At 38.1% G+C, this 72,089-nt stretch overlaps 2 protein-coding genes across 6 annotated transcripts; one reads left to right on the forward strand and one right to left on the reverse strand.

The window, feature by feature from the left end:
* The first annotated feature begins 13,012 nt into the window (after positions 1-13,012).
* Positions 13,013-32,185, forward strand: LOC109005196. 5 transcript variants are annotated; one of them, XR_001998428.2, is made up of 6 exons: positions 13,013-13,148; positions 13,282-13,414; positions 15,366-15,499; positions 16,068-16,562; positions 16,649-16,744; positions 17,158-17,215. XR_001998428.2 is itself a non-coding variant. In XM_035687875.1 (4 exons), exons 2-4 carry the CDS (start codon positions 13,391-13,393, stop codon positions 31,428-31,430), a joined length of 315 nt encoding a protein of 104 aa, XP_035543768.1. In that variant the 5' UTR covers positions 13,013-13,148; positions 13,282-13,390; the 3' UTR covers positions 31,431-32,185. The 5 variants fall into 5 exon arrangements, 1 of the variants encoding a protein (XP_035543768.1); XR_001998436.2 differs by lacking the exons at positions 16,068-16,562; positions 16,649-16,744; positions 17,158-17,215 and adding an exon at positions 31,198-32,185; XR_001998438.2 differs by lacking the exons at positions 16,068-16,562; positions 16,649-16,744; positions 17,158-17,215 and adding an exon at positions 24,867-25,252.
* A 28,938-nt stretch (positions 32,186-61,123) lies between these two features.
* On the reverse strand, positions 61,124-61,702 carry LOC109004975. The gene has a single exon (XM_018983709.1). It carries the CDS (start codon positions 61,700-61,702, stop codon positions 61,124-61,126), a length of 579 nt encoding a protein of 192 aa, XP_018839254.1.
* Between the last annotated feature and the right edge of the window lie 10,387 nt (positions 61,703-72,089).

The following is a 72,089-nucleotide window of genomic DNA, read 5'->3' on the forward strand; positions in this document are numbered from 1 at the left end:
GTCATAAATGTGGCGTGTTGCCCGGGTAAATGTGCCATTAATGTGGTATGATTTCCCAATTTACCTTAATCTGCTGGTGTCCTCGATGGTTTGTTAATGCTAATCTGTCAGAGGATCAAGGGTTCTCAGTCTTTCCTATTTTGCCTTGTACAAGTTCCCATGAGCGAACAGTGTTAGGTCTGTCCGTTCCATTAGCCATCATTGTTTACTTTTCCTTGTAGGCGGCTCTCTTAGTGGGCAGGTTTGGGTCCCAGGGCTGGGCATCGAGGTGAAGCTCATTACCCTCGGCCAAGTGTCTAATGGGCTTATGAGTGAGGGAAAATTCCCTTACAGTTCCCCTGCCATTTCCGGTCCTATGGGACTTCTGCCTTTCTTTCCTTGATTGACCAATCTTTGCAATTGTGGTCGTGCGGCCTTTCCTTTCCCGGGACAGGGGGCCGTGGATATCTCGGTGCCCATGTGTCACCCTTTTGTTTTCCAGCTATACCCGAGTGGCCTTTACATCTTTACACACTATTTGGCAACGTTTCATCTTCAGCTTGTATGGACATACTTCGACGGTTCCATTCCGTATTAAATGGTGCCTCTACAGTCCCTTCATCATTATTCGCGTCATACAGTTATTTCTTTCCCACGCCGCATCACCTGATATTCTCTGTTGGAATCGTGGTGATTGAGAGATTCTAGTACTCCATGGGGCGCTTGGGTTCTCATTGCCTCAAGATGTCAACTGTTGGCCGATATAAGGTCCCCTTCATCCCCAGCAACGGGTTAATTTGTCTATTCTCTCTTGTGCTGCATATCTTGTGTTCCCCTTCTTCTTCCAAGCACTTCTCCTTGTGTTGTTCTTTTTGATTCCTCGTCTTTTTCCTTTGTAGCTCTAATGGCCCCTAAAAAATCTTGGCGTCCCTCTGAGCTGGCTAGGCCTTTTGACTTTGCCTGTGGCGCTGATGGGCTGGGCAACACTGTTCTAGAGGAGTTTGTTGGCTTCTTATGGCATTTAGAGGTGACTCCTACTTAGTTGGAGTCATCAAGGGAGACCTACAGGATCCCTCAGACTGTGGAACTTGGTGTGCCTCCTCCTACCAAAAGGGCAGTAGATTCCGAAGGTTTTGCCTCCAAAGTGGCGGTGTACCCCATTATGTTTTCTAGTGGCCTCATATTGCCTTTCTGCCGTCTAGTGTCAGAAGTGCTGGATCATTTCCAATTGGTGCCTACTCAGCTCCCTCTCAGCACATGGAGAATCCTTGTGTCGTACTGCGTCATTTGGCATTGCTTGTTAGAGGAGGTTGGGGCTGACTACCTGGACCTCACGGTGCATAAGTTCTTCCTCACCCATGACCTTTTGAGACGAGGTCATAACACTTATAGCTTCAAACTAGTCTAGACGCTAGTTTGGCTAGAGTCGCGGTATGCCACTGTGTGGGGTTGGAATTGTTTGTTCTTCTTTCTGTCTAGCAAGGGGTGGGAATTTCCTATTGGCTAGGCCAATCAGCGTGCGATCCCCGTTTTCACCATATGGGGGGTGGTGGGCGATGACAGGAACCGTCATCCAACCATGGCCCTGGGCAAGACATTTGGGATCAAGGTCATTCGTGCTTGGGTGAAGGCTCATCCGGTCGTCGCTCTTTAGATGTCTTTGCTGGTTGAGGACAACCTTTGTCGGCATCTGGCCCCTCGGGCTAATTTGCGTTTCGACGTAGCCTTCCCACTAAGGGAGATCACGCCCCAAGTCTGCAGTCGCTTTCCAAGCCCGCCAGTGGAGGGGAAAGGGAAAAAGCCCTGGAGGGTTTCTCCCGTCAGACCTGACTCTGACGACCTTCCCATTCCTCTCGAAGGTCCTTCCATGGAGGTGCTCTTCATTCGGCTAGAGCCGTCGTTGCCGAGAAAAACAATGACGATCCCGAACTTCCCTCGTGTTGTGTTGCTGGCTTGAGGAGTTGTTGTAGATGTTCAACCTACGCCGCCGGCTCTTGAATATTCTGTTGAAATCCCTGTGACCTCGCCGAGGCCTTTGGTTGTGATGCGGGCCTCATTAGTCTCCTCGCCCCTCATTACCACCCTTAAGCGGGATCCTTCGCCCTTGTACAAGGAGAATTTAGTGGAGGGTGGGGGGTCCCCTAAATGGGTCTCCATCCTAAAGTCCCCCCTACTTTGCTCTCCTGAGATTGAGGTTGTCTTTGCTGGCGATAAAGTTGTTGGGGCCATTACTCAGTCTGAGGAGGTGGTGGCTAGCGTTCCTGGGACTGAGGTAGCTACGACGTCTGCGGTGAGGAGGCAGTTGATGAAGTCCCGGTGGACTTTTAGTCAGTGGTTGCAGATAGCCATGCCGACCGCATCTGCAAGGTGGATAGCAAGCAAGCTCAAGAGGCTTTTTATTGGGGTAAGTCCCTTGCTTGTAAGCTTTTTGCACTTCTTGTTTGTATCCTTATTTGATTTGACCCAGACTCTCATGGTAGGGCTTGGAGTGTCTGGCGGCGTTCATTGTGGAAGGTCGAGGGGAGGTGGCGAGTGAGAATAGAGCACTTTGCTCACTCGCCTTGCTGGCCTTACGCTGTGCAGTAGAGGAGCGGAGGAAGAAGGAAGAGGCTGAGGTTGCCCTCGTTGACCTGTTGAAGTCTCGAGCTGAGGCTGGCCTTCTTCATCTCGAGGTGGTGCTTGCCTTCGAAGTGAGGGATGGGCTATAGAGGTTGCTCAACAACTATTGCAGGAGCTTGAGCAGTTGCGGGCCAGAAACTTGGAGTTGCGCAAGCGGTAAGATTATGATGATCGGTCGTACAAGTGATGTAGGGGGAGTACGAAAAGGTCTCCTAGTCTTTGAAGGATAAGAGAAAGGCCCTGGAAGACGAGAGGAAATGGAGGAGGGACTTGGAGACTGATTAGGTTGAAGCTAGGCGCACTTTGGAGGCTCGAGATGCTACCATCTAGGGTCTGCGGGAGGAGATATCGTATGTCTATGGTGTCCTCTATGGTGTCCATGATGATTCCTGGCACTTTGGTTATTTTGAGGGCTTGGAGGTCATAGGACCCCAGGACGCACCAATTGTTAGCCACCAGTGTCGAGTCTAACTCGTGGTGCAAGCAAACGGGCATGGTGGAGTCTAACTCGTGGTGCAAGGAAAAGGGTGTGAAAGTCAAAAGACCCCACGACCCACCAATAGTTAGCCACCAGTGTTGAGTTTAACTCGCTGTGTAAGCAAACGGGAGTGAGGTCAAAAGACCCCATGACCCATTAACAATTAGCCACTAGTGTTGAGTCTAACTTGTGATGCAAGCAAATGATCGTGGAGGTCAAAAGATCTCAAGAACCACCAACAGTTAGCCACCAGTGTTGAGTCTAACTCGCGGTGCAAGCAAATGGGCGTGGAGGTCAAAAGACCCCACGACCCACCAACAGTTAGCCACCAGTGTCAAGTCTAACTAGTGGTGCAAGAAAATGGGCGTGGTGGTCAAAAGATCCCATGAGCTACCAACAGTTAGCCACCAGTGTTGAGTCTAACTCGTGGTGCAAACAAATGGGCGTGGAGATCAAAGGATCCCCTGGCCACCAATAGTTAGCCACCAGTGTGGAGTCTAACTTGTGGTGCAAGCAAATGGGTGTGGAGGTTAATAGACCCCAAGACCCACCAACAGTTAGCCACCAATGTTGAGTTTAACTGGCGGTGCAAGCAAATGGGCGTGGAGGTCAAAAGACCCCACGACCCACCAACAATTAGCCACCAGTGTCAAGTCTAACTCGTGGTGCAAGAAAACGAGTGTGGTGGTCAAAAGATCCCACGAGCCACCAACAGTTAGCCACCAGTGTCGAGTCTAACTAGCGGTGCAAGCAAACGGGCATGGAGGTCAAAGGATCCCGTGGCCACCAATAGTTAGCCACCAGTGTGGAGTCTAACTCGCAGTGCAAGAAAACGGGTGTGGAGGTTAATAGACCCCATGACCCACCAATAGTTAGCCACCATTGTTGAGTTTAACTGGCGGAGCAAGCAAACGGGCGTAGGGGTCAAAAGACCCCATGACCCCCAGAACATAAGGTGCATACAAAGGGATAAAACTAAGGTCCAAGGAGTCAGCTAAGTACCCAAGGTGCACAAATTAAACTATACAGGAAGTTAATGCCATAATAATGGGCCAAGTTCTTACACATAGATGGCCAACCCAAGGGCCAAACATTGTCCAAAATCAATACAAAAATTAAACTCATGCAAACATCACAAAAGCCGAAGAGGCAATGTTTTCCTTGTCATGATGGTGTGGCCCCACAAGGGCGGGATGAGGATGCTGGAGTAGGAAAGGCGTCGGACATGGTGTTGCGTCCCAGGGAATCCACAAATTGACACAACATTGCATTAGGTTGGAACTCCTCCAAGTCTAGCCTCCTCAAGTTGGTACAAGGGTTAGTCAATAGGTGAGCTCGTAAGCGAGCCATACCCGAAAGCCTAGTGGCTAACAACCCTAGCGGTGGCCAATTGAGGATGCAAACAGACCAACTCACCATTAGCAGAAGCTAACTGAGAACTTAACTCTTGCAACTGCTATTTCTGCTCCTTAATAGTGGTGTCCAAATGCATTATACTATTATTTATCTTGTCCTGTGCGGTGTCAGCATCCTCCTGGGCCTTCTTGTAGGTGGTGAACCTAGATCGCAACTCTGCATGATCCATTTTCACCTTCGAAAATTGGAGGTTGAACTATCTGCGCTCCTCTGCATGCCACGCCTTCACCTCTAACAGTTCGAGGGCAAGCTTCTTGCGCTCCTCTTCGGAGGAAGACAATGACTGAGCAGACTCCCGAGAACACTGCTTAGCGTCTGCATGTGACCATTGAGAGGAGGTTAGCACCCCACTTAGTTGAGATATCTGAGCATGAATAGACTCCCATTTAGATTCCGCCAGATGCAGGGCAAAGCTATCACACGCCTGGAGAGACTGAGCGTGAAGCAATTCACTACAAAGCTCGCACACCTCATCACAGAGGGATGTGATGTGCTGTCGTAAGCAACCAAAAATCAAACCTATACTCCTAAAAATATATGTAGCTGTGCAAGTAAGGATCGTTCCCACAGAGAGTATTTAGCCTAGTTTTAGGCTATGTGAACAAGGATTAGGGGTGGGGGGAGGGAGGTTTGAGTATAATGAAAATAATTTGAAGAAGAACAACTAAGAGACAATTCAAATTAAAGTATCAAAATCAATTAAAAGAACAAATCTTGGTCTATGTCAACATCCACCATCGGAATTTTACAACTGATCATCGATGCAAATATATATTAATTCATACTTTGAATATTCACTGTTGGAATTATTTTCCTATCTCTCTTTAGTCGTAGTTAATTAGAAAACAAGCGATCTAATTAATCTTAACCACTAAACAACCCAAGACAAGCGCTAAAGGTTTAATCTAGTAGCAACCTTAAGAATTAGAGAGATCGATGAAGCTAAACAACACAAGCACAAGTGGTTGCATTTAATTTCGTCGAGCGTTCTTCCTAAGATCTAATAATTTCTGACGCAGCAAATCATCAAATCTTAATTGCTTCACAAATTAGAGGGATCAAACAATTACGGATTTGATGTCTAATCTAGCAGTAATTTGTAAAGAATAATAAACTAGTAGGCCTCCTAGTAATTAAACGAGACAATCATGAAAATAGGCATAGAAAAAACATTTGATACTCAAAGCATAAATTGAATACTAAAAACAAATCAGATCTCACAGTTTTATTGATTCCGAGGTTTCCGTTTCCTTCGACCAATTATGAAAGTTTAGCCACACAAAACCATCATGAAAACTGGAAGGAGGAGTTAGAGAAGAGGGAGTGAGGTGCCCTAGTATGATGATTTTCTTTTTTTTACATGTCCATGCCCCTTATTAGAATCCTCCCAAATCTCCTAAAATATTCTAAACATTATTCTCAAATAACCATATCCAAATTTGACTTAATTAAGGGAAATATTAAAAATAAAATAGAGTCCTAATATAACTAGGACAATGATGTTTTCTAGTTGTAACTTTCGTGCACAAGATCTCCAAAACATCTGCAATTAAATCGCATATTTGAATTGCACGATAAGGCCGAACGTTCTGAAACGTCAACAGTGTAGGAGCATCAACTTCAAGCCTGATTTTGACCTTTATTCAGCTAGTATATTTCAAAACTCAAAACATAAAAGTTGTATATCTTTGTCTTGGTGTTCTATAGAATCTTCAATCATCTTAATCTGAGCTTGGATAAGAGAGTTATGCCCAGATTACGAAGCAGTGTGGAAACTGTCTAGAACCACCCAATTAACTTCGTTTTGCATTAAATGACTCCGTTTGCTTCCTGAATAAAAATATAAGAATAATAAGTACATTTAGGCACCAAATAAGTATAAAAGACTAAAAATTAAGGGAGAAAAATATGACACTTTGCATTCTCATCAGGATGCAAGATCGGAAAGCTAGGGATGTGCCAATCAGCCTGTTCCAGATAGCATTCCACTTCTGTCTTCTCTGCCAAATGCTGAGTCATTTCCTTCTTGGAAAAATACCCGAACTTTCGCCACTCCTAAACCTCAGCTTCCAACTTCGCCCAATCGCCCACAATCCAGGCCGTCAGGTCGTCAACACCCTACGTAAGCAAAATGGCTCAGTAAAACGGTTTCACACAGGAGCAACCATTACCAGGCAAGCATATTAAGCAAAAATAAACCCAATACCAGAGAAAGGATATTTCTCAGGCGTTTCGACATCTCCATGACTGACCTAGAAGGGGGAGGGGTGCACCGAGGGCCAACCCCTCAACCCTTCTTGTCCCATTCTTCACATGGGTTCCACCTAACACGGGGGTCCTGAAAGGTAAGGAAGGAGTGGTTGGACCCCCCAACTCGGTCACGAACACCCCTTGGCCCTGAACCTACCCCCCAATTTCTTGGTCGCCAAGTCCCCTATCAACCACTTCTCTTTGGCCAACCCCACCTTCTTTGAATCTTCCCTCTTCTAGGGAAGATCCACCCACTTCATGAGGAGTGGGAGAATCCTCTTCACTGTCAAAATGGAGGGGAGGGAGAAGGGATTGAGACCCTCTCTTGATCAGTATCAAGGGTTTTGCCGCCATAAATGGTCGCAAGGAGATAGCTCAAAGTAGAGCCTTGCTCCCTACGATCGTCTTCGTCACTACCCTCAATATTGGTCTGGGCGCCACCAACTAAGGATATGGTGTATTCGGGTGCCCCAGCCCTAGCCATGGCCAAAGAAAAGGCACTGTACATATCCGTAGAAAAGTTTTCGACACTAGCCATGGAAGCCGAAGAGAGGAGACAAGGAAACTCAAAGGGCGGCGTGCTCACGGGTTCAGTACCCTTGGCGGGCAAGTCAGAATCAAAGGGTGTCACCAAATTAGCAAGGGCTTGGCCCATGAGTCCGATAAGGTAGTCGAGACCTGGTGATACATGTGGGAAGACCTTGACTAGAGAAGCTTCGTGCGTCTTCTCCCCAGGGGAAGCATCAGACGCCCCCTCACGAACAACAAAGTTGGAATGAAAAGGTACTCCTCGACCCACCTCTACTTTTGCCCCTACGGCGGATGCAGCAACCTCGCCCTTGGCGACGCCGCTACGAGGGCACTTAGGTAAAGAGCCACCAGATTGAGTAACTTGCCTCTTCCCCCCGGGTTGGGGAGCACGGCTCTTTACTAGAGTCACCATGGCCTTAAGTTTACGTCCCCTGACATGGGCACTACTAGGCACCACCAAGAACCTCTCAATATTGGCAGCAGAGAGCAGATCCTCCGTCACCAAACTACTCTTATCACTCTCCTTCGCCCAATTAAAGACTATGTCAACGTCAGAGCGTTCCTTATCAGTTAAGTCTAACAATAAGCTTTTTTCATCGGGGACTCTTCCCCAATTAGCATGGATTGGGTAATCTTGAAGGTTCATCTTGTTGGTAGGAAATTCCGATTCCCCACTAGAGACAGAAGAATTTTTTTCTACCATTGCTTGGCATTGGAGTAGCAAGTGCTGCAACCGAACACGGAAACTACAGATGTTGCCCAGTAGCGACTTCACCCCATAGAAGGAAAGAAACTCTTTCGCTACAAATATGGGTAAGCCTCCTTTAGGGGCTCCAAAGCCATGCAAAAGACCATGCATGAACACATGAGACCACACCAAGCGTGGGGGTGAAGCTGGGCGGGGGCCAACCCAAAGAAGTCCAGAACATCACAAACAAGATGTGTGAAAGGGAATTGCACCCCCTGTGCCAGGGCACTCATTAAGTTTGGTTCACCCTGCCTTAGGAACAGTGAGTCTCACCAAGTTTAGGATTCGATAAGTGGACATTAGCTTCGTTAAGTCCTACTCGGTTAGGGTGGAACGCCAAGAAAAACTCTCAAAATAAGTAGGGATTCGGCTGAGGGAAGACTCATTGGCAGTGGAGAAAAGGCCCTTGCCGAAGTTTGGTCGGAGGACCAGATGGGAGTATGGGAGGAGCCACAACTAGCCATTGCAACATATACACACTCTTGATAATGCTAACAACGGGCTCGAGAAAGGAGAGGAGGAGATGGATGGAAGAAGAGGTACGAAAAGAGGGACTATGGACAAAAGGAAGTGAATAAAAAAAGAGAAGGATAAGAAAAGGTAATCGGTTGGCTGCGTCGGTAGTTACCACTTCTTTCAAATAAAGGACATTGAAAGCACGTGAACGATTATGGCTGACTTGGGCCACATTTTGAGGAATGGACATAAACTTAAACCCACATAGTATCTATCGTGGACCCTCAGCTGGGTAGGAAAAGCTGAAATTTGGCTAACCGCCTATCTATTGTAGGCCAACAGGGTAAGGTTATCACATGGGTGTAGAAGGTGCGAACTGGTTAATTTCCTTTGTGCTGACACAAAGAAAATTAGCGGGGTAACTGAAGGGGATATTTGAGTCCTCTTGCTGCCAAGCCCACGGTTGGAAGGCAGGCCCAACCTACCACTTTGACCTACATGAATTGCGGCCCAAGGGCCCATAAGAACATGGTATCAATAAGAGAACAACCGTACACACAAGAAGATAACGCCCCTGGATGAGGGTGGTTATCCTGGGATGGATAACTCCTATAGATCAGAGTTGTTATCCCCTCCTCCCCTTCATTAAGAGATTATTAGAGATAAATGTACATGATTGATGGTTCTCGACTCCTTTGACACATCCTTATGCCTTTATAAATGGTTCATGAAGGTAACAAATGCTTCCCTTGACTTCTTGAGATATTTTACAGTAAGACTACTTCTCTAACTTAAGCACTGAAGTTTATCTTGGGCACCCAATGCTGCCAAGTTATTCATTGCAGGTCATTTGAGTAGTTGGTGGTGTGAAACACGTCATTTAGAAGTAAGGTTGGGATTAATGGCCTAATAACTCAATTTGAGTGGCATTTTGTATTTATTTTTTATTTTAAAAATTACATAAACATTAGGCATTGCATTATAAGTTTACTCTATACATTATATTACATGCATTTTTATTTTTATTGATTGGATTAATATCAATTAAAAGATATAATCACAAATACTTATAATGTTTAAATAAAAGTTTCGATTTTAGAAATGCTAGGTTTCTCTCAATCTAGGTTTTTATTTGGAGAAATGATAAATTACCACTAAATAATAATTTTTATGAAACTATATAATAAAATAATCTTATTTTAAATATTATTTTGATTTTTACTTTTGATTTGATGTATTTAAATTTAATAAAAAATATTATTATATTTAAAATTGTCTATAAGTTGTGAATGAGTTGTTAGCCTATCACTACTCTTTTATTTTTAGAAGGGTAGCTAGGGTGTAAGAGTTGGAACACTACAAGGGGAAATACCTTTCCCAACGATTCATTTTCGCTGGGAAATGCCACAAAATCACCGCCTGTAACCTTTACCAGCAATTTATAAATCGCTGGACGTTCGCTGGTATTAAAGCCCCACTTTAGATCTACTCCAAAGGAAGCCAAAAATCGCCGGCAAAGATTTTTTTTTATTGGCGAATTTTACACGCCGCCAATAGCGCCTTTAATCGCCGGAATTTCAAGATACGATTTATATGTTAATCATTGGGAAATATTAATTCCAGCGATTAATTTCTGTCGCTAAAAGAGTGAAAATCGCCGGCAATTGAATTTAGCAGCGATTTTTTGAAATCGCCGTAATACAATGAATGGTTATGAAATAACGGTTGCAGCGATAAAAGTTCGCTGCTACATCTTATTACCAGTGAACTTTTATCGTTGCAATTGACGTATACTCATACGCATCGATCATAACATCGCTGGGAATAACTCAATTACGACGATTATAAAATCGCTGTGAATTAGCGTTTCGTTTTCAAAATTAATTAGCGGCGATTGTTAACTCGCCGGGATTGATTTGGGAACTCTTTTGCAGCGATCAAAACTTTGATGAGAAAACTAAAATTAACCGGTGATTTTAGATCGCTGCCAATTAATAATTACCAGCGATTTATATATTGCTGCAAATGACTTGTCGCTTTGGGTTAGTCAGTTCTAGCGATTTTAAAATAGCCGGTAATGAGCATTTGGTTATGAATAATATACTTGCGGCGATTTCCAAATCGCTGGTATTAAGATTTTAGCAGCAATCGCACATCGCTGGGAAAGGCTAATCATGTTTTTAACTTATTTACCGGTGAAAACTTATCGCTGGTAAATACCTTAAATTCGCTGAAAATTTAAGGTATTCATGTAAAACTTTTTGACCCAATTTTCTTACTATGCCTGGTTTTTGGTTGTTCCTAAATGCAACATTCAACCAACTCTAAGCTTCATTCATTCAAGTTAAACATCGAAAACACATGAAGCAAATAAAATCCATCAACTCATCCAAACTCATATATATTTATACACTGGGGTGGTGTATTATATTCTCATATAAAGTACAAATTGAGCTACATCTGGACTAATAAATAACCATCACGGTCATAACTGCTTAACTCAACTATCCACTGAAATAACCACTGAAATTCTCATATCAAGTATAAACTGCGCTATATATCACGCGTGACTTCTCATACTCTTCATCTGTGTATTTGACAATATCAACAAACTGCACAACATCAAGGAAAACAAAAAAATTCAGTACTAGGAGATTACTCAAGATAGGTTTTGATGACATTATGACTAGAAGAAAAACCAATGAACCCCAAATTGAAAAATATATTTGTGAAATTTCCACTCAAATTTCCCTGCACAGGCATGGAAATATTCTCCTAACCTCTCTCATGAAAGAATCCATCAATATGTATATAAATGCCTCTAGTTTTGAGAAAAAATATAGTGTGTGGTGTGTAAATGATGAGAATAAAAGCTTTATATATATATATGGACGGAAATGGATGGCCTACCAGAAGTGTACACTACACCCAAAGTTTGACAATTTATTGAATGATATAAGAGCCCAAACAACACTGAAAATATAGCTGTTACATGCCCTTAATTTATTACCTTGCAGAACCACTTGTAAAGTGGCTTGCAACTCATGCCGATCTTTGCTTATACTAGAATGTTTACAATAAACCACCCTCATGCATGCCACCCCCAAGCATTTGTCGGCCAAAGCACATATAACCATCTCTTGGCGTGTTTTTTTCTTGAAGAGCACGTAGTCTGGAGAAACATAAGGTTCAACATATAACCCCATAAATGCAGGTGGAACAGAAATTAGGTCTCGACAGATTGTATATTGCTGTTAGAGTCACACTTGTTATTGTGCTGCAACTGTGTTGAATTCTATTTAATTAACTAATAAGAGCATGAGATATATATACAATCTTGATATATATCTTGGGATCATTGGAAGACTCTTGTGAGCTTGATTAATTGGATCATCCTACGTACCAAGAGAAAGGGGAGAGAGAACTCAATTCTGATTTTGATGTCCTTCTCTATGATGCTGACAGTTGGACACAGTAACCCTAACTGTACGTGGGTCCCAAGGATATAGTGGTTCGGATGCCATGTGTTTTTGCCGTGTGTTACATGGAATCTAGTGGCTTTTGTCTCTATATATATATGTTCCAGAAAATGGGACAAATACCAGTCTATGATGACAGTCTTTTCATCCATGATCATGATGTCAAGAACCAAAATTCAGTCTATTAAATATTATATAAGTTGAATATGGGTCGATCCAAATATATATATATATATATTAATTCATGGACCAAATATTTGTTTTTAATTAGTACTTAAAAATTCTCTAAATGATCTCCTTATCATTTAGAGATTTAGTTGGTCAATTTTTTAATACATCATATACATGTGTATCACATGAGTAGTCATCATGTGAAGTTAGATGGAGTAGTATATTTATGTGAAATTATAACCTATATATTCAATAGTGATTATATTTCATGCATTTCGATTATTTAATCATATATACACACACACCATATATGTTGCAAGATAATCCCCAATATTATCTTTTAATATATCATGAATCTGAAAAGAAATTTGAGATAATTTATGCACTTATTATTAATCGGAAACAATATGAATGTAATTTGGGAGGAAATATTGAATCCTGATATTTCTATACAATGAAAGAAGAGGGCTATGGACTAACAATCATCATGCATGTAAGAGAACATGCATATACAATGGGACAAACATGAAAACAAAAAGTAATAATAAGAAAGGAAATGCTCATAGCACTACAAGGAATTCGGCTTTAAGCGGCGTTTTTACATTCCTCGCAAAACAAAACGATGCAAAAAGTCACTTTTTGCGACAGATTCGAAGTCGCCGTTGAATAATACCGTGCATGATTGAAAATAGCGCAGGTGAACAGTGACAATGTTTATCGCGACGACACATGTACATTTTACGTTGATTTTTCTGCCGCAACAAAAATTCATCTTTCCCGTCGCCGATGTTCTTCTTGAAAGGTCTTTTATTACGGCGATTTTTGAAGAAACGCCGCAATAAAACTTACATATATTTTTTCCCCTCGTGGTTTCCCATGCTGCCCATTCTCCCGTTGCTTCCCTGCTTCCTACCATCATCTTCCTCCCCCTGTTATTTTCCTTTCGATGTTCCCTTCCCAGATCGAAGATGCCTTCAACCTGTTATCATACTGAAGGCCGTTTGTTGAACCGAATCATAAGGTAGCCTTTAGAAAATCTCGAACCCTATCTCGTTAATTCTTCCAGTGTCTTCAATCTGTAAAACTTTTTAGGGTTTTGTGGCTTGTTTTCTCGAAATTGTTGTTTTATCTTAATTACACTCTATTCGGCACAGCTATCCTTCAAATATTGTCATGCCAAGACTGGTTCGGAAGGGTTCATGCCACCATTAGGCAAGATGGAAAGTAGAGCTCGATTTGTGGGAGGAGCGAGAATTGCCAAATATGACAGTTAGATCCTTCATTAAGGTATTTTTTTTCCCTGGAAAATAGTCATTGAATATTTAGATCCAATATATTGCCGATACTCTTGATGCATCCACGAATTGTGAGAGTCATGGAGTTAATTTGAAATCAATAACGTCATTAGAGACGTGGTGAAATTCTTGTGATCTTTGGTACGAGATGGGTTTGTAGAGTTGGGTTGCTGTAGAGTTGGGTTTGTAGAGTTTGGTTTGTGACATTATGTTTATCATTTTTATGAAATTATGTTTAGAAATTTTGCTAATTTTTGCTATTGGTTGTGATACATGATATACATCTCCTCATTAATTTCCCCATCTAAATACACCCAGTAGATGAATGAATGTCATGTATGCATGTGTGGAATTAATTTCGTGGCCTCACTTGATCCAAGGAGTGAGTGATAATTGATTGATGTACTCAGTAGTTGCCTAGACCAAAGCATAAAAGTAACTAATCCTATGCATTAGCTCATTTACTAACAATAGGTAATCATTCTGAAGAACTGAAATTGTTGTTCCCAGCAAAACTTAACTCATTTACTGACAATAGGCAATCACTCTCAAGAATTAACATGATTGGCCAAATGAAATAGTCAAATGCATATCGAACCAGCTCCTTTTCTCAGCGAGAAAATGAAGTAGTTTTTGAAGAACTCAAATGGCAAGGCATGATAAACACCAGGAAAAATATTTTAAGAATCTAATCTAATGAGTCATGTTCAATTATCTCAACCATGGATGCAATATTTTGGGGGAAAAGTTGCAGTAGATATAGGCAATCGAATATCAGTTTAGCACACTGGATAAAATATGAAATGCAACCGGGTACCAAGTGATATCAATAATTGCAGGAAAAGATAAGCATTTTTCCCAGTAAACACAGAGCCCAACCAAAACCCATATCATTTGTCTATTCAAGGAAAGGATGTGGAACATAAAAGTTAATCAAAGGAGGCAAAACAAAACCACTTTATACAAACAAGAAGAAAAAGAATAAGGGTTAAGTGAGTATGGAAATGAATGTTAGAAATGGAACTTACCAAGCAACGGTGGAAGTGAGGGTGAGCTTTGGTGCTAGGGCTTAGCATTGGGGGAAGGGGGGGGGGGGTGTAGGGTGGTTTTGATAAGAGATGATGAGAGTGCTTTGTAGATGTCATAGCGATAGTAGTAGTAGCAGGTATATATACTTTATTAAGTAAAGTCAAATTATCTCTCTCCTCAAAACACACACGGAAATGGAGGCCCTTTGGGTTTGGAGAGTAAACAAATTGTGCAAAGATCTTGAAGCTTCTAGTGAGTCTAGACCATTGGATGTAAAATAGGAGCAGTTTTGTTTGCCCTATGTTGGATCACTCTAGTATAACCTTTTTTCCTTTTTTCTCTTTTCTTTTTTGCGTGGCCTGTTTTAATGAGATTTTCCATGGAACTTAAAATGTTGTTGATGATTTTGGTTGGTGAAGTGCTGAGAGTGAGTTGCTCCAATAATATTGATGTCAAGTAAACATACTTAAATTAACCTTAGGTGAAGGCAGGCCTACTAATTGGGTGTGGGCTGGTCAACTTGGACTTGGACATGATCTAATATGTAGGGCTTTACTCTTAGGACACGTTAGGGTTGGGCTCAAATGGGAACAAAAAGTGGGGAGGTTTTGTATTTATTATAATGTCTGTTTCTTTTTCTGAGAGGCAAAAAGGTACGTATTACTTTGGGAACACACATTGTTGCCATGTATGAGGCGGCATAAAAATTACTTAGTACAAATACTACTACTTCTTTTTGCTCAAAGTACATATATGTCTTCCTCCTTGCATGCATGCAAAAACTCCTGGTTTAATAGGGCAGTAGTAGTACTGCTGTATGATAACTATATTGGAATAATAAAGAATTTCCGTTGTTCCTTGATTAAAGTATCAATGTAAAAAAATAATATATAATTTGTTGATCCCTTGTGCAGGGCCTACAGGCGTTGGTATTTCTCTTTGCTAAATTTGAAATCAACTTGACCTTGATGCTTTCCTATAACAAAGTATGTTTGATTAGGAGCAGACCAACTATTCAATGATTATGCTGATTGAGAAAATAAGACTCGTAAGTAGATAGCTTCCCACACTCTTGTTCTTTGTTTGTTACATACGAACTTTCATGCACACCTATGATGCTTTACTATAAAACTTACATTCACACTTGTTATCAGTGTAGTTCTGAGGTTAAGGTTTTTGTTATATTATTTTTTTGCCTTTCACTTGGATCTTTTGGCCACTGTGATGTTTACCCCATTTGAGAATTATACCCTTCCTTATAGTTAATCATATGGATTTTCCAAATATAATGTTGTAACACCCTGACCCAATCTTGCTCAAATTTTATTTTATTTGTATTTGTTTATTTTTAGTTCATTTTATTTTATTTTAGTTTCTTCGCACGTTATTTTTTTTTCTTCTCTTTCCGCACGTTTTATCGTTTCCGTCCACTCCATGCATGCACACACACAACTCTGCTTTCACTCCCACACACGTCTCCCTCATTTCTCTAGGGTTTTTTTTTTATCGCCAATATATATATATATATATATATATATATAGATACGTACCTGCTTGTTAGTTTACCAAGAATAGCCGCTAAACTACCACGACAATCTCCACCCACGCATGCGCAGAAGCAGCTCCATCCGAAAACCATCATCCACCACAAGCTGCCACCCTCCACAACCTCTAGGCAGTACCGTCGCTGTCTCTTTGCCTCCACACCCACGGCGTTAGACCACGTTCGCATCTTGTTATACGACCTCACCATCACAAAAGCCCACTCTCGTATGCGCTCAACCGAACGGAAATCACCCCGTGCGAGTTTCCCCTGCATGACAGAAGCCTTGGGCCTCTGCACAGCCCTTTGTGGAACCATAAGCCACTGTGCGCAGCCACACAAAGCCTCCGCTCAACGCCTCCCACTGTCTCTGTTGCAAACCACGAAATTTCCCCTGTTTTAGACAACCGAAACAGAGCAGTCATGGCTCAACCAACTCACCGCCCGTAAGCCACCACCCCACCTGTTGCCGCAGCTACAAGCGACGCCGACGCCCTAGCCACCCGTGATTGGAAGCTGCCCGGGTCAACGCCCAGCTCCAGACCATCACACGTCTCGCTGCATCACGGTGAGCCTTCGTTCTCTCTTTCTCCGTCTCTCCCTCACTCTCCGTCTACCTCACCGTGTTTCTCTCTTCCTCCCTCTCTCTTTCAGTGCGCTGCCGTCGGGACAACCTCCGCCCACCGCAACTCAACTCCTCCACGATCTCCTTCCCTCATGGGAGCTCCTGTCGCACGTCTTCCCTCACTCGTGAGTTTCGGAATTTATGGTTATAAGTACTGCAGTTACGTAAAGTTAGTGGGTAGGGGAAGATATTTATGAGATTACCATTTTTCCCTTAAGCCAATAGGATTTGAATGTATTTTGTTTTTAAAATGGGTTTTGTATGGGCTTTGTTTTAGGTTTGGGTTTGGTTTTATGTTCAGCTTGTATTTTACAAAAGCTTTTGTAGCTCAAACTTGTCTTTAATTGAAGTTGAGTTTGCAGATGGATTTATGTTTTATTAAGTGGATAATGAGGATTTCGGAAAGCTGTGGTATTTTAAGGTTATGAGGATTTTTAGGTATTGAAGGATTAAAATAGGTTATTTTAGAAACTTAGGATTAAATATCAAAGTATGTGAATAATTGGAAATTTACGAAATTTACTTGATTATTTGGTAGGTGACGATTGTTAATTATCGACATTTTGAGGAAAATTCTGAAAAGCTAAGGAGTCCAGGTAAGCGGGGTTCCTATGCTAGACTTTGCATTAAATAAAATGAACTGAGGTCCTTTTTGAAAAATATACATGTTTTGTTATGAAAAGAAATTTGAACTACCTCAGTTATTTGTTCTGCATTACTCATGAGATTCTGTTTAAGAAGAAAGTATTTTCTGTCATGACTGGTGTAGACATGAGCTTATATTTGACATTCTGTTTCTAAACTTTGAAAATGAGAGCGAATATGAAATTTGTGCATAAATTATGTTATGATATGATTTTGTTCTGTTTCGAAGATTTTTGTTCAGTACTCTGTTTGGATAAGACGTGATTTTTGAAAACCTTTAGCATGACTCTCTGATTCTGAATTTGATTCTGTTTCCGTTCTGTTCAGTTACGGCCCTGTCACGGGTGATAATAGTGGCATACGGCCCAACCACGGGTTACAATAGTGGATACGGCCCAACCACGGGTTATAATAGTGGATACGGCCCAACCACGGGTAATAATAGTGGATACGGCCCTGCCACGGGTTATAGTAGTGGTCTCTGTTTTGAGTGCACACCTTGGTGACATAGTGTTTTATGTTCTGCTTGGCTATCCGCAAATGCACAACCCTACCACGGGGGTTATACATGGGCTCTGTTCTGATATGATGATCTGATGATAATGATGATTATTTATGCTATGCCAAAGAATATTTTTTTTATGAGAATATTTCTAAATTTTCGCTCTGATATTTTTATAACATGTTTTGCTTCCGCACTCTGAAAATGAAAATATTTTGTTCTGCATTCTGATTTCTATAAATGCTCATGTTTATATACTGGTATATGTTCTCTGCTTACTGAGTTGTTGATAACTCACTCCTTATCTCCATATATTTTTCAGATGATTTTGATGGTTCAGTTGGAGAATAGGAGTAGGAAGTTTTAGCAAAGTGTGATGATCGAAGTGGAATAAGTACCTGAGGGTACAAGTGCTTATTTGATGAGTTAAGGATAATTTCGAGTTTTGGGGAGTTTTTAATTTATGTTATTAAGGTTTTCTTTATTATCCCCATGGAGGAATTTAGATATTTGGTTTAATTAACTGGATTAATTAAGTTGTATTATTTAAGTTGATTTTAGGTATTAAGAGTTAACTCTCCGGACCTCCAGGAACGGGGCGTTACAAATGTTGTAAAACCTAGCTAAGCTGAAAACTAATTTATACCGCAGTTTTGTTGTAAAAATTGTGGCAAGATTTTCCAAAGCACTTTTTTCCATGGGCCCTAGATTAATAAATGTTGAAGCGAAGTTGTCCAGTTGCTTGTTAACACTCCACATACTTTGTGTAAGCTTTCATCACTTAATGTTTGCATACATCTAGTTTTCAGCTAGCTAGATGTAGGTCGTTTTCATTAAAGTATCATGAAATTCTTATATCACTCAATTTTTAAGTCCACTGTGACACGTTGGTCCCTGCATTAGTGAGATGAGCTTTAGCTCTTGCGAGACCTACTGTTATTGTGTTACTATTATGCACAATAACCCCAATAAATATTTGACCAACAAAAGTTGATTTCTTATCTAGGAAATCTTTGATCACAGCCCCCAGGCCAGCTAACTCTTGACTCCAAACTCTTTGTATTTGGAGTCAGGTGGATCATTGTTATTATCAACAACTTGCTCCCTAATACTCTTGGGGAAAGGATCATTAATTAAGTTGTGAGCCCTTTTTCCTTTTGGATCGATGTGTTACTGAAATCCCCTTACGGTGAAGGTATATATTTTTTTTCCAGCAAGTGCTATATAATGTTGAAACCCTATTAAATATTCCTTTCATCCATTTTTTTTTGGTGAATACCTTCCATGCATCCATTAATCACCCCTATTTCCAGTTCAATCAATATATATTTTTCTTTTAATAGGGTGGATGGGATCTTCCATCAGTTAGGTCTGTGACTACATGTAGGAATTTGGTTCTTTTAAAATTACTAATTTTAAAAAAAATTGTATGTGGCTAATAAGTGGTTCATCTAGTCTTAACACTTGTTGTTCATGTGAGTCACATTATGTCCTAAGAAACAATTTGGACAGCATTATAAATGTTTGTTTATCATGTGTCGATAAAAAAATTAAATAAATATTCACATGTAGAAACAAAAGAATACTGGTTTAAAACCTGGCCTGTGAATGCCAAACACTGCCACACCTTGGCTTATTATGACGAAACTTACGGGTATGTCTCTTTATGGCTAAGTGTGACATATAGAGATGACAATTTTGTCTAATAGGGCAGCTTTCTCTACTAATGAAATAGAGTCCTGTGTCAATTGTATTATTTACATTGCACGTGAATCTGTTTGTTCTTTGTTTAACAGTACAGGGTGTTCAACTGGCTTGGGTCATATAGTTGACCCTAGTATATTGGAATATTATGAAAGATCCCCTTTCATAAAGTTGCAATCAAAATGTGGGCCTAACCACGTTCATGCTGTTCAATCTTTGGTAGGTGATTCCTTACCAAAACATTAGCTGCATTGTGCCATTAGGACTATCTTCCCCCTTCTATATGTCTTATTAAGCGCAACTTCTATGTCTTCTAGATGGACAAGAGTTGGATGGAAATTAATGATCGACTTATGTAAGCACAATACACTGAAGGGGTTGAACAGTTCCTCACACTAGCCTAAAGCCACGTAGTTGGAAGTGACTGCATTCGGTGTCCATGCCGTTCGTGCTACAATAATATCTTCCTACCTATAAGCGAGGTTGAAACCCACTTGTTCATAAATGGGATTAACCCAAATTACAAGCACTAGATATTACATGGGGCGGAGGAAATTTTGGATGTTAGTGATGACCATGATGGTGCCTCACCTAGTTATGAAGATGAATACATTGATGACATGGAGCAGATGTTAGATGATATTAGGGAAGGTACGTTCATGGATGCACCCTTAGAGGACACCGAACCTGGACCTCAGCCAAGCATAACCGAGCCTACGCCATCCCTGCCATTTGAAAAACTATTGGATGATGCCCATCGTCCACTATTCGACGGGTGTAAAAAGTTTTCAAAGCTCTCATTTATTGTCAAGTTACTGCTTTACTATGATGGGGTACATACATATGATGCCAGCACGAAGGAAACATTTAGATTGCATGCTGCTTTACTATGAACAATAAATGACTTTCCTGCATATGGTAATCTGTCAGGATGGTCAACTAAAGGAAAATGGGCTTGTCCTTCATGCAATGCAGGAATGGATTCAAGTTGGTTGAACTGTGGCCAAAAGCACACTTACATGGGACATCGTCGATTTTTACCGGCAACCCACATATACTTATATAAATATATACATATTTAATACTAACATATTGTATACATATATTTATAGATATATTATAGTATACATATAGTATACTATATATGTATACTATAATATATATATATATATATTAATATATATAAATATTAGTAATACTATTAGTAGAGTGTATATGAACAAATGTATAGAAATATATTTATCAAAATTAATATATATTATAATACCAAATAACTATAGACTATACCAATGCTAATAGTAATAGTAATACTAAATACTATATTATAGTGATATTAATACTAACATATTAAGTTAACTATACTATTATACATATATTATACTCTAACTCTTATAATATTTTAATATATACTAGTAATATATATTATATTATTATAGTGTTACTACTACATATAGTGTGTATATATATATACATATATTATAGTGATACAGTGATACTAATACTATATGTTATACATTATGGAATATAATAATACATTGATAACATTATTTCATACATAATTATAAATATATTATATATAATATGAAAAATATTTTATATAATATTAAAAATTAAAACACATGATCAAACAAATGTTCAAAAATTTATTAATTAGGGCGCGAATCTTGTTGCCCACCAAGTGGCATGGGTCTTGTTGCCCGCCAAGGGGCGCGGGTCTTATTGCTCACCGAGGGGCATTGGCCTTGTTGCCCGCTGAGGGGCATTGGCCTTGTTGCTCGCCAGGGGGTGGCAAGATGCACTACAGTTGTGTTGGCCATAGTGTTGTAGTGGAGTTATGGTTTCGATTTGTTGGGTGTAGAAGTTTAGAGCTTGTTGGGGGTCGTGCAGTATGCCTCCAGCGTTCAATTGTTTTTGTCATGCTCGCTTTTGGATCCACTTCCTTCCTGATCTCTTCTAGTAAGTCTAAGTGCTATTTGACTTTGCTTATTGCCTCCTCAGCTCTAAGAGAGCTTGCAACGTGTCTTTAACATTCACAAAATCGTCTGCTCGATCTATGAACTCCTTTAAGGTGGATGGAGTTCTCCTAGCTAACTCAGCCATGAACAGGCTTCGAGGCCAGATGCCCCCTAGGAGGGTGATCAAGGAGATCTTCTCATCTTGGTCATCCATAGTGAGTCTTTCTTTGTTGAAGCGCGTCAAATAGACTTTCAAGCTTTCTCCCTCATTTTGTTTTATGGTTAGCATATAAGTGGCTGGTCTATGCCACCTTCTACTTGCCATAAATTGTGTAAGGAATTGCTTTGCCAACTCCCCAAAACTGCTAGTAGATCCGGGACGTAGGGTCACATACTAGCCTTGTGCTATCCCTTTCAACGTCAATGGGAAAGCATGACAAGCTACTTCCCCAAGGAAGCCGTGAAGGGTCATATGTGCCTTGAAACTTTCAAGGTGATCAAAGGGGTCCTTGGATCTGTCGTACAAGTTGATCTGTGAGCATCTGTAGGGGTACCGTTATGACTTCCTCGCTGTAAGGAAGATTTGACGAGTAAGCAGCTACTCCACAGAAGAGGAACCACCCATCCTCTTCACCATCTCCTCGTACTTGTCAACCAGATTGCCCAAGTCATCATGCAACCTTTTCTTCTCTATCTCTTCGATGTTTACACCTTATGCACTATGCGCATCTCCTTCAACCTGCCCATTTTGGATAGTAGGGGGGCCGTCTTTCTGTCATTTCAGTTCTTCTTTCTCTTTTTGCAGTTGCTCGACAACTTCCATCACCTGCTTCATTTTTTCCTCAGCTTCTGGCAATCTCATTTCTACATCTGCCATGCTTGCTTCTGGATCATGGTTTGCGTGTTATTGCGTAATGGTTGGCATATGAAAATCACGTTGAAGTCTGTAAAGATCCTACAGACGGCACCACTGTAAAGGATGTGTTTCACACTATCAACCACACGGATGACCTGCAATAAAAAAAGAGGCAGCACTGGTTGCCCTGGGGACACTCCAATGCTTAAGTTAGAATTATAACACAAGAGTAAGTGTTTAAAGTAGTGAAGTAATCAAGTTGAGTGTTTGTTACCTCCCGTAGGCTATTTATAGAAGTTATTTCCTTGTGAAGTATTTTCCTTTTAGGAGAATGAGTCTCTCTCCTCTTAGGAGTCTGAGTCACCTCTCTCTTAGGCGTCTGTGTCATTTTCCTGTTAGAAGTCTAAGTCCACTTGTCCTATCTCTTTTTGGTTTTATCTCTTAGCTTGATTTTCGACCTTATTTCCTAGCTTGATTATAGGTTGCAAATTTGACCCCTACATTGTTCTTATAATTTCTTGAAACACAATGTTATTTTTGCAAAGCTATACTATGTGTACATGTCTTCAAAGGATATATATATATATATATATATATATATATATATATTCATGCGCGCATGTATAAGCCTATTATTTGGTAGCCCCCTTTTATAAGAAATCTCACATTTTGACTTTTATGACGGATGAAACTGTCACAAAAAAAAGAAGCAAATTATCACAAAAAATAAGCAAATTGTCACAAATACTTCCAACTGTCACCAAAAAGGCATCACGAAAAGTAATTTGTGACGGTTTATTATTTAACCATCGCAAAAAGTATTTTTTTTGTGATGGTTGGAAGTCTTCCATGAGATGTAACATTTGAACGTGAAGTTTTTTTGTGATAGCTAAAATCCATTACAGAAAGTAATGTTCGCATGCAAAAGACTAACCTTCGAATGTTAACTCTACTGATTAACATTCGAAGTGACTTATGTTCGACCGTTTTGTTGAAATTTGTAGTATTATGTTCGAACGTTGATTCGAATGTGAAGCCATGTTCAAACATTTGTTTTTTACATTCGAATGTACTTATCAGAAATATTAATTTCATAAAATTAAAAAGGATAAAAATTGTATCATATTACACTCTAAATATAACAACTAATAATGTCTTATAGAGTTGCAAAATTAGACGATAACAGTTTCTAATAATGATAATGATATATTCATTTTCTCTTCTTTTCTCACTCACCGCGATCTTGCTGAAGTGACATAACACGTTCCATCTGGACCAGTATCTCCCTCTGTACTTGCTCTTGAATTTCAATGCGTATTCTCTCCTCCTGGTCTCTTTGTCGCTTATGCAAATGTGCCTCTAAATCAAATTGTCGTGATAAGAGAGACTCCAACTTCTGCTGTCTCGACTTCATCTGCTCAATTTTTTGGTATGCTGCATCTAAATCTTTGGTAAAATTATTAATTTCCGAAGTCGAGGTCATGGAGGATGAACCGACACGCTTGAAAGATCGTCCCAAACCTCTTACCAAACCAGACTTGCTTTTGAGTACTTTCGTGAATATGTCCATGTCACTAGGAGATGATTCCTCAGAGACTGACAGATCGACAAACAGATTGCGGCTGTAGAGGAGACTATCGCCAAGATTGCCTATTGTGTAGATATTCTGAATGAAAAGGTCACGACATTGATTGAGGAGTTCCGCAGTACATGATTTGTGAACAACACATTGATCTGAGTGTTGTTTACAAAATTTTATCATATTTTGTTCTTTGTTTTTATTATATGTAATGAATAATATTATTTAATATATTTACTGTTTTTGAATTTCCATTCTCAATTTATTTTATTGTTAGCTTATCTAACTTTAATATTAAATCATTGAACTTTAATTCTCAATCTTTTTTAATTTGAAATATCCAACTTTAATATTAAATCAATTAATGTTTGAATGTGAATCACTAATGTTCGAACGTTGGCGTAAAAAATTTACACTTTTGCACGTAAGTAGCCTCAACATTCGAATGTCTAGGGCCCATTCGAACGTGAATATGTATACATTCGAACGTAATGCAATTTGTCGACTACCTTTAGGGATGGTTTCCACGAACCGTTACAGAAAATATTTTTGTGGTAACAGTTTGAGGCCTGTCACAATTGCTAAATCGTCACATAAACTCATTTATATTGTAGTGTATTATTCTTATGACAAATGCATGAGATTGAACAAATGAAACAAATGAATGGATGTTATCGATATATGTGTATATATATAGTATCTCTATATATATAGGAATGGATGAATGCATGTTATAAAATGTTTAAAAAGGGCAGTGAGAATACCGCACCAAATTAGAAGGGTAGATTGGGATGTGGAACTGGCTCACTGACTATGCGCCTCTGGAGAGAATGCCTCCAATACCTAAGTTAGGAATTGGAAAGTAGGGATCTTGAAGAAGACTGTATTTCACTTGGAGGAGTATTTACATAAGATAGAATGCATTCATTTTGTGTTGGGATCATTCGCTTCTCAGGAAAGTGTCTTTACGGAGCAAACCTTACGATGGGATATATGTGTTCTGCAGGCACATGTCTCTTACAAGAAGAGTAATGCCAAAAGGAGATATCAATGGAAACTGGGATGACTCAGCTTGGTGGCGGTACGCTTATAATGGGCACATCTCTATCCTGCCAGCTGGTGCATTTGTTCCCTATTTAGCCGCAATCCTCCCTCGCCTTCCCTTATACGGCCGACATCCTTGCACCCAGTCCTATAGTCGTTTCGTCTATCTTTGCTCACCTACGATGCACATTTCTACCCAACATTAAGAATGGAAAAGAGGACTATCTCTAACTACACTTATTATATGGTACTTTTTAAGTGACTCTATTTCAAGTGATTGAAATATAAAACTATTCAAAATGTGTCACATAAATGAATAATAACATTGTTAATTGACTGTTTCACGTCAACACTACCATATAAAAAATATTGCTCATTATAAAAATCTTTGGTTGAAATTTTTGTTAATTCCAAATTCAAAATTCAAAACCGAGGAAAATTAAATTAACTCGTTTCCATTTCGAGATTATCTCGCACCCATTTATATCTCTTCCCTTTCTTAAGATCAATCTCCTTTGTTTTGATAAAAGCGTTGTAAAATCCCGATCATATATTTAAAAACAAAAGACTAAAGTGCTCGCAAATTCATATGCTAATATTCAAAGTGTCTCCAGTTGTGCACTACATATAGTATAATATCATCTCATCTCATCTCAACTCAAAAGACTAGTGCATGCATATTGTTTGAAGATATATGACATCATTCCATAATCTTGACTAATGCTATTTATGGAGAATACGGAGATGACGTATCTAATTATAGAAGTCCTGATTATATCTGATTTTGTAATGTTAGGATTAATGGCCAAGTACGTAACTGATCTATTTCAGGACTAACATTCTGTATCAATATTTTATTTTAATAAAATAATTTTTATTTTGATAATTACATAAACATATAGACTAGCTAATTAATCGCAGTTATATAGCATGCCAAACTTTGTTTTTCCGCATATTTGACTAACCATTCCTTAGAAAGTATTGTTAAAAGATCATATATTTATCCAACAAATTTCAGTTTAACTTAATTAAAACTAATTAATCCCATGTGGCCTCTACGCTCTTAGGGAGTAAAAGTACTAGTTGGAGCACCGGTTTTACGAGGGTAAAAGCAGTATGTGTCTGGTGATAAACTTACAAAACTAATAATTAGGGTTGAGCACTGACCAAGTCGGAGTCGGAATCTCCTAAATTAGACTCCGAATCCGACTTTGTCGGACCTCCAATTCCGACTCGGACTTGTATATCCTCTGATCCGACTCCGATTCCGACTTGTCAGAGCGGAGTTGGATTTGGCATTGTTTGGATATTTTTAGCTTTATATTGGGCACATTTAAAAAAAAAAACAAATTGTAGGCTTTCAAATTTCAATTCTCTCAAAAAGTTATAATTTAAAACTAAATCATTCATTGTTATTTACTCTAATTTTGTTAGAAACATAACCAAAACTGAAAAACTAAATCATTTGCTACAAATTAAAAAAAAAAAAAAAACCAAAATTACAACTAATCACTACTGATTTACTACAGCTTACAAGCCAATGCTTAAACATAAAAAAAAGTAAAAAACTAAACCATTCACTCAAAAATTAATACAAGCCAAAACTAAAACATAAGTTACATAACCAACAACACAAATTAAAACCAATTGCATGTTCTCATTCCAACAATAAACAAAACCAAATATTGGGGGCCTTTTCCCATTCCAAGTTGTGGTGAAACACAACCAGCCTCCCAAATTAGCCAACCAACACATCATACATCATCCATTATCCATCATCCATCATAATGTTATTTCTTCCCAATTACAACAACATTTTCTAAGCTCCCATTTCCAACAACAACAAAACAACTTTTTTATGCCAACCAAATTAAATGTTCCCATCTCAAATTTCCAACAAGTTAACAACAAAAGAAATAAAATTCAAGTGCCATTCCAAGTTGTGCCTGAATAAAAGAGGACAATATTAGTAAGGAAATAAAATAGGTCCACATAAATTTATAAAAATAATGAAATAAAATTGAACAAAGAAGAATTACACAATTTCACAAATTCACCTCAAATCTCAATCATCTTCATGTAGTATATTTGCCACATCGGTGGTTAATTCTACATTAAGATATTAAATATAAAGATTAGTATAAAGATGACAAAATCAAGATATATAACAAAAATTGAAAAAAAAAAATCTTTAAATATATTACTTGAGTCTAACTTATAGTTGTTTACATCATCAATTGTATCCAAATAACTTTGACTCAAGCATATAGGAGTAGACTTCAACTAGTTTTGCGCACACACAAGAGCCTCTACAGTGCTAGGAGCCAAAGAACGTCGAAACAAATCCAGGACATGGCCCCCTATGCTAAATGCTGACTCAGATGCAATGGTGATGATTGGAATGGCCAAGATATCTCTTGCTATTATTAGAGCAAGAACCGGATATTTGGTGGAATTGATCCTCCACCAATTTAAAATGTCGAAACTTTCCGTAGGAACCTCAACATTCTCAAAAAAATACCGTTCTAGTTCTGATTTACAGTCCATCAAGGTTACTTCGAAGGGATCAATTATACAGTTACTCCACATTGATGTGCTACTCTCATTACGAGTGTGAGACATAGTTGACTGAGACCCACTTGCACACCCATCACCAAACATAACATACTTTTTATTCAAGAATTCCATATCACTCTTGAGGAGTTCAACAAATGCATTACTGCCCAATGTTTAATTGAACCAAATGCTTGAGTAACCAATTTTTACCGTGGATCGAGAATGGCAGGAATAAACAATAACCTGTTTATCTTTTGAAGATCTCCCAAATATTTATCATACTTTATTTTCTTTCTAAAATCCATTGAACTCAATCGTTGATTACTATTGTTACAAAAACTCTTCAAGTTTTCATGAATATTAAAAAGCTCATGAAAATACAGATTCGATGTAACATATAGTAGACCAAAAATACACAATGTGACATTATAAAATACATAAAGAAACTTCGCAAACTTTCTAGTGGTCTCCCAATCATCAAATCCAAGGGCTCCTAAAGCCTTTTTCCCAAGCCCATCCTTTGACAAATAAACTTCTGAGTAGGGATTCTCATCAAACAGAAGTTGGAAGGTTTTTTTATACTTCTCAACCACGTCCAACTTAAGTAGGAAGGTTATCATTCTCTCCTAAGAATAACCTCATATAACTCCTCATTACCGTAAAACAAGAAGGAATGGAAAACCTAGGATCAAGGGGTTTATTGTAGCCTTAAACCCTTGGCCCTTAACAACCCTAAAAGTTAACTGATCCACTATCACCATCCTAGTAAGGGTAGCCCTAATTTTCTTCTCAATACTTTGTCATCCCTAGATTTTTCTCCCCTTCCCCTCCTTTAACTCTTGCCTCCGGAGTCAAGAATGTTTTACTCTTTTCCAATTTACTCTTATGGTTTTTAGGGCAAATGTGGATGTGTGCTCTCATGGCTGAAGTGCCTTGCCTTTGGGATAACATTTCCACAACCTCCCACAATGGTTACAAACTGTTTTAGATTCTATGGGATCACAATCAGACACTTTTGTGAAGTGATCCCATACTTCAAACATATTATTGAAGTTTCTACTACCTGGTGGAGGGCGGGGGTAGAATGGAAGGTAGTAGGAGTGCCTACCAAAGAGTCTAATAGTTCACTAGACTCTTCGATTATGGGAGCCTGGATAGGTTATTATAGTTGTCCTTTTGAAAAAGATGCAGAGGTGGACGGACGTAGGTGTGCTTATGCCTTCACAATTAATGATTTAAGAACTAGAACACAACAGACAACAAAAGAATACGCTTAATCATACAACACAAAAGCAGCCCCAAATTATCTGGTTAATCATAAAAAACAACCCCAACCTTACATATGATCGACTTGCAACAAATTCACATATTACAAATTCACACAACATAATAACAACCCCAAAGTTTCAAGTTAATCATTCAAAACAGCCCTAAACAACCAGGTTATTGACTAACAACAAATTCACATAATATAGATCCCATAGCACAAAACAACCCCAAAAAGTTCACATAGTTTGGTGTTATCTAATTAGCTTTGAATCCTATTTCACTACAACATAACCTAGCTTTTGCTGCGGTTTTTTTTCCCGCGGCTGGTTTTGGTCACAAATTAGCACCAACTATAGAACATCGAATGCTATTCCGTCGCTTAAGTAGATCGCTAGAAATTAAGAGTTTTTGCGGCGTAGTGAGGCGCAACTAATGAGGTCGCTGCAAATGGATTGAGTTTATGCCTCGCTTTTCCCGGTTGTCGAAGGTTTATATTATTTGTTGCAGTACACTGTCGCCAAAAATAAGGTAATGCATAAATATTTTTCAATGAGATTTTGCGGCAAGTATAATTACGCCATTAAACATTGATGGCTGTGATTTTCCTTACGGCCACCAAAATCGACACAACAAGAATTACCTGATGCGGTGAAAATCTAGTCGCAATGAATAAATGGAGCTATTGCGGTGATATCATGATCGCTGCAACAACAACTAACCCGAATATTTGTTGCGATGATTGTAGAATTCGGTTTATTAGCGGCGAAAACACATGTGCCGCAAAAACTTTGTTATACACATGTAGCAAACTCAACAGAAAAATGAGCAAACTGTAGCAAATTTTCCCCTGCTGCACTGACAAAGCTCTCTCGACGTGTTGTTGCGCCGCCACTCTTGGGACCATGAACCTTTGCTGCGCCGTCGTCTCCTCACCGGCAAACCAACACTCCGACGCTAATTGCTTTCCTCGTCGAGTCTGGTAATTGATGGGCCCTCTCTCTCTCTCTCTCTCTCTCTCTCTAATGATGACTTGTTCGACCCTTTCACTCCCTAGGCTGCCCCACCGGGATTTGGATCCTCACCGTGTTGCCATAGTAGCCCATGCCTTTTTGTTCACAAACTTCAAATTAATTGAAAATTGATCAATTTTCAAACCCGCATTTCAAAATTATATACTTGTTGTATTTTCTTATCTTTTTAAGTTGCCGAGTTCGTTGAGATTTCCAGTGATTATTGTATACTTCCAAGTGTTGGCAGTGCAGTAATTGTGTGTTTGCTCGAGATGGACATGCTGATAAGTTAATAACTGAAAAGTATGTCTATTGCATCTCTATCTTTACTTTTATGCTTCTTTTTCTTTGACTCCATGCAAAAAAGTATGTCTCAATTTGATAATTGCATCTCTTTATTTGCTAAATTTTTGGAGATCCTATTTTTTTTATTCAAAGTGAGTTTATGTTTGTGTTGAGAAGATACCAAAATAGTGATACCCATAGGCTGATAGAGGAGTAATTGATAGGGGAATACCACTAGATTATAGGTTGTTTCAGACTTTTTAGAATATCATTCACGTATCATAGTCTTCAATCTATGTAATTATTGTTTTATCTTAGTTTTTTTATTTGTTGTTGTTTTGATGGATCAATGTTATTTGTTATGGCTTGATAGGTGATACGATATATATATATACTACTACAAACATGTTTTAATTTTGGCTCATACCAACATAACAACTTATGAAAATGAATGGAATATTAATGTAAAGAAGGAAGCTGGGGCCTGATCTTAATTATATATAACAGATTAAAGTCCTTTTAGTTTGAGAGAGATCAAAGGGGTCCAAGGCATTTGGACAAGCAATAAGACTAGGAGCCACACTCATGGTATATTATATAACACTATACCCGTATAGCCTAGCATGTTAGAGAAAGCATTGATCATGATCTTAACACGTGACATATATATGAGATTGAAGGACTTCTCCATTGTCTAGTTCAATTATTAGATCTGTCCATTGTTTCTATCCTCTTAACGTAAAGTGTCTTATGTGGCGTGTCAGAGAATTTTTTAAATGCTATGCTTCTTATATGTTTTTGGCATGTTAGAGTCATATACAAAATTAGCTATGACGTATTAAAAAGTTCTTCTCAATAAGTTTCAAAAATATTAATTTCTTTGTTCTTATATTAATTAATTAATCATTTTAGCAACCTAGCTTAATCATTTCACTGATTTGCTTAAGGTTTCATTCATTTTGCATAATCGATTGAGCTGAAAAATGGACAAGAATTAGATGCACGTGCCAAATAGGTTTACCTCACGTAACTTCTGTGAAGGGATAGATAATCTCCTCACCATGGCAAAAGTCTATGCACCTAGACGAACTACCATCAGGTGTCCATGTTGGAGATGCAGTAATAACCTATTCCTACCATTCAATGAAGTTAAAGATCATCTATTCATGATAGGTATTGATCCAAGTTATACACATTGGATATTTCATGGGGAGGGTGACAGTTGGAGTGTGAGTTCGTCAGACGGTGATGACAATACTACTTGTGAATCTCATAATTTCATTGATGATATGGATGAGATGATAGAGGACACCCGGGCTGCATCATTCTTTGACCATGCTTTCGTTGAACATGGCAGTACTTCAGAGCCCACCATGAGTGATCGGCAATGGAAAACATTTGACTAATTGTTTGACGGTGCAAGACGTCCACTGTATCCAACTTGTGAGAAGTTTTCTAAGCTCTCATTTATAGTCAAGTTGCTTCATATAAAAAATGAATGTAATATAATTTGATGTCATGATTTAATTTTCTGTTTATTAAAAACAGAAAACCCACAGATTCCTGATATAATTGCTTTGTCACACTCATGGGACCTGATTTTATACCCCAACACATTACTTGCTGACTTTTGGGAGCTAAGCTTTTCTTTGAAGTATACAAGGGGGTTGAGTAGATGCTTTGAGATGTGCTACTTTTATTGATACAAGTTTTCAGGCTCTAGTAGATGCTTTGAGATGTGCTGATTCATGCTATAATATGATAGCAAATGTAAAGTTATGCAATTTAATAATGGCTATGGGTGGTTAACATCATGTTGTTTTTATAAGTTTAAACAGTCTTGTTGCCTAAGCGTTATATATGTTGGTTTGCCGAAAGAAGCAATAAGCATGGGTAAGGACATATTTTTAGTTGTCCGCATCACTTGTTGTCGTTTGAAGTGAAGTTGAAGATGTTCACAGTAATGGCGTGAGACCTCACATGATATTTGAGTACTTATGGTTTATTGTATAGATGGTGTTGTAAACTGCTAGTATGATGAAATAATGTTGAGAATAGGGCATTTGTGTACGTGTGATGCTTCATATTCCAATATATTGATTATGTATAGTGATTTTTAACTACCCAACATTGAGAAATGATACTTGCAGTCGTGAGTGTGAAAGTGTCGTGCAGTCGCTTTGAAAAAAGTGAATGAATATGGGATCCACATGAAAAGAAATTAATTTTTTAATAGTGGACCCCACTCTTTTTCAAAGCGACTGCACGGCGTTTGCGCATTCCATGACTGTATGTAGCATTACTCCTCATTATGATAAATACATGCAATCTTCCACTATACAGATGTATAAATCAATTCCTTTTAAACACTATTTTGTATGAATAGTGTGAAGGTCTTCATTTGTGCTTGGTTTGATAAGACATATTTGGGGTTAACTTGTAATGTGAAATCTTGGTTGGCTGCGTTTCTTTCCAGAAGTACTTGAAAATTTGGTATTCTCTGTTTCATGCATGTATGCAATGTTATGGGCATTTCTTTCAATATTCCCTACAGGTATAATGCTCTTCTTGGGTTTAAAACCATGTCTTTGAATCTTGGATAATTTTCATTGTTTTTATATTTACTTAGGGGCTTAATTAGTTGTGTCTCTGGTTTATCAAACTACCTTGGGCAACAAGTGTGGATTTTTTTTCCCACCAGAACTATATTTTCTGTTACATAGAATATCTCGAGGAGCCTTGTCGGTTTAGTTGTGACTCGGTAAAATGGTGGTGATTGATAAGGTTCAGTTGAAAGTCGTTTGTCTGCAACTTATGGATCCTGTTTTGTTTATAACGAAACCAAGAAGGCTAGTAAAACATTTGTATGGTTGTGTTTAGAATCAGAAAAATCCATAGTTGTAGGTGTGAATATTGGTAGTTCAGGGATTAAGGAGGCCATGAAACTTTTCTAATGAAAATAAATCTTGGCACTTTGTTTTGGAGTTCCTCGGCTAGTGGGCCTAGAAAAATTCTGGTTTTGGGTGGTGCAATGTTTCCGAAGAATCAAACGATTGATCATCTAAGGTAGTTCCTCAGCATTTCAGTGTTTTTTTTTTTTTTTTTTTAATGGATTAATGTGTGTTTTATTATGCCTTATGATCTCAGAGTTGTGCTTGTGAAACGACGTAATTATCAGGTATCACAATGGGCGGCTACCTCTGATGATTTCCTTATTGAATAATGTATATCCCAATTACCATTCCGGTTGTGAATTCAAGGCATCCTTTTTCCAGAGACTAATGATCACTTCATCCCATCCATGCAGGATTGGTTTCGAGTCTTATTAGCTTTGCCACAAATGGATTATGGAATTTTATGCATCTTTTGTAGATATATCATTTCACCTTGCTTCATTTGACAAATATAAATAAATAAAATTGAGATCAACTCCTAGAAGTGAATGGTGGAATCGCGTGACATCGGGGGACATAAATTTAGGCCTCGTTTGGATAGTGAAAGTGTTTCATCTCAACATTACAATTTTTTTTGAAATTTTCATAGAAAATATAATAAATAGTTTAATTTTTTAAAATTTTACAATAATAATAATAACGCTTGATTTGTTGTTAAAGAATTGCAATTGGTATCTGGGACGACACTTCTAGAAAGAATATATGTGTAGTGCCTCAAGCTCGGGTGGCTGGGAGAATTACTACTTGTTACTAAAAAACTTGTTTCCCAACACAACTAAAATAAATCTCCAAAACTTTATAAGCAAAGCTCAATCTCATGTATTCTAAATAAACACATTGAAAACTCCGCAAGGTTATTACCGCAACAAAAAAAGAAACTAAGGGGTCCAAAATCTCCCGGTAGTCATAACAAACCAAACTGATAATTTCATAAGTCTTACTAAACTCAAGATATAATTAAATCTAAAAGACATCAAATCTAAAGGACATCAAAATTTCTTCTTTTAACATCTTCTCTTCAGCTTAATCATGCTCACCATTCTAATCCATGTCCTCAGTTGGACTCTCCACACCATCTGAAAATATTATAAAGATAAAGGGGCGTGAGTTATCAATAACTCAGTAAGCAGAGGACATATGCTAGCGTGCAAACACGAGCATTTACAAAGTACAGCATGCAGAACAAAAATATTTTCTAGAGTTATCATGCAGAACAAAACATGTTTTTCAAAAGTAACAGAGCGATGATTTTAAGACAAGTAAAATCCGTAGTACTTTGGCATATCATAACCTGAGCATCATCAACACATCAAAACAGAGCAGAGCAAATGTTTCACCCCCGTGGTAGGGTTGTGCTATCCTCAATGGCCAAATCGGGTAGAGACAAAGGTAAAATCTTTCCCTTATTCTTCTCCGAGTCCCGAGTGTGCACACAGGAAAAATCATAATAAAACCACTTTGTTTCTAAATTGGGAGCACTCAGAGATAGAGAAGTTGGTACCAACCCAAACAGAGCAGAGCATAACAAAGCAGAGCAGAGATAGAGTCAGATACAAGATCAATACATCATGCCAAAGGTTTTCAGATGCCATATTAAAATAAAATAGAGTACCAAAACATAATCAGGTCCTTCTCACATACTGAAAACAAAAGTCAAAGCATTTTTCTAAATAAATGCACAATTTTTTAGATTCTTAATATCGCTCTTTTTTAGATTTTAGAGACCACAAGACAGAATTTAGCTCATGTCTACAGAATGCATGTCAAAAAATATTTTTCCTTTTCACCCAGGTTTCATGAATAATGCAAATAAGCGACCAAGATTGGTTTTTGTTTTCCCAAACTCTCATTACATCACAAAATATGCAAGTTTTCTGAAAGTCAATCTCAGTCTTATTAACTTTTATAAAACCTAGCATAAGAACCCCGTTTACCTGACTCCTGCAGCGTATTATCTATGCCTGAAATTCGACCTCTAATGATCTCGTCACCTATTGATAGAAACTAAATATACACAAAGTGTTAAAAGGCCATTGACACAACTTCGATCCAAAATAATTAAAACTCATGATTCCAACCCTCATTTCAGCAAAATAACCAAACTCAAACAACCAAATACTAAATCGAACATCTCACACTTCAGTCCAAAATACTGTATTTCAATTTCAATAATGACTGATAGATCCACCAAACCAAAATCAAACACACGTCGTCACATGCAACCAGCCATAAAAACAGTCTTGACTGTCAATACCAACTCAGACCGCAACTTATAACCACAAGAAAATCACGTCAATTCAATTGTCTATATAAACACTCAGAACAACCATGAACAACACCGAAAAGTTACAAAACTCCTCCCACACAACCACGTCAAACCCAACAGCCACCCTTTATAATTCTTCTTCAACAACAAAACACCATCAGATTACAAAGCCCTCAAATTCGATTATAAACAGTAGAAAGTTTCCAACGATCATGACATTAAAAGCCACTAATTTACACCATGAAAAAATGTAAGACGACACTCGGTTTCCTTACCCATTCGACAGAGCTCGGCCTCAACACCACGGCAAAGAGATTAACCACTTCGCAGACGGGAGAGAACAAGAGAGAAGTGAGAGTGGGTGAGCGTCTACAGGCCAAACAACCAGTAAGGGAGAAAATGCAGCAACACCACCTGGGAAAAACCCAACGCAGGCAATGCATTGAAACAGAGAATAAAATGAAGTAAAACTAATAAAAAGGAAAGGTGTCGACTTGAGAGAGAAAGGGACAGATACCTGAAGACGAAGAAACTGCACAAGAGGGAGAGAAGAGACGAGTCTGAAGAGAGAAACACTAATCTGTATTAATAGAGGGATGCGAGAGAGAGGGGCGTCGACTTTGAGAGAGAAACCGATTTTGAGGGAAAAGGAAATGGAGAAATGTTAGGGCATGAAACTCGGACTCATGAAACAGACCCAAATGACAAGAAGAGAAAAATTGGTAGAGGAAAGGTGAGTAATGGGTGAGAGAGAGACGTCTGGAAACAAAGAAAAACCAAAAGAGAAAGAGGGGGGGAGAAACAATCGGGAGGAAGCTGATGATGAAGAAAACACTAACCCAAAACTACGCCGTATCATTCACTCCAAGAAAGGCTTGGCCTTGTTCACGGGACCGGGCTTGACACTATGGGTCTTACAATATGTTAATTAATTTAACATGGTTTTATATATGATGATAATGCGGATATGGAAGTAATGTGATGAGATACACGTGCGATGAGACCATATACTCTCATCAATATCTGACCTCCTTGACAAAATTGAACATTTTTATATGCACATATATAAACTTTTATATATACACATGTGATGACATGGATTGCTTCCAATACACATGCCATAGCTTCCTATAAAAAACCTACTATCTGATATATATATATATATATATATATATATATATATATGCATGTTATCAAAATGGTGTCTTTTTCTCAAAAATTGTAAATACAGCTAGCTCAACATCAAGGGGCTAAGTACACAAGCTACAGGTAGCTTCTCCTTATAATACAAAACTAATATATAAAAAGAAATGATGGCAGAGCATCTTCATTGACTTGGCCAAATGAAAAAGTTGACTAAAATTTACATAATTGATTTAAAAAACACCCCACATTGAATTGGCCAAATCTAAAATAATTTAGACTTTTGCTACAGTGGTTGGCCAAAAATGGAGAACCACAATTGATTTATCAAACATTAAAATACTAATTTCTTACTCCAACTACACACAAGGGAATGACAACAAAAACGTAGGAATATTTCTTCACCCGTAACTCTCACTCCACTCTCTCTCCGTCTCTCTCTCATTCCCACTCCCACTCCTGATTCGCAGTCCCTCCACGACCCACGGCTGCGCCCCTCCATGATGTCTGGTTGCGCCCCTTCACAACCTCTCTCTCTCTCTCTCACTCCCATTTCCGATCTGTAAGTATTTTTTTGCTGTTCTCAATTTTTTTCTTACAGAATTTCTTCTCGATTTTTCTTACTCCACACACACACACTCTCTCTCTCTCTCTCTCTCTCTCTCTCTCTCTCTCTCTCTCTCACTCCCACTCCCGATCTGTAATTTCATTGTTGCATATTTTTTTTAAGCTCTCGATTTTTCTTACAAATGTGGACATGGGATTGACAGTTAGGGTTTTGATTTTGCTGAAGTGACATGGTTAGTGCAAATTTATCAAATGTTTGAAGTGCTAGACATACTAATTGATCAAATGTTGGAAGTGCAGATTTATGTCTCTGCTTTTTGCAATTAAGATGGCGTTGGATCTTAAAATGTCTTGTAGGTGTTTATGTAGGTGTATATTTTTTATTGATATTGAAATGGATATGTTGCTAGATATTTGGTTAGTGAATAAGAAATTTAGATAGAAATTATTAGCATTAAATGACATTTGAAAATATAATTTTTTTAATATTAGTTTAATTAGAATATAATTATTATTAATATTAAATTGGTAGAATTATAAAATGTGATACAAATAAATTAAATAAAAAAATTATTATTTTAATAATATTTTATTATTATATGAAGAGTGAATGGCTAATCCAATGTGAGGATTGAATTTAAATGGAATAGGTAAATGCAAAAAAGTGTGATATTGACTAAATTTTAATGAGGATGCTCTAACTGTTGCTGATGGCTATCCTTCTTAAGTGACATACTACTACAGAAGCTACTAACTAGATCTAGTGAGTACGTTGGGTCTAAATATCTAAGCGGGAGATGAGTAAATATTCAAGTGGGAATGCTATTTTTCATTACCAATGCTAATCTGTCTAGCTATCAAACCAGACCAGGCGGGTAAGTTTCCTCCATTTCTTGAGTGGAGTTGCAAAGTTGCGAGAAAATCTTTAGTACACTCCATTTCAGCATATTTGAGAAGGTACATTTCCCATTCTGTCCAGCCTCCAACTTGGTAGCTAAACTCTAGTTGGTGTATGTTAGTTGGAGTTTACAGAGCATCTATTTACTTGCGTCTCTTTTGTTGGTTTCATGGCCATAGTGCAGTAGCAATGGTTCATAGCACAAGAGGGAGAGGCTGAGGAGCTTTTGCACCTATGGAAGCCGGAGTATTGCAGCCCGTTGGACGAAACCCACAGCCAGAACCAGCAGGTTGGAGTTTGAGAGATGAAACTGTCGTGGACTCTGATGATTCCACTCAACCCCCAGATGAGTTACATCCATCATTTTTGCATCCATGTACTCCTGTAGAGGTGAATACAACAAATAATGGTAAGTATAATGAACATTTGCTCCTACTGGTATTTCATAAACAATATGTTGGTTTTGCTGCTCTAGTGGTACTATATATATACATGGTTTAATAGCAAATCTGAATGTTTGTGTTGCTGGTATACTAGCAAACACTAGCAAACGTGGTAGGGGTGTAGTCAAAGGTATGGAGTTTGACAGGATGAGTGTAACAGCCCGCTAGAAATTCACTCGTAGAATTTCTATTGACTTTAGGAACCTTGTGAAAACCCCATAAGTTTTTACAAATCGATCAATCGTACAGGTTTTAGGCTGTCAACATAGTCAGCGTTATAACTCACTATGATGCTAGAAATATGACTTTAATTATTTGAGGTAGTTAGAAGTGTCAGAATGTATTTTGGTCTATGCCATTAGACTCAATTGATTATTTATGATTTTATGGCATAATAACCTATTTTCATAATTCCGAACGAAACGCCTGTTTGAAATTGTGAAATTATTTTTAGGGGCACTTTGGGGTTGAATTTCTGTAAACGATCTTCATTATAGGTTAATATGAATATTTATGATTTTTTCTAAGTTTGTTATGCATTTTTTCAGAGTGAATAGTAATCACGATAAGCGCACCCAGTGCAGTGTACTCAAAATCACAGTGTGAAATGTCTAAATTAGGTTAGAGAAGTTTTATTTGGACACTTGGCAAGATCTTAGCCACACATAGTGAATAATATTAGACACTTGACACAATTTGGAACCATTAGATGGATTTGTGAAGGAAATCAAGGTGTGAGATCAAGCTACCTAAGCAAAACTTTGTTTCATATAATCAATCAAATTGTGCCAAATCAAAGAGAGTTTCATTCCTAGCAAAACCCTAAATGGTTGGGATCCAATTGAAACCCTAAAAGCTTGGTTAAAACCAAAACCCTAAACGGTTTCTCCCAACTCTAAAGTTGGCCTCCAAACCCCTTTTAATCCTATTTCTAGCATTGTGTTTAATCACTTGATTAAATCACTTCCACATGCTATCAATTAATCAAATCCTTATTATGACATCATTATCCAAGTTTTTACACCTTGGAAATTTGATTGGGTCAAGAAAAATTAGATTTGGGGTCGATAGCATTTCAAACCCTAACCAAACCCTCTTTAAACCCCAAATTGAAGCCCACTTGGTTGAGGCCCACCGAGGCCCACGAATTTGGCCACTTGGCAAAATCTCTTGAAGAAGTTTTCTCCCCCACATGGCAGACTGTCCACTACCATTGGTTGCACCCAATAGTGCCTTGATGTGAATGAGAGATCCTCCCCATCAACCTCCATATCTCATAGCTGCTGTTGGTAGTCCTTGCTCCTCTCTATTCTCCACTTTATGTCACATAGCCACCTCCAATCAAGGGTCATTCAAGCCCATAACTTCCCCCTCCAGAAGTCTAAAGTCATGTAAGACACATTTCACTCCCTTTAATAACTTCTTGACCCCGTTCTTTGAGAGAGACTCAAAAGAGTTCTCTCGGGCAGATGTTTGGGTCTTTTTGCGTGGAGAGTTTCAACCTTGTGTATGTAGTTTTGCATGATGACTCCTTCATAAAAGTTGTTCATCTTGGCGTGTAGTTTTCGTGGATATCTTATTAGCCTCATTCTATACTCATTTGATCAGTCAAAAGTATTTGTAACCATGGAAAGGTCATTGTGGGCGTGAAACTAGAGAGTATGTTATGTTTTGGAATTTTTGACCACAAGCTAATGGAAATATCTTTGTCCGAAAATTTTATGGAGTGTTGTTCGCATGTGTTTATAAATTTTTATTAAGGTTTTATTGCATGACTAAAGCTTTTGATGATAGATTGCCTTAGATCTAGAAATTTGAAAACTGGAAGTGGAAAAACAGTTTTTGTTTTGAGAAAATTTGAATATTTCGTGGTTTAATCTTATTCCAAAAGCTTTGATATTTTTATGTGATGATCCTAAGCCTCTTATATACATGTTAGGATGTTATTTTGAAGATATTCAGTATTAGTTTCAAATATATGATTTGTCTATGCAAGAGGATTTCGATTAGGCCTAAGATTTGATTTTTTGGGTTAGATCCATGTTTTATTGAGTTTTATCCATGTGATTTTAAGTTTTATGGTTGGATCTTCTTTAGGACACATTTTTAAACTATGTGATGTTTTAGTTTAAAGATCACAAGACTTTAAGTCATGGATCATGAGACTGATCAAAGTTAGTTGAGAGAAAAATTTCTGTTTTGGACTAAGTATAAAACCAAAAACTCCAAGTGTTGTTTTGTGATTTTTGGTGACTTTTGCTTGATAATTTAAAGCATGGTTTATCTTAGGATGATGTTATAAATATGTTAGAATTAAGATTTAATTTTTTGGAATTCTTGGAGATTTTTTGTTAAGGTCAAAAGTTGTGATTTAAGGGTTTACTTTTTTGTTAAAAAGTTTGGGTCTTTTTACAAAAAGTTTGGTGTTGATGATTAGCTTTTCTTAATGGATATTTTGAGTGTGTTTTTAAACTTAGGATAGGAAGATCCTTGTTACAAAATTTTGGTTTAAACATGGGTTTTGAAGATGAAAGAAATTGCAATCAAAATCAAGAGAAATAGCCTATGAATGTTTCAGTCGTAGTGAGTTTTCCATAATTGTGAATGATTTTAAATTTTTTTGAGATGATATTTGGGTCTAGGATAATTGATAATTTTTGGAGTTAGGATGTGAAATCCTTAAATTAGGGGTGAAATGGTCATTTTTCCACATGTAGAGGGTAAAATGGTAATTTTACTTTAAGTTCTCCATTTTCACATTTCTAATTGTTAGTAATTAAATTTTTAAATTTTAGAATATCCTCTTACAGTTCATCATGTTTTTCATTTTATTCTCTTAGAACGTGATGATTGAGTTAAGCTAACTCTTAACTTACTATTAGTTTACTGTGTATATGCTATGGGTAAGGGAACTACAATTTATATTCTTATGTTGTTATATGTGCCATGCCATGTCATGTCATCACATGTTTATCTATTATCACGAAAATCTTATCTGTTACATAATCTATTTTGTCTCATATTACTTTCTGTTGCAAGTATGTCACATTATGTATGCCATCTGTTACATGTATGTCATGTCACGTAATATTCATTGTCACATGTTATGTCATGTTATAAAATATTATTTGTTACATGTTATGTCATGTTAAGAAATATTGTTTGTTATATGTATGCCATGTTATGAAATGTTGTCTGTTATATTTATATGTCAAAGTATGTCATGTCTATCGTCTTATGTTCATGTCACGTTATGCTATGCTACGTCAGGACTTCTGTCTTTTCGTATTCATGTTGTCCCGCCTTGAATACAATTTGTGTATCTTGAGAACAGTCTTGTTAAGTTATTGATGTCAATCATGACCCTAAGCGCTAGGATGAGATAATATTCTAGTGGAACTCCTTGTTCACGCTAAAGTGTCTAAATAGGTGTGAAATTCTTTGGGTTAACAAAGTACAGTCAATAGGTTGCGAATGAGGCCTAACTTGCTCGTCACCGGAGCGTGCCAGACAGTAACGCCGATGGAGCCACACTTCATTTTACGTGTGTCCACAGCAAGTATGACACAAACAATTCATGGGGTCACAACAACTCTACAGCATACACTACGTGAGACACATGATTGTGATACGTAGAATACGTGGGGCTACAACAACTGTGGAGTACCCATTAACGCACTCACAGCTAGTATAGATACCTGTGTTGTGATGCGGTAATTACCAGGGACACACGGGTCGAGGAGACCCGTGTAGCACCTGTATGGTCATTTTTATTAATTAAGTCTATTGAATAGAATTCCAAGTTCATGTATTTCACGTTCAAGTCATGTTTCACGTTATGTTATGTTTAAGTTCACATTCATGTTATGTATACTCACGTTCATGCTATGTTTCAAGTCCATATCATGTTTTAAGTTCACTTTTATATTATGTTATGCTTAGGTTCATGTTATGTTCAAGTTCATATTCAAATTATGTATATTCACGTTCATGCTATGTTTCAAATCCATGTTATGTTTTAGGTTCACGTTCATGCTATGCTGCTAGTCCATGTTATGTTTTAAGTTCATGTACATGTCATGTCACGTCAAGCTAAGTTTAAGTTTAAGTTTAAGTTATGTCATTTATGCCATGCTATATGTCAAGTTATGCTATGCTTACTTATGACTTTATGCTTTTACTACTATGCATGCATCATTAACCTGTGTGGAAGTTTCCTGTTAAATTGCTGAGATTTATAATCAAATCTCACTTTGGTAGTCCTAACTACCATTCCCCCCGAATGGTAGGCGATGTATCAAGATCAGAGCAGGGAACATACATTGGCAGACCGGAGGAAGTTGAGTAGATGCCGTAGACGCAACGCAGAGCTTGCAACCTCCATAGTTAGGTCTTTTGATAGTATTCCGGCATTGTTAGTCGTGTTACGCTAGTTACTCAACGAACTAGCCCAATAGTATATTTTGGCAATATAATTATGGAGCCAGATCTCCGTTGTTTTGAGATTACAGTCTTTTGAGACCCGTGCTGTAATTGTGGATTGTTATTTTGTTAAGTATGCATGGATTACGTTTTGACTATTTGGGATATTATAAGTTTGGTGCAGAGTATTGCTCTAGAAAAAAAAAATATCCATTGTGAATATTGCATAATGCTAGATGCATGTTAGGAACATTGTATCTTTTATATCATGAACGGGGGCAGGTAACCTTGTGTTGCATGTCCTGACGCTTCGAATATCCATACGAACCGAAGCTAAATCTGGAGGCGTCAGAATGCCACTTGAGATGCCACTTGAGATCAAAGATGGGATAGATCCATCATGCCACAATAGAATAGTCTACACAACGAGAGTTACATGGGTCCTGAAGCACTATGGAGAAATGAGGCCTTTTAGTTGAAGTGTTGTCGATAAAAAAGAGAAAGAGAAACTTATTAAATGTGTTCGAGTATGGTTTTCATCTTGAATGTTTCATGCCATGGCAGTGTTAAGTGATATAATTTAGATAATTTCAATTTGTTCTTTTGATGGTAGAGGCACAATATAAGCATGATGTATGTAATTTGAATCAAGTCATTTATCATAGAAGTTTCGTACTTATTAGAAGTTATATATCTACAATCTGAATTCCCTATGTGAAGCAAGTAAATGAAGCTAGCTATGAGTTAAAACCCTGATTTTTTGGAAGAAACTTAGCAGATATATATTTAAAAAATTGCTATGAGTTATTGACACAATTGTGAAAAGTAATCCAAAAATCTGACATGGGTTTTTAACTCAATGATATTGATAGGCTGACGTTGTCTTGGATTGGATCAAGAAAAAATATTGTCAGACAGTCACAAGTCAGCTATCTCATGCATATAATGCGTTTCGTTACAAGCTACACCTTAAATACTTGAGTTATACAAGACATGAGGAGGCACTAGCTAATGGAGGTGGGTTGGTGGAGAAGCCAGTTTGGGAGTAGTTATGAAATCAGTGGGGAGTGATTCATTCAAGGTAAGAACTATATATTCATATCAAAATTCATATGTTTAACTAGTAAAACATATGGCTAGTTTAGAAAATAAACTGTTGTGCTAGGAAGTAGCATTAAATAAAAAGATATATTAAAGTACTTAAGTATTATTATAAAAATATAATTAAGTACTGTTGCAGTGGTTTAGACTTGTGTCCATTAATGGATGACATCGACCACATAAGCGGAAGGACATCATTTGTTGTACTAATAGAGAGAAAGGTATTGCCATAATTCCATGTCGTAGATGTTGTGGCAAACTCTAGTTGGTCAATATGTGAAATACTATACTAATGTGACTGATATTTTTATGTTCAAGTAGAAGGACAAGAATCTAATTGATTTCTACAAAGATGTGCATTGGTCAAACAAAAATGAGATATTTATCTCACCAACCATAGAAGACAATTATGTGAGCATATATTTGTTTAAGCAACAGTATTAATTTAACTTATTTATTACATGCTGAGTGAACTATTTTGGTGTTAGCAAGCATACATACACATGTAAGCTTATAAGTTAAGTTGTTAGTGATATGATGGTAATGGTGGATTTGAGTCATGCAATGGAATCAGATGGTTGAAAAGATGAATGCGAACGAGCCAGATGCTCGCACAGATGAAGCAGTAGCAACCATATTTAGGGAGGTTTTGGGACATAAGCCAGAATATTCCAGAGGGCTGGGCCACTCTTTTATACCTGAATCTCCTAAAGTTCCTGGAGTACCCAATGAGGAGTCTGAACAACTTGCTGAGGAAAATGAACAAAATAGAAAAAATACAGAGTATTACCAAAATCAGCTTAAAGAGTTTGAAAGTGGTCTAATGGCTATGTAAGAGCATATGCAAGAATATGAAACATGTGTAAACATGAGAATGTCAGAATTGGAGACAAAATTAGAGTCTCAAATAGAGACTCAAGCTACAGTTCCTTAGGCATCTGCTGTAAACTAGTAGTAACTACTATCATTTTTTTGTCCTACACTTTTGATTACCTTTTTTGATGAAGTTGTCGTGGGGAGAATGAAGTAGCAACATTACTTTTGTCCAAGATTCTACTTTATTCTACTCTTGTTTGAGATGATGAAGGAAGCTCATGGAGGTAATGTGGAACTTGAAGAGTTACCTACTCTTTCTTTGATGAATGAAATCGAAATAGTAAGAATAGGGATACTACCATTTTATCCAGCTTTGACAGCTCATGTATGAGTCATTTAGTGATGATATATATCTCAATATAATCAAGAGATATTATATATTGTTTTAAGTTTCCAATTGTTTCATTGAATACACTTTGTGAGGATAACATGCTGTATAATCTAACTGGATTAGAGAAATTGACCCGCATATATTCTTGCATGCTATTAAATTACATAGGTCATAGGTGGTAGCTAAATTGGCCCGCTTTGAATTTATAGCCTATTGCATGGAGATATCCTCTTAATCATTTAATGCTTTCATTTGTAGGTCTGCTTTAATACTGTATAAGATAGACAAGTGTAATTAGATCATAACTATTGTCATAGTGCTCTAGTAAAATAGTTTGATATATTAACATTAGCCAATTTTGTAAAACATGACTTCAACCTAAATTACTATTATTATACACAGGGCTCTTGTATAGGCAATATTACATATGGAACAAGTTATGATTCCAGTCAAGGTGGTACACAAGAGGTTTGCCATGGCCTTGTCAACATCAGGTAAATATAAACTCATGATTTTCAAATTATCTCATCATCATAATATTTAGGCTGTTTTAGGCTGAAGGAAAAATATGAGTGTTTTTTTCTTTTGGCTATTGTAAGTACTTCATGATGCATGGTATAGGGATGACCATAACTTATTCTAGGTTGGTGGTTGTATGGAATTGGATGTAGGATATGGTTTGATTTTATGACATTGATGTGTTTTGTAACAGGTTAATCCACCTTCTAAGGGGCAAAGCTTTTCTTGGATGTGCTAGCCAATACCCCAAACAATTTCTAAGTATAAAAATTCCTGTGGAGTATGTACATGATGTACATGTAATGATAGTAGAACTACTGTCATGTTTAAATTGCAAGTATGGATGCATTGTGGGACTGCTAAACTAAGTTATCAAATAAACCTTTGAAAGTGTAATTTCTGGGACTGCTAAACTAAGTTATCAAATAAACCTTTGAAAGTGTAATTTCTAGCATCAGGTAGAAATTGCCCTCCAGTTTCTTTTAAAGTGTCATCTCTACTGGTTTTATATGCATGCAATTTGGTTGAATGTTGTATGTACAAAGATTAATATTCATTTTTGGCATGTTTTTAAACTAGATGCATGTATTGGTTTAAACCATGGTTTTGTATGCTTGGTTATAGCCAGAACACGCATGACAAAATTGATCATGATGTATTTTATATAAGGCCTATATGTGTGTGTGTCATGATCATGTGTAGGAAAACCATATAATTTGCAGACCCAATGGAGCTAAAAAAGTAAGAATAACATGCTCAAACGTAGCTTGAATGTTTATGGTGCCAATTACTTGCAAGTAATTGATTTGTAATCCATCCAGCGCAAATCATGCTCAAATACCAATATGCATGGGCAAATTATGCTCAAACACCACAAATCAAGAATATAGAACTTTATAAAATATAAGAAATTTTATAAGATTTCTAAAATTTTGTGAAATTTTAGACCCAAATTAAGGAAATTACTTTAACAATCGTTAGAAAAGGAAAATTTTTGAAACCTAAATTAAATCCCTAATACGCCGAAAAAACCTAAAAACATTTACCTCACTTGATTTTGGGAATCGGTGTTTTGGGCAAACGATAATATATTACCTGTGGGTTCCCAACTTTCCTTCAGCGGTCGATTACACAACAGGTAACTTCCCTCACGGTTTTTGAAATCGCCAAAATAAAGGTGAACATCGCGACGAACTTCAGATCGCAGAGAGTATTGGTGCGGTTTTATGGCGACCAAATCGTTCCGTTGGATGGGAATAACGGCAACTAAGTTTATGGCTTTTCTGGCATGTAAATCAACGAAACTATTGCTTATTAGTGGCGATTCTGGTATCGGTGAAAATCTGAACAAATGTTAGCATAAAATCGCGGCATTTTGTCTGTGAAGAAATAAACATGGCTGAAGGGTATTTCCGGTAGTTTGCTACGTTGTTGCGGCGGGTTACTTGCGCCGCAAAAAGCATCACCTACTGTTGTGTTTCTGGAAGTTAGCATTTTTTATTGTTTAATGTAATTTTGTTGAAGGACAAAAAATTGTGATGCATTAGTGTGTCATTGTGATGCATTTTTTCATATAAGTAAAATGTTTCTTCCTATTACTCTTTGCTTAAGCTATACACCTAGTTGGTTGTGCATTGAGAAAAGATTTTAACTCCCAATCGCTTTGAAAAAAAAATAATTAAATAAAAAGCTAAAAGAAATAGAAAAAGACTTGGAATTTCAAAAATGGGTCACTAAATACTAGAGAAGCAACCTCTAGCTGATCATCATGTACTATTTCTCTAGGCTACGTTTGGTTCACAAACTCAGCTGAACTTAACTGAGGTCAGTCTAACTTTAAGCTGAATCTAGCATTCAAACACCCAACTTTCAAATTACTAAACTCATCCCAACTCAAAACCTTCTTACATGTGGGATCCACAACCTTTTTCAACTTAAAACATCTTTATACGTGAGACCCACAACCTTTTTCAATTTCTCATAAAAAAATATTAAACTCATATTAACACCCATATATACTTTAAACTCAGTTTAGATGATCCCTACATAACTCTCTCTACTACTCAACTCACTACTATTAATAAAGAATTCAACTCAACTGAGCTCAACTCAACAATCAAACGCAACCTAACCACATAAAAAGACCATCAAGTCACTTCACAAATTTTTTGATGATTAATTTGAAAGATTTTTGGTTTAGCAAATAGAATATAGATGCATATGATTGATTTGTGCATGAGGCTGGAATAATTTTTAATTAATTGTTAATTTGTCTTTTTAATTCATTAATGTCCTAGCTGGTTGTGCTATTCAAGCTGCTTTAATTTTTCATATACATACACGGTATGTGAACACTATATTAACTCAATATACATCGATAAATATTGGAAAATTAATTGGAGCTAGAGCACAACGAATACAAGTAGGAACTAGCTAGGGAAAAACAAATAATAGATAATTTCCAAGACAAGAATATGGTAGTCCATAATTATTCACAACGTTGGTGCAAGCAAACCCCGAATCTGGAAGCAAAGGTGCAAAATTAACCTATTAACCAAACATAAAAAGTCAACCATAAAACAAGCCTAAGCTATGGTGGTGAATGGAAGAGGCACTTACTCACAACGGTGGTGAAATGACGATGGGCAATGGAGGAACAACCTCACAGCAGGAGAAGAGAGGGAGAGAGAGAGAGAGAGACGTGGCAAGCTAGGTGAAGGCGGCTCAAGCAAAGGTTGAGGGACTTGGGAGAAGGAGTCGACGACGAGAGTCAGTGGTGGCTGATGACGAGGGGTAAAAGCAAGGACGACGATGGGAGAAGAGAACTTAGATGGGAGTTGAATTTTTGAGATTGAGAGAGTGAGGAATGAGATGAGGTGGCGGGCCAGGGGGTGGTTAAAACCCTAACCATGTAAAATGACGCTATTTTACCATCTAAAAATGATGCCATTTGTAATGTCCCGATCCCGGAGGTCCAAAGAGTTAGCTCTTAATACTTAAAATTAACTTAAATAACACAACTATAAATTACAAAAAATATTAATCCATTTAATCAATCCAAAAATATAAGTTCCACCATGGCGACATTAAAGAAAACTCCCAAAACATAAATTAGACATTCACCAAAAACTCGAAAACATCCTCAACTCATCAAATCAAATACCCGAAAAATAAAACAGTTTCCTAACTACGACTCTCAAATAAGCATTTGTACCCTCAGACACATATTCCACTACGATCATCACGCCTTACTAAACTTTCTACTCTTGTTCTCTAGCTGAACCATCAAAATTATCTGAAAAATAATTGGAGATAAGGGGTGACTTATCAACAACTCAGTAAGCAGATGACATATATTAGTGTGTACAGATGAGCATTTACAGAGTTCAGAATGCACAACAAAAATATTTTCTTTCAGAATGCAGAATCATAAAAATGTTTTCAAAATGCAATGTCAGAACATGTTATCAAAAATATCAGAGTGAAAATTCGAAAATATTCATAATCAAAATCCCTTTGGCATAGCATAAACTCAAATATCACATCTTATCTTATTATATAAGAACAATTACCATGTTTAACCCCCGGGGTAGGGTTGTGCAAACCTCGGTAGCTAACTGAGCAGAAACAGAATGTGAATCTTCCCCTCATTTATTCTTGGAGCCACGAGTGTGCACATAGGAAAGACCACGCAGAAAACCACTTTATTTCCAAAGTGGGTGCACCAGAAACAGAAAAGTTGGTACCAACCCGAACAGAGGCCACAGTTTTACACCCGTGGTGAGGTCAGAACGAAACAGAAACAGAATGTTATGCTAAAGGTTTTCAGAAATCACATCAGATCATATCAAAGTACGAAAAATCTTCAGAAATGAACAAAATCATAACACAACATAATTTATGCACACAATTTCATATTCACTCTTTTTTTCAAAGTACAGAAACATAATGCAAAAAATAAGCTCATGTCTACACCAGTCATGACAGAAAATAATTTCTTCTTAAATAGAATCTCATGAGTAATACAGAACAAATAACTGAGGTAGTTCAAATTTCTTTTCAAACTCAAATATGTAAATTTTCCAAAAATAACATCAGCTCATTTTATTTTAATGCAAAGTCTAGCATAAGAACCCCGCTTGCCTGAACTTCTTAGCTTTTCAGAATTTTTCTCAAAATGTCGAACAATTAACAATCGTCACCTATCAAATAATCAAGTAATTCCCGTAAATTTCCAATCAACCACTTATTTCGATATTTAATCCTAAACTTCTAAAATAACCTACTTAATTCCTCAAAACCTAAAATTTCATAACCTTAACATATATCATCTTTTTCTAAAATCGCCAATGTCCATTTGATAACTTCGACTAAAAATATTTAAAAATCTAACTTATTTATTAATGAAAACAACTTATGAAGTTTAATACTGGATAATATAATTATTCCACAATATTTTAAAATAAACTATAACTATTTTTAAATAGACTAAATCATATCTAAAATGTAGAAATAACATTACACCAATATTGTTTACTTTTAAAATAAACCTTTACTTAATAACATGATAAAATACTTAAGTGATTTAAGGTAAGTACAAGTAAAAATTTCGTTAAATAATAATAAACAAATAGCTTTAATTGTAATTTAAATGTTTAAAAAAAATACACAATTACTAAAATAATTTGCTACCAAACCTACAATTTAAAATCCTATTATTTTCTGTAAAAGTTTCTTATACAACACGTATAAACCATGAAAAAACAGACTTAATATAACCAAAAATATCAACTTGAACACATTCAATAATAAGGGTAAAACTGTAATTCCTTATTCAAATACTATGTAAAAATATAAGTTACGTAGGCTGGAAACGCATTCTTGCAGTCTTGGTGCAAATATTAGTGAGAACAGGGGCGCGAGGTACTCACCACTTATTTCAATGAGCTGCGCGCGACGCGGCGAAGAAGGTCACGGTGGTGAGGCACTGAGAGTGTAACACCCCGTATTTTAGTGTATTTTTACTGAAGGATTATTTTTATTTATTCAAAAATTATTCTCTTGTTTTAAAATTACTGGATTTTAATTGGGTTATTTTTAGGATTTTTAATTTGATGAAAATTATTATTTATGTGCTTTTTTTTTAATATTTATTTATTGTTATGTATTTAAATTGCTTTTAATATTTAACTTAATCGTTGTGAGATTTAATTATTTCAATTTGACTTTACCATTACGTTTAAATTATTTTATTTAATTTGTGGTTTTAAAATCATTTCCGTTGGATCATTTTCGTGACCCAAGTTATGAGGATTGTACCTCATTTCTTTTCCCCTATTTTTCTTTTCCTCCTTTTCTTTTCTTTCTTTTCTTTTTCTTCTCCCAGTATTTTCCTTTCCCGCGCGCCGCGAAGCCTAGCCCCCTCCCTCTCTCTTCCGTCTGTTTCTTTCTCTTCCACCCAGCGCCGCCGTGCGCCTCCCGTGACCAACACCGCCCCTTCCGTTCCCCTCCCCATCGGCCGGCGACCATTCCCCGTGAATCTCAGCTCCTACCTCGCCGCCGTTAGCCTCCACGCCCAACACCCTGCCGCGGCCTTCACTTCCTTCGCGCGCCGCCGTCGCTCAACCTCCGGCCACCATCTTCCTACCACTTCATCCCCGACCTCTTGGCAACCCTTTGGACCCAACCCCAGCTCCGATCCGTCACCGGTGAAGCCACACCAAGTCCATTTCCGATTTCGACTTTTTGGCCTTAAACCACCATTTGCGCCGTCATCCACGGCAAACCACCACCACCATTGGCTTCACCGACCTCTCTAGGCCCTACCCTATCATTTTGGGGTCTTCGTTTGTCTCCGTTGAAAAGTGGGTATTTGTGACCCACGGCCACAGTGTATTTTACACTGTGGTGTTGCTCAGACGTCGCCTTTTTCAGCTTCGTGATCCTCCGGAAATTATTATAGCGCTGTAAGTATTTCTCCAAAGAGTTCTCATGAATTTTATGTATTTTTGCACTAACGCATTTCACTGTATTTTTTGGCATGCCGGACTGAGTCCGAGGAGTACGGGGGTCGGATGGATTTGTGATTGGAGTTGTTGGTTTGATTGGATTGGATTGGTTATTGGTTATTGAGGAATGTGGATTTGTGTTGGTACATGTGCATATCATTATTTCATGCATGATCATGTTTGTAAAGGAAAACTGGGTTTTCGTGTATTGCATTCATGTTCATGTGTTTATGAAAACTGGGTTTTCATGTGAGAATGGAATTTGGGTGCGTGCGTATCACGACCCCAAGCCGAGATGGGGCATTATCTCGGTGGAGCTCCTCTGGTTACTCGGGAGCGGAATAAACTGAGTAACGTCCCCTGGATTGTCGCTGGGCGACAATGGGATCGGACGAGAGATTCGTGCCGACTCCGTGGTCCTTCTGCTGGCGGGGACTAGAGGATGTCTGGCCATGTACGCGCTGGGCGCGGAACTGGGCATCGCTCGTTGCGTAGTGGGTGCTCGGCCATGTACGCGCTGGGCGCGGAACTGGGCATCGCTACGAAGCCAGGACATGCGGATGGTCCCTAGGGGAGGCCATGGTGCATAGGGTATTGACGGATTAAATGGACTATTTTCTGGGAAAGTAGTGTGAGTTGGATTTTGTGTAAATCATTTTCTGGGAAAATGTTTTACGGATTATTTTGGGCCAAATGGGATTTTGGCGTGTGTTGATAAATTAATCATTTTCGGGGAAAATGATATTTTGAGGAAAATGCATATTTCTTCATATGCATGCATGTTGGTGGTATTAATGCATTTTATATTCCTGAGTATATTTTTGGGTTATACTTACCTGCGGTACCATTCTGTGGTAACGCAGATTTTGATGCAGTTGAGGAGGAGGAGGGTGAGCCTGAGGAGACGGCTCCGCCCGAGGAGTGATCTGGGATCACTAGCTTGTTTTTATTTATTTTACCCTTTGTATTTTTGGGACATGTGTTAACTTTATTTTGGATGACTGTATAACTGTTTTTAAAACTTTACTGATGTTTACTTGTATTTAAATTCTGGTACTTAGTTGACTAATCCGCTGCGTTGTTGTTGTACACCATTGCTTGTACACACACTTGGCACGTTTGTTGGGATGTGTGACCGTGTTGTCATCATCCCGGCGTCTCGATTTCCGTATTTTCCTTACACGGGGGTCGTGGGCGCCACAGGTGGTATCAGAGCAGTTCGGCTCTGGATAAAACCACATGTCCCATAGGTGCAGTACCAGAAAGTTTTAAAAGTTGTGATTTGAAAATTATTTAATTTAAAGTTTGTGGTTTTTATTGGTTTTATTTAGTTATTTTATATTACTTGTTGTTTATTTATTTTATTGATTTATTTAATGGTATGTTATTTTATTGTTTTAATCATTTTATTGTGAGCTACTTCATTGATTTTATGCATTTTGTCGTATGCTATTTTATGTATGAAATTTTATTTGATATGATTTGATTTTGTTTTGTTTTGTTTTGTTTTGTTCGGAATTGAAATGCGGGTTAAGGGTTGTGCTATGACAGGAAGATGGTACGACTGAGAAGGCCATTGTTAGGCTTGGACATTTGGTGTAGTAGGCCTGAACTCTTGGTGATTGGTTTGTTTTAATATCGAGGTTCGAACATCTTGGTCAGAGTGAACTTTTTGGAGTAGGAATTCGAATTGCTGCTAAGGAGGGGAATAATTTTAAATTGCTTAGGATAATTAGGGTCTTAGGTTCCGTAGAATTTATGTAATGAGTTTTTGGGCTAGGAGGTTGTAAGTTCAACAAATTCAAGGTTAGATTTATGATAAGTTCATATGAGGTTTGAGGCTTTATAGTTTTTAGGAAATAAGTTATGAGATTTAAGGTGGTAAGTTCAATAAGCAATTTGATAACATTTGGGGTTTTAGAATTTACAAGTTTTATAGGGTGAATGTTTTAGATTTGAGGTCATCGATTTTAAGGATTTCGGAAAATGATTTTATTTTGTTTAAGGTTTTAGAATTACAAAGTTGAAGGACTGAATTAAAATAGGATTGATGAGAGTTGAGTTACTGATGTGAGAATTTTTTTAGGATAATTTCTTTGGAAACTGAAGGGAATTATCTAGTTCGTGTATTTTCTGAGGATTGAGGATGTTGATCTAATTCGAAAGATTATTGCTTTTAGCTCGATGTTTCAGTGATAGGTTGAGGATTTAATCCGTATCAATTTTAAGGATAATAGATGGTGCAGATTTAGGAAATGATTCTTGTTCATTTCGAGGATATAGGTCTAGTGATGGAAATGGTAATGATGATCATCTGCACGTTTAGAGGATTATTGGTTTTGGCTAAGGGTGCGTGACATTGATGTATAGTAGTGGTGAGTGGTTATGGATTTCGGAGAGTATAAGTCCTAATCTCATTTTGGTTTGGAGAAAGAGACTTTGGTAGGTGTTGAAGAAGAGTTGACACAATAGTGGTAATTTAAGAGACCTTGGCTTGGAGTTTTTGGTGAGTTGATCGAAGTGTGCAGTTGAAGTGGGTTACTCAATGAAGCATGGTTGGGAATAGTTATTGTGATTATCTTCAGGAATTAATTGTGACTTGAGGTCACCTAGGAATTTAAATTTTTGAGGTTATACTTTCTTTTGGAAATTGAGCATTCACTTGGTTGAATTAAGGACATTGTTATTTAACCGGAAGAGAGATTGTTGGGACATCATGTATGGTGTATGATAAGATCTTCGAAGTTGAACCTTAGGTATCAACAGTGGATAAGATGATCAAGTATGCGGTTAATAAAGCATTAGGATCCTTGGGTGCTTTGCAATGACTTTTGGTGGATTGAAGATTTGAGCAGTATGGTTTGCCTTGAGGTTTAATAGTGATGTACTATTGAAGGAACTAGTTGTGTTAATGCTAGCTTGTAGGAGTAGAGATAAGTGGGTGAGTTACCAAGAAGGTTTTGATAATGTTTTGGTGTAGTCTATGGTGGTTCGTAGTGAGTTTAGTCACCGCTAGATTAGATGTTCAGAATGTAAGTGATGAGCTTTTGGGTTGAGACTGCTTATTTTCAATTTGGGAAGCCGAGGTTGTTTGAGTTTGGGTTTCTGTCAATGATCATGGATGTATTGTATGGAATTGATTTTGATTAAGGCTGCGAGAGTTAATTGAGGAATTTGAGTTTTAATTCGTGGTTTTTGGAAATGGAGTTTTTTTCTACCAAGATGTGATAAGAGTTTTTGGTCAATAGGAATGGAGCTACCTTGTACTCGATGGTGTTAGTTTCTTGAGGACATAAGTTTTATGCATGTTGCGAATATCAGAGTGCGCAGCAGGAGCGTGGTATTTTTGGTTGTAGTCAGGAGCTCAGATTGTGCTGATTTTGGGGAATTAGTGGTGACTTGAATTTTGACAAGATACTTGTAATTGGAGATTAATAATTTAGTTGTGCAATTTGTTATTGATGGTTACTTTGGAAGTGGCTATTAGGTTACCAAAAGTAGAATTCAATGGAGGTTTAGAAGTTGTAGCATAGGTGTTGATTTGGAGTTGGCGGCAATAGTTTTTGCTCTTAAGATTTGGCGGCATTATCTGTATGGTGAAGCCTGTGAAGTTTATACTGACCACAAGAGCTTGAAGCATCTGTTTACTCAGAAGAATCTCAATATGAGACAGAGGGTGGTTAGAGCTGATTAGCGACTATCAATGTGAGATTAAGTATCATCCAGGAAAGGCAAATCTAGTCGCTGATGCTTTGAGTAGAAAGTCTCAACAAGTGGATGAAGCAGAGTCATCGGATTTGGACTCTCTCCTTTGTGGAATGAGGAGACTTCTTATCGAGAGTTCACGGCAAGAGGAATTGTTATCGTCAGTCTTGGATGTCCGAGTAGTGGATTTTGAAGAATTGAAGACTCTTCAAAGAAGGGATCCTACATTGTTAGCTATCAGGAAAAGAGTCAGGAAGTCTAGAGGACCCTTGCATTACAGCTTGGATAAGGATGGTATTCTTCGGTTTCGGGATCGTAGAGTGATTCCCCGAGATTCTGAATTTAAAGAGCGGATTTTGGCAGAAGCCCATGCGACTCCTTATTCAGTTCATCCAGGAAGCACGAAGATGTATCGGGATTTAAAGAGGAATTTCTGGTGGGAAGGAATGAAGTTGGACATCGCTTTGTTTATTGAGAAATGTGACACGTGCCGTCGAGTGAAGGCTGAGCATCAAAGACCTGCTGGTAGACTTCAACCTCTCCCTATTCCTGAGTGGAAGTGGGATGATATTTCTATGGATTTTGTTGTGGGTTTGTCGAGGACTCCTAGTGAGAAGAACTCAATTTGGGTGATTGTTGATCGGTTGACCAATAGTGCCCATTTCTTGCCTGTTAATAATACTGACTCTTTGGGTAAGTTGACTCGATTATATGTCAAGGAGATTGTGCGTTTGCATGGGGTACCCAAGAGTATCGTGTCAGATCGGGACCCGCAGTTTATGACCCATTTTTGGAAGAGTTTGCAGGCAGCTTTAGGCACTAAGTTGAAGTTTAGTACTGCATATCACCCTCAAACAGACGGTCAATCAGAGCGTACTATTCAGACTCTGGAGGATATGTTGCGGTCTTGTGTCATGGGATTTCAAGGAAGTTGGGAGAATCATCTACCGCTTATTGAATTCTCTTATAATAACAGTTTCCATTCTTCCATCCTGATGGCCCCGTATGAAGCTTTGTATGGAAGGAAGTGCAGATCGCCCTTGTGTTGGGATGAAGTCGGCGAGAGTAAAGTAATTGGGCCTGAGATAATTCAAGAAATGAAGGATCAAGTTTAGTTTTTAAGGACTAAAATGGCAGAAGCGCAAAATCGCCAGAAGAGTTACGCAGATACAAGAAGAAGAGACTTATCCTTTGAAGAAGGTGATTGGATTTATCTTAAAGTCTCTCCTATGAAAGGTGTTAAGCGCTTTGGTAAGAAAGGAAAGCTTAGTCCAAGATTTGTTGGCCCTTTCAGATCGTAGAGAAAGTTGGGCATGATGCTTATAGAGTTGCCTTGCCGGATTATTTTGGGGATGTTCATGATGTGTTTCATGTGTCTTCGTTGAAGAAGAGTTTTGGACAGCAAGAGCCACGTTTGTTGACCTTGAACGCATTCAACTTCAGCCTAACCTTACTTATGAAGTTGCCCCGACGCAGATTGTAGATTGGAAAGAGCAAAGATTAAGGTCTAAGACAATACCTATGGTGAAAGTGTCATGGGGTGACCCGTTGGCTCAAGATTTCTCTTGGGAAAGAGAAGCCGACATGAGGGAGCATTATCCTTACTTGTTTGTTTGATTTTGACAGTATGTTCTAAGTATGCTCTCGGTTGAATCTTGTTCCTGTCTTAGTTTAATGTTTGACCTTGCTAATTTCGAGGACGAAATTTTTTTTTAAGGGGGGGAGGATGTAACACCCCGTATTTTAGTGTATTTTTACTGAAGGATTATTTTTATTTATTCAAAAATTATTCTCTTGTTTTAAAATTACTGGATTTTAATTGGGTTATTTTTAGGATTTTTAATTTGATGAAAATTATTATTTATGTGCTTTTTTTTAATATTTATTTATTGTTATGTATTTAAATTGCTTTTAATATTTAACTTAATCGTTGTGAGATTTAATTATTTCAATTTGACTTTACCATTACGTTTAAATTATTTTATTTAATTTGTGGTTTTAAAATCATTTCCGTTGGATCATTTTCGTGACCCAAGTTATGAGGATTGTACCTCATTTCTTTTCCCCTATTTTTCTTTTCCTCCTTTTCTTTTCTTTCTTTTCTTTTTCTTCTCCCAGTATTTTCCTTTCCCGCGCGCCGCGAAGCCCAGCCCCCTCCCTCTCTCTTCCGTCTGTTTCTTTCTCTTCCACCCAGCGCCGCCGTGCGCCTCCCGTGACCAACACCGCCCCTTCCGTTCCCCTCCCCATCGGCCGGCGACCATTCCCCGTGAATCTCAGCTCCTACCTCGCCGCCGTTAGCCTCCACGCGCAACACCCTGCCGCGGCCTTCACTTCCTTCGCGCGCCGCCGTCGCTCAACCTCCGGCCACCATCTTCCTACCACTTCATCCCCGACCTCTTGGCAACCCTTTGGACCCAACCCCAGCTCCGATCCGTCACCGGTGAAGCCACACTAAGTACATTTCCGATTTCGACTTTTTGGCCTTAAAACCGCCCCTTGCGCCGCCACCCACGGCAAACCACCACCACCATTGGCTTCACCGACCTCTCTAGGCCCTACCCTATCATTTTGGGGTCTTCGTTTGTCTTCGTTGAAAAGTGGGTATTTGTGACCCACGGCCACAGTGTATTTTACACTGTGGTGTTGCTCAGACGTCGCCTTTTTCAGCTTCGTGATCCTCCGGAAATTATCATATAGCGCTGTAAGTATTTCTCCAAAGAGTTCTCATGAATTTTATGTATTTTTGCACTAACGCATTTCACTGTATTTTTTTGGCATGCCGGACTGAGTCCGAGGAGTACGGGGGTCGGATGGATTTGTGATTGGAGTTGTTGGTTTGATTGGATTGGATTGGTTATTGGTTATTGAGGAATGTGGATTTGTGTTGGTACATGTGCATATCATTATTTCATGCATGATCATGTTTGTAAAGGAAAACTGGGTTTTCGTGTATTGCATTCATGTTCATGTGTTTATGAAAACTGGGTTTTCATGTGAGAATGGAATTTGGGTGCGTGCGTATCACGACCCCAAGCCGAGATGGGGCATTATCTCGGTGGAGCTCCTCTGGTTACTCGGGAGCGGAATAAACTGAGTAACGTCCCCTGGATTGTCGCTGGGCGACAATGGGATCGGACGAGAGATTCGTGCCGACTCCGTGGTCCTTCTGCTGGCGGGGACTAGAGGATGTCTGGCCATGTACGCGCTGGGCGCGGAACTGGGCATCGCTCATTGCGTAGTGGGTGCTCGGCCATGTACGCGCTGGGCGCGGAACTGGGCATCGCTACGAAGCCAGGACATGCGGATGGTCCCTAGGGGAGGCCATGGTGCATAGGGTATTGACGGATTAAATGGACTATTTTCTGGGAAAGTAGTGTGAGTTGGATTTTGTGTAAATCATTTTCTGGGAAAATGTTTTACGGATTATTTTGGGCCAAATGGGATTTTGGCGTGTGTTGATAAATTAATCATTTTCGGGGAAAATGATATTTTGAGGAAAATGCATATTTCTTCATATGCATGCATGTTGGTGGTATTAATGCATTTTATATTCCTGAGTATATTTTTGGGTTATACTTACCTGCGGTACCATTCTGTGGTAACGCAGATTTTGATGCAGTTGAGGAGGAGGAGGGTGAGCCTGAGGAGACGGCTCCGCCCGAGGAGTGATCTGGGATCACTAGCTTGTTTTTATTTATTTTACCCTTTGTATTTTTGGGACATGTGTTAACTTTATTTTGGATGACTGTATAACTGTTTTTAAAACTTTACTGATGTTTACTTGTATTTAAATTCTGGTACTTAGTTGACTAATCCGCTGCGTTGTTGTTGTACACCATTGCTTGTACACACACTTGGCACGTTTGTTGGGATGTGTGACCGTGTTGTCATCATCCCGGCGTCTCGATTTCCGTATTTTCCTTACACGGGGGTCGTGGGCGCCACAGAGAGAGAGAGAGAGAGATGAGTGAGAGACCTCATGTAGAAAGAGAGAGGGATGGAGAGATAGCTCGGCATGAAAGAGGACGAAAACTCACCGTGGGGCAGCCATGGTTGCGACGGTCTGGGAGCTGGGCGTCGACCTGGGCAGTGTCTGAAGGTGGAGGCTTGTCTTTCGGCATCTTTTGATGGCAGTGGCATCGAAGTTGAGGGGGCTGACGACGTGGCTCATGGTGGGGATGCTTCCCTTGTTTCGGCGTGTAAAAACAGAGTCCTTCATGTCCCAATGCGTATCAGCGGCTTGGTGCGGAGGTGCAGGGCAGAGCAGCGGCAACCATGGTGGTTTCGATCGTGTGGGATGTGGTTCGAGTGTTTCAGGCTGGGCTCGGTTGTGACAGTGGTTGGGATGCTGAGCGGTTGTCTTCGCGTTGCACTACGGTGCAGTGGGTGATCTGTGCAGCGGCGCGACGGGTTATACCGTGTTGCAATACGAGCTTGGCTCGTTTGGGACAGTGGTTTAGGTGCTGCACAGTTGCGCTATGGAGAAGGGCTCACGGTGAAGGAGGCTGAGGCGTGAAAAAGAAGAAGCGGCACTCTAGGTTTTTATTGAGGATGAAGAACAGGCAAATATATAGATGAAACGATGACCAAAAAAAAAATAAAACCCTAGAGAGCCGAGAGAGAGACGTGTGCGCGGATGTGTCGTGTGTGTGCATGGAGTGGACGAGAGGAAATCTTACGGGAGTTAAGAAATAATGACCGAAAGAGAAGAAAACAAAATAAAACATGCGGGAAAAATAAACGTGTGAAGAATAGTAAAATAATATAGAATAAACTAAAACAAAATAAAAATAAATAAATAAATAAATAAAATAAAATTGAGCTTGATTGGGTCCGGGTGTTACATTCTCTCCCCCTTAAAAAAATTTCGTCCTCGAAATTTGTTACACCTAAAGCAAAGTCGAAATATTATCCGCTACAACCATTCCTTGCCTACCTCGAACGTCAATCATATTTTCAAACCTAATTAATAATCCAAAATTTGTCGAACCTAAAATTCTAAATTCTAACCCTCCAATATTGTCGATCGTATTCTCCCATAATTTCTCTAGCCATACACGTTCGCACACACTGCCTTTTAAAGTCTAGAATATAAACCTCAATAATACAATTAAATACTCAAAAATAAGTTTCAAATTCTCCACCTAATATAAAACCTCAATAAATAACGAAAATAAACTTTCAAACTATCATATCACTCACCAAACCACGCTTCCGCTGCTTACTCTAACAACTTATAGTCCTAAAAACATTGAATCTCATACCTCGGAAAATAACTAACCCTCGCATTTACAACTAACTAATAGAGAACTCTTAAAACAATATAGTATAATCAAAAGTTCCAAGCTTAAGTCCTAAATAACCTCGATTCACAAATTTCCAGTCCTTATAAAATCTACTCTCAACCAAACTTTAATATTCAAAGCTATCCTATAAGAATAGTTCCATACAAGCATAACTAATCTCGACTCAATAAAAAAGATTTCAGGGAGAAATAGAGTGAGGTACCTGTCATCTCATTGTTGTCATTCTCAGCATCTTCAAATGTCAGTGCGAACACTCGAGTCGGTCCCATTCTATGTTGATTATTACCCTGATTCGCTTGTTGGGAACCTGGATGTGAGTTAGGCTTCTTGTTGTTTGTCAATAGCAAAGGGCATTCGCTGATAAGATGTCCGGTCTTACCACATCGAAAACACGCCCCAATTTCCCTTCTGCTCTCTCCAGTATGTGCACGATTAGAAAACTTACAGAGGCTGTTTGATTGATTTCCATGCATTTGCTTTTGCCCCGAGCTGCTCCCATCATTTCTCTTTTTCCACGGCCCTTGATCCATCATAGATTGAGACCCCTGAGGCGCAGTCCTCTATCTCTGATCCAGCAGTGTTGCGCTTCTTTGAAGGCTCCGCTCAAATACTATGGCCTTATTCACCAACTCTGAGAAGTTCCAGATTTGAAAGCCCACAATTCTTTCATAAATCCTTTCATCCAGCCCTTGCTCAAACTTACGAGCCTTCTTCTCATCATCAGGGATCAAATATGCAGGAAAGTGTGATAACTCAATAAATCTAGCTGCGTACTGGTGTACTGTCATAGCTCCCTGTACCAAATTAGCGAACTCCATAGCCTCGTCGTCTTGGACTGAGGTTGGGAAAAAGCGTTCCAGAAAGATCTGCTTGAAGTGCAGCCAATGGACTATTTCTGTCCCCTCCGCTTCTCTGATGGTTCTTTCAGAAATCCACCATCTTTTTGTTTCTCCCGTTAGTTTGAAAGCAGAAGGCAGAACCTTCTGTTCGTCTGTGCAGTTTATAATGCGGAGTATCTCCTCAATATCTTGGATCCAGTCTTCCGCTAAGGTTGCGTCGCCCCGACCATCGAAGGTGGGAGGATGCATTCGATTAAACTGTTCTGTGGTACATTCCCATTCATCATTTGTCGCATTCATACCTGATACACTTCTTTCTCGACGACGAGGTGGCATCCTGACAACTTGGATTATTAAAAAAAATATATATATATAACAAGAATAAAGGGTTTGTGCAAAATAAGCAAATGGTGATATTAGTAAAACAAGCTTAAATACATATAAAAATTGTACAAGCAACAGTAGTAAGTTTATATAACTCCAGACTCTAAACCTTCCATCTTGTGAAAAGCCTTATATGCGGTCTACAAAACCGAACAGAACCTCAATCCACATGAACATCTTAGAATATCTATAAAAATTCCAACCCTTCAAATTCCATAAATATCTTGTCTAACACTTGAGACTTCTAATACCCTAAATACCCATAAAAATCATCTCCTATAGCTCACAGATGTCTACACCACAACTCTAAAAATTATTTCCTCAACGTCATGATCCAGCGCCTACAAGAATTCTAAAACCTTAACCCTCATTAATCACCTCATTGTAGTATGCAGAATCTCTAACCCGGAATATCCCCAAGATCATCTCGTAGTCCTCAAATTTCTATACCTCGAGTATGAAATTACTTCCTAAACCCACAGATGTCTAAAACCTCAAATTCCAACCAACTCCTTATTATAGTATGCAGAATGTCAAACCTGTCTCTGATACCAACTGTAACGCCCCGATCCCGGAGGTCCGAAGAGTTAGCTCTTAATACTTAAAATTAACTTAAATAACACAACTATTAATTCCATAAAATATTAATCCATTTAATCAATCCAAAAATCAAAGTTCCTCCATGGCGAAAATAAAGAAAACTCCCAATAACATAAATTAGACATTCTCCAAAAATACGAAAACATCCTCAACTCATCAAATCAAATAATCGAAAAATAAAACAGTTTACTAACTACGACTCTCAAATAAGCATTTGTACCCTCAAGCACTTATTTCACTATGATCATCACACCGTGCTAAACTTTTTACTCTTATTCTCCAGCTGAACCATCAAAATTATCTGAAAAATAATTGGAGATAAGGGGTGAGTTATCAATAACCCAGTAAGCAGAGGACATATACTAGTGTGTAAACATGAGCATTTACAGAGTTCAGAATGCAAAACAAAAATATTTTCTTTCAGAATGCAGAATCATAATAATGTTTTCAAAATGCAGCGTCAGAACATGTTATCAAAAATATTAGAGCGAAAGTTTGAAAATATTCATAATCAAAATCCCTTTGGCATAGCATAAACTGAAACATCACATCTTATCTTATCATATCAGAACAAATACCATGTTTAATCCCCGTGGTAGGGTTGTACAAATCCCGGTAGCTAACAGAGCAGAAACAAAATGTGAATTTTCCCCTCATTTATTCTCGGAGCCCCGGGTGTGCACATAGGAAAGATCATGCAGAAAACCATTTTGTTTCCAAAGTGGGTGCACCAGAAACAGAAAAGTTGATACCACCCCATACAGAGGCCACAATTTTACACCCGTGGTGAGGTCAGAATGAAACAGAAACAGAAACAGAATGTTATGCTAGAGGTTTCCAGAAATCACATCAGATCATATCAGAGTACGGAAAGTCTTCAGAACTGAACAAAATCATAACACAGCATAATTTATGCACAAAATTTCATATTCGCTCTTTTTTTCAAAGTACAGAAACATAATGCAAAAAATAAGCTCATGTCTACACCAGTCATGACAGAAAATAATTTCTTCTTAAATAGAATCTCATGAGTAATACAGAACAAATAACTGAGGTAGTTCAAATTTCTTTTCAAACTCAAATATGTAAATTTTCCAAAAATAACATCAGCTCATTTTATTTTAATGCAAAGTCTAGCATAAGAACCCCGCTTGCCTGAACTTCTTAACTTTTCAGAATTTTTCTCAAAATGTCGAACAATTAACAATCGTCACCTATCAAATAATCAAGTAATTCCCGTAAATTTCCAATCAACCACTTATTTCGATATTTAATCCTAAACTTCTAAAATAACCTACTTAATTCCTCAAAACCTAAAATTTCTTAACCTTAACATATATCATCTTTTTCTAAAATTGCCAATGTCCATTTGATAACTTCGACTAAAAACATTTAAAAATCTAACTTATTTGTTAATGAAAACAACTTATGAAGTTTAATACTGGATAATATAATTATTCCACAATATTTTAAAATAAACCATAACTATTTTTAAATAGACTAAATCATATCTAAAATGTAGAAATAACATTACACCAATATTGTTTACTCTTAAAATAAACCTTTACTTAATAACAAGATAAAATACTTAAGCGATTTAAGGTAAGTACAAGTAAAAACTTTGTTAAATAATAATAAAAAAATAGCTTTAATCATAATTTAAATGTTTAAAAAAAATACACAATTACTAAAATAATTTGCTACCAAACGTACAATTGAAAATCCTATTATTTTATGTAAAATTTTCTTATACCACCTATATAAACCACGAAAAAAAAGACTTAATATAACCAAAAATATCAACTTGAACACATACAATAATAAGGGTAAAAATGTAATTACTTATTTAAATACTATGCAAAAATATAAGTTACGTAGGCTGAAAACGCATTCATGCAGTCACGGTGCAAATATCAGCGAGAACGGGGGTGTGAGGTACTCACCGTGAAGGGAGGAGCTGCGTACAACGCGGCGAAGAAGGTCATGGTGGTGAGGCACTGAGAGAGAGAGAGAGAGAGAGAGAGAGGGATGAGCGAGAGACCTCACGCAGAAAGAGAGAGGGACGGAGAGATAGCTCGGCGTGAAAGAGGACGAAAACTCACCGAGGGGCAGCAGGGCTTGCGACGGTCTGGGGGCTGGCCGTCGACTTGGGCAGTGTCCGAAGGTGGAGGCTTGTCCTCCAGCGTCTTTTGATGGCAGTGGCGTCGAAGTTGAGGGGGCTGACGACGTGACTCACGGTGGGGATGCTTCCCCTGTTTCGGCGTGTAAAAACAGAGTCCTTCACGTCCCAAAGCGTATCAGCGGCTTGGTGCGGAGGTGCAGGGCAGAGCAGCGGCAATCATGGTGGTTTCCATCGTGTGGGATGTGGCTCGAGTGTTTCAGGCTGGGCTCAGTCGTGGCAGTGGCTGGGATGCTGCGCGGTTGTCTTCGCGTTCCACTACGGTGCAGTGGGTGATCTGTGCAGCGGCGCCACGGGTTATACCGTGTTGCAATACGGGCTCGGCTCATTTGGTGCTGTGGTTCAGGTGCTTCACAGTTGCGCTTTGGGGAAGGGCTCATGGTGAAGGAGGCTGAGGCGTGAAAAAGAAGAAGCGGCACTCTAGGTTTTAATTGAGGATGAAGAACAGGCAAATATATAGATGAAAGGATGACCAAAAAAAAAAAATAAAACCCTAGAGAGCCGAGAGAGAGACGTGCGCGCAGATGTGTCGTGTGTGTGCATGGTGTGGACGAGAGGAATTCTTACGGGAGTTAAGAAATAAAGACCGAAAGAGAAGAGAACAAAATAAAACATGCGGGAAAAATAATCGTGTGAAGAATAGTAAAATAATATAGAATAAACTAAAACAAAATAAAAAGAAATAAATAAATAAAATAAAATTGAGCTTGATTGTGTCCGAGTGTTACACCATTTTTCTTGAATTTTGGTTGTGTCAGAGGACGTTTTATTATTATTGTTATTTATCAAACAATTTCATTTTGGCTTTGTTTGGATCGTTTTGGGCTAGTCTGCCAGGGTTTTGGGCTACTAAAGCCTCTTTCTTTCCCCTAAACGATCTTTTGGGCTTTTGTTTTTCATAAACCCCAAACCAAACCAAAGTCTAAACTAATTTGAATCTTTGTTTTAGCCATAAGTGTTTTTATTTATGGTTATTATGTTTTTTTCATCACTAAATTAAATCTAGTATCGATTATTAACAATTATTATTTAACTAGTGTCTAATTACATATTATTATACTACAACATTACATGTTATTAACTCATTATACTATTCTATACTAGTGTCTAAGTTATTCCTATTATAGACTTGTACTATATTGTTTAATTACATGTTATTATACTAAAATATTACATGTTATTATACTAGTGTTATTATATATTAGTATTCCATACTATTATACATTAGTTATTACACATTAGTATTATATACATTATTGTTATATGGTAGTAATACTATAAGGTTATGGTAGTACCATAGGAAGCTCCCGAACTAAAAGCTAAAATCTCAAAACTTTGCAAGTTTGCACTCAATTGGCTTGCTACTAACTAAGCAAGGGCAAAGTGGCAAAAAAGTGATCGGATCCGATTGGCCTGGGGATGGGGCATACATACCATAAAGTCAGGGTAGTACCATATCAAGCCCCCGAGCGAAAAATTCAAACCTCATAACTTTGCAACTTTGCACTCAATTGGTTTGCTAGTAAGTAAGGGCAAAGTGGCAAACAGTGACCGGATCCGACTGGCTTGGAGATGGGGCATACATACCATAAGGTAATAGTTGTACCATAGGAAGCCCACGAGCGAAAAGCTCCAACCTCGTAACTTCGAAAGTTTGCACTCAATTGATTTGCTACTAAGCAAGGGAAAATTGGCAAAAAAAGTGACTGGATTCGATTGGCCCAAGGACGGGGCATACATAAAAGAAGGTCAGGGTAATACCATAGCAAGCCCTAAAGCAAAAAGCTCCAACATAATAACTTGGCAACTTTGCACTCAATTGGTTTGCTATTAAGCAAGGACAAAGTGACAAAAAAGTGGCCGAATTCGATTGGCTTGTGGATGAGGCATACATACCATAAGGTCTTGAAAGTAGTACTATAGAAAACCCCCGAGCAAAAGGCTCCAACCTCATAACTTTGCAAGTTTGCACTCAATTGGTTTGCTACTAAGCAAGGGCAAAGTGGCAAAAAAGTTATTGGATCCAATTGGCTAGGGGATAGGGCATAGATGCCACAAGGTCAAGGTAGTACAATATCATGCCCTCGAGCGAAAAACTCTAACCTCATAACTTTGCAACTTTGCACTCAATAGGTTCACTACTAAGCAATTTATATTATAGTGTTAGTATATTATTTTATAATAATTAAGTCATATTATTATATTATTGAATTAACTATATAAGTTCTAATTATATAACTATACTAGTATATATGAATAATATATAGATAAATACATTTATTTTTGTAACATATGTACAATATCAGAGTGTCAGTGTCAGATTCGGATTGAGTCAGAATCGGAGTCGGTTCGACAATACCTATGACTACAACTGAAAAATTAGAAAAAAAATCTGACTCCAATTCTATTTTGGACGTGAGCCAAATTCGGAATCAAGTTTTCAATTTTTGCTTAGTGTTGCCGACAATGAAAGTGGGATCTCTACGGTTTTAGACTTTAATGGTGGGTAGCGGGGCCCCGCCCCCGCCCCCGCCCCCGCTGCCCCGCCCAGCTTCCGCTCCACTCCCGTTCAACGGGGCGGAGCATCTCGTCCGTCAGATGCGGGGGGCGGGGGGCCCCGCCCGCATTTGAACCCCCAAGTAGGGGCGGGGGCGGGATAGGTTTTGTTTTTTCTTTAACCATAACGAAACGACGCCGTTTCGTTAATGGCGAAACGTCATCGTTTCATGTTTTGTTTAGGTGGCGAGATCACCCTCCACTCACTTGCTCTCTCTCTCTCTCTCTCTCTCTCTCTCTCTCTCTCTCTCTCTCTCTCTCTCTCTCGCTCGCCAATCATCGCGCTCTCTGTGTCTCGCTCTGTCGCTTGCCATCGCCGCAACGTTCCATGACTCCGTCTTCATCTCTGTCGCGAAAGGTAAGAAACCCTAACTCTACTGAAATTTTTTGTGAAATTTCTTTTATGGAATGGAGATTGGAGGAAGGATGGGTATTAATTGAAGATGGAGGATGAGATTTTGTGAATTGTGTGTTGTGGAGACTTGATTTTGCATGTGGTTCATTGGTTTGAATGGTTGATGACTGTGTGTTAGTGTGTGAATCTCTTATCTTTTCGTGAATGTGATTGGTTTATTTTTTCATTTTTTTTGAAATACCCTAAAATAATTTAGGGTTTTGATTCATCCTAAAATAATTTAGGGGTTTCAAGGATTGAAACCCCTAAATTATTTTAGGGTTTCGGATTGGGGGGATTTTGAGGATTTACACTACTGTAGGATAAGATCTGATTTGTAATTGGGAAATTATTTTTTTAACAACTTTTATAACCCATTTTAATTGGGTATTTCATTTCTTTTACAGCTTTTATAACCCTTTTTAATTGGGTAATGGTATTTGTTTTTACAACTTTTATAACCCATTTTAATTGGGTATTTAATTTATTTTACAACTTTTATAGCCCATTTTAATTGGGTACTTAATTTTTTTTACAACTTTTATAACCCATTTTAATTGGGTATTTCATTTCTTTTACAGCTTTTATAACCCATTTTAATTGGGTTATGGTATTTTTTCTTACAACTTTTATAACCAATTTTAATTGTTTTATAACTCATTTTAATTGAGTATTTAATTTTTTTTACAACTTTTATAACCCATTTTAATTGGGTATTTCATTTGTTTTACAACTTTTATAACCCATTTTAATTGGGTATTTAATTTTTTTTTGCAACTCTTATAACCCATTTTAATTGGGTAATTTGGGTATTTCATTTTTTTTTTTTATATGATGTTTGATCATTGATGTTTGATATTCCAACTTCCAATATATATGTTAATGCTTGGATGTTAATTATTTGACATGTTGCTATGTTTGCATTAATTTCATATTTCTTGTTTGTTTGAGTTTATAGATATGCCAGCAGATTCTAGTGCAAGCTCTTCTTTCCATGCCCAGGGTATCTCTATCTCTACACCTACCCCTACTCCTATTTCTACAACTACCCCTACCCCTGGCCCAACACCTACCTCTACGGCACCTTGCCCCGCCCTCAAGCCCAACAAGAAACCTGCTTCTATAATTTGGGCTCATTTCACCAAACTAAAGGGTGGTGACCCAAATAACATCCAAGCCAAATGTAACCATTGTGGAAAAATCTATGGATGCCACTATAGGAAACATGATACTTCACAATTAAAGGTACAATTAGAAAAGCTATGTAAAAAAAGTCAAATATTAAGATCATTACAAGAAAAGAGATAATCTAGACTAGAAATTGGACCTCAAAAAATGCGGATGGGACTAGTGGGGGTGCAACTTTGAGGGGGTATACTAAGTATGATCCCGATGAGTGTAGAAGACACCTAGCTCGTATGATCATCAAGGACAAGCTACCTTTTCAAGTTGTTGATGGGAAAGGGTTCTAAGCATTTGCTCGCTACTTGGAACTAAGGTTTAATATTCATTCTCGCCACATGGTGGCAAAGGATGTAAAAAAAATATTTTTACATTAAAAAAGAGAAGTTGATGGGTGAATTGGCCGGTCATTTTGTTTGCCTTACCACTGATACTTGGACATCAGTCCAAAATTTTAATTATATGTCTTTAATTGTGCATTTTGTTGATTGTAATTGGACATTGCATAAGAAACTTATAAAATTTTCTCAAATCACTGATAATAAGGGTGAGACAATTGGAAAGGCCTTAGAGGTCACAATAAAGGAGTGGGGTTGATCCAAGTTCTTACAGTCACATTTGATAATGCCTCGTTTAATGATGTCGCATTGGGACATCTGAAGACCTATCTTAGAGAGGCAAATAAGACAATCTTGGGTGGTGAGTGTCTACATGTGAGATATGCGGCACATATTTTGAATCTTATTATTACTGATGATTTGAGAGATCTTCATGACTCAATTGCTTGAGTTAGGACTGCTGTGAGATGGGTGAGATCTTCTCTTTCAAAGTTGGAGAAATTCAAGATTGCTTCAAGGTCTGCTGGCCTAACATCTAAGAAGGGCCTTTGTATTGATATGGCTACACGAAGGAACTCAACATTTTTTATGTTGGAGGAGGCCCAAGAATATAGGCTGGCATTTGCACTATTGGGTGATGAAGACATCCAATATGTTAAATATTTTGATGATCACAGGAGAAAACCCGTAGATGATGATTGAGAGATTGTATCTAATTTTGTAGAGTTTTTTAGGCTTTTTTATGAGGTCACCACGACGATATCTGGAACTTTGAACCTTACATCCTATCAGTTCTGTCAGCAAATGTGTAAAGTAAAAGAAGAATTAGATGACATGGTCACGGGTGGTCACTATAGGCTGCGGGATATGACATTGGGTATGAGGTCAAAGTACGATAAGTATTGGGGAGATTTTACTAGGGCTAATATTTTGTTATATGTAGTTGTCATCCTTGACCCGAGATTTAAGGTGGATGTCATGATATTTGGATTGTACCTTGCGTATGGGCAAGTATGGGCTGAGCTTATTGCAGCAAGGGTTTGGAAAACCCTTTGTAGATTATTTGATGAGTTTACCATCCTGCGGGGTGGTAATATTGAAGCACCTACACCTACCCCCACTGGTTCAAGAAGTCGATAGTGGCAAAAGACGTAGATTGGACTGGGGTGAGAGGTTTGAGCAGACCCCCTTAATGAGGAGTTATGTAGAGGCTCAGTCAAAGATAGACAGATACTTAGCAGCGGAGGTAATACCCTTTTCATGAGACTTCGATATATTAAGTTGGTGGAAGGTGAATGCCATAAAATATCCCATTCTTGGAGAGATAGCCTGCAGTCGTTTGGCCATCCCTGTTAGCTCCGTAGCCTCGGAGTCAGCCTTTAGCACCAGAGGACGTGTATTGGATTCATTTCGGAGTTCATTAGCTCCTACCAGTGTGGAGGATTTGATTTGCACACAGAATTGGATCAAGGGAACTCCAATTCATGTTCCGGATGTTCTTGAGTATGAGGAGGCCGACGTCAAGGAGGGTGGTTATCAGTCTGGATATGGTATTTATTTTAATTTAGTTTTCTAATTTCTTATTAATTAATTAATTTTCATTTAATTAGTATTCATTAATTTCATTTCAAATTTTATTGTTATAGTAATACATGAGATGGCGTCTACGGTTACCTCCGATGCAATATGACTTTATATTGGACCCACCATTGCTATGGTTTGCACAATTTGTCCTTTATTTGTTTTTTCCATTTATAGTTTTATATCATATTTTAGTATCTAATTATTTTGCTTGTATGTTTTTTAGCTTTTATATTCTCAATATACACATGCCGAATCCTAATGATCGATCTATTCTCATCTGCCTGATCTTCATCTCAAATTCCAATTGCCCAATCCCAATCTCATCTTGGTTAGTACTTTTAATATTTTGTATTTTTGTTTCATTTTATAACTTTATAATTTTAATTTGTTTTATTTTTAACTTATTAATATTTTAGGTTTTATAGCTTATTAATGTTTATGATCTTGATTTTCAATCTCACAGCAGTCGACAGAACTCACCATTCAGTGAACTCACCGCCACAGCACCATCCCAAATTGAAAATTTATTAGTTATAATTATTAATTTACAATTAAGTGTAATGTTGCTACAATAGTTAATAGTACAATTTGTAATATTTAATATTTTTAGAAAATTTTGTAATATTGTAACAGTTTAAATTTATTAGTTCTCTTAGAGTCTTAATTTGTATAATTGTAAATTGTAATTTGTAATAACTTAGTGCCTTAGAGATAATTATTACTTAATTAGTTAAAAGTTGAAATTTAGTATATAGTTAATAGTTCTATCTATATATATGTATCTTTTTTTTTTTCAATTTCTAAATATATTTATTTCTTTTAGTTAAATTCTAGGTCCAAAGTGGCCCAAAAATGGATTCTGGGCCCAAAAATAGATTTAGGGCCAAGCAAAATGAGCTGGGCCGAAGGCCCAGTAGGAGGGGCAGGGGGGTGGGGCGGACGGATGGGGGTCCACCCCCGCACCCCGGCGAACAGACGTGGTACCCCGCCCATGCGATGGAAATTTTGACACCCCGCCGATGCTGGGGCAGGGGGCGAGGGAGGGGTGGCCCCGCCTCGTTGGGGGCGGGTAGCACCCCTAGTTTTAGTATGGTGGGATCCAATCTGACGTTGCTTGGGTCATCCTAGAGACGAGCCTGGTTCATGAGAGCCAGCCTGCATGTGCTTGTCGGGTGGTTCCAAGTATCGTCTAGGGCAACTGGGCTTTTATTATTATCTTTTTAAAATAACTTTTTAAAAGATTTTACAATTTTTCACAAATGGCATGTGAAAGTACTTATGTCATCTAGTCATCGATAACAACATGGCATTTTTAACACAATATTAATTGAAATAATGAAAGCTGAAAGTACATATATAGAGAAAAAGCTTGAAAATTATAGATGTAACGCCCCGATCTCGCAGGGATCGAAGAGTTACTCCTTATAACCTAAAACTCACAATTCAATATATTTACATACTCCAAAATAT

Source organism: Juglans regia, chromosome 2, assembly GCF_001411555.2.
Source record: "Juglans regia cultivar Chandler chromosome 2, Walnut 2.0, whole genome shotgun sequence".
Classification (NCBI taxonomy): Eukaryota; Viridiplantae; Streptophyta; class Magnoliopsida; order Fagales; family Juglandaceae; genus Juglans; species Juglans regia.

What these genes read in the sequence shown, in the direction of transcription:
- LOC109005196 (XM_035687875.1), top strand. Translation starts at nt 13,391, where the DNA reads ATGACAGTTAGATCCTTCATTAAG. An exon ending in CAGTTAGATCCTTCATTAAG is followed by an intron (nt 13,415 to 17,157) that starts GTATTTTTTTTC and finishes ATTATTTGGTAG; the next exon opens with GTGACGATTGTTAATTATCG. An exon ending in TGAAAAGCTAAGGAGTCCAG is followed by an intron (nt 17,216 to 31,197) that starts GTAAGCGGGGTT and finishes TATTCATGATAG; the next exon opens with GTATTGATCCAAGTTATACA.
- LOC109004975 (XM_018983709.1), bottom strand. Translation starts at nt 61,702, where the DNA reads ATGAATGCGACAAATGATGAATGGGAATGTACCACAGAACAGTTTAAT.